The 71,714-nt window shown below is 47.7% G+C and overlaps 1 long non-coding RNA gene across 3 annotated transcripts; it reads right to left on the bottom strand.

Annotated features, from left to right (window-relative positions):
• Positions 1 to 21,771: 21,771 nt before the first annotated feature.
• LOC103352326 (uncharacterized) lies at positions 21,772 to 57,200 on the bottom strand. 3 transcript variants are annotated; one of them, XR_011382138.1, is made up of 8 exons: positions 57,117 to 57,200; positions 54,000 to 54,081; positions 51,114 to 51,208; positions 39,384 to 39,614; positions 35,545 to 37,912; positions 34,613 to 34,777; positions 32,806 to 32,890; positions 31,402 to 31,718 (listed from the first exon to the last, which is right to left on the bottom strand). It is a non-coding gene; the product is annotated as an uncharacterized lncRNA (long non-coding RNA). The 3 variants fall into 3 exon arrangements; XR_007914347.2 differs by lacking the exons at positions 31,402 to 31,718; positions 51,114 to 51,208 and adding an exon at positions 21,772 to 28,270; XR_011382137.1 differs by lacking the exon at positions 51,114 to 51,208.
• Between the last annotated feature and the right edge of the window lie 14,514 nt (positions 57,201 to 71,714).

The raw sequence follows: 71,714 nt of genomic DNA, 5'->3' as shown, positions 1-71,714 counted from the left end.
GTGACGTAGTTAATAGCCCCAGTTGCCACATCAGAACACAGGGCAGTTAAGCAATTTACCCAAGGTCAGTCAGCGGACACATGGCAGCCTGGTGCATGAGCTCAAACAGTCCATGTTCATAACCACCAGCGCCTACTGCTTTGTAAAAGCCCTTTGTGCACGGGAGAGGAGGCAGACTTGCATTTCCAAAGGACTTGAACTTGTTCACCCAGTGTGGGCGTGTGTGTTGCCTTCTGTGTTGTTTTGTGCAGGATGGTTTGGAGGATGCCTGGGAGACAACCCACAGTCAGATCTTTGGTTTCCAGAATGAAGGTTCAGGGAGGGAAGCCTGCTGATGGCCTAGCAGGAGAAAGGGTCAGGGGCTGTGAGCTTGACATGAAGACCAAAGGGCCACCTGTAGGTGTAGGGGACTGGCCTCCCAGGACGTGGAAGGGGTCCATGCAGCCAGGAGCTGCAGAGACCCGAGACCATCCATACAGGGGCCCCAAGGTGACAGTGCTGGGATACCCTGCACTGTGGAGTTGCACTTTGACACTTGGGTCCGGGATCCTCAGTGACACAGAGGCTGAGATCAACCCTAGGACTAAGCCCAGTGCAGAGGCAGAGAGACGCCAGGGTGGTCTCCTTCCTTTAAATGGATGGTGGTGACAGGTGGGGACAGGGGCTGCTGCCTAGCAGGTCCAAGGGTTCTTACTTAAGAGGGGAGCGCAACAAGAGCCCCACAACAGCTGATTCTGGAATTCTCAACACAAGGAGTGAAGCATGTACCACATTCATTCTTACCTAGAAACACATGTGTGACATTGTTTTGCAATTTGTGCGTTCTGCAGTCACTCACATCATACACTATTCATTCTGTCTCCTTTCCAATTCTTTCCATCTTTTTCAAGCTGTGAGATTCCAACTGGGTATGAAAGATTAGTCGAGAGCGGACAGAAAGGGGTCCAGGACTCCCACCAACCCACCCAACTGTCTCCTCTCCTGATGCATGACACAAGTGTCATGCATACATTTTGCTGCCACATCTGATTGTGCTCCATTTTTCCAAACCTTGCATTAAGCTCTTCCTAAGCAGGAAGAGCTTTTCTGTGTTCTGTAACCCCTGGCCTTGTAACAGTCAGCACAGGGCCCAGCACCTGGAGTGTGAGGACAGGGGTGTCGTAAGATGTGATCCTTGCACACACAGGTTTTCTGGTCTGCCCCTACAATGGGCATTGGTTCATTAGAAGCACTTTATTTAAAAAAATATTTATCTATTTGTTTATTTGAAAGGCAGAGTCAGGGGGCAGGGTGTCTTCTATCCACTGGTTCACTCCATAGATGGCCGCAACTCCTTGAGCTGAGCTGATCCGAAGCCAAGAGCCAGGAGCTCCATCTGGTCTCCTACACAGGTGCAGGGGCCCAAGGACTTGGGCCATCTTCTACTGCTTTCCCAGGCCACAGCAGAGAGCTGGATCAGAAGTGGAGCAGTCAGGACTCAAACCGGTGCCCATATGGGATGCTGGCACTGCAGGCGGTGGCTTTACCTGCTATGCCACAGCAATGGTCCCCAACTAGAAACACTTTATTTGGGAGTTTCCCAGCACCTCTTGGCAGGTGCAAGGCAAGGAGTGCCCTGGAAGTTGTTGGCCCCTTTTCTATATTCTCCTTGCCCTGCCAGATCCTCACCTGGGGATCAGTGGAGAGGGGGACTGTTTATTATTTTTATTTTTATTTCTTTGAAAGCCAGAGTTACAGAGCGAGAGAAAGACACACACACACACACACAGAGAGAGAGAGAGAGAGAGAGAGAGAGAGAGAGAGAGAAAGAGAAAGGAGGGGGTGAGCAAGAGAAAGAAAAATCTTCCATCCGCTGGTTCACTCCCCAGATGGCTGCAATGGCCAGGGCTGGGGTAGACCAAAGCCAGGAGCCAGGAGCTTCTGGGTCTCCCACATAGGTGCAGGGCCCCAAGCACTTAGGCCATCTCTTGCTGCTTTCCTAGGGAGCTGGAACAGAAGCCAAGCAGCCAGGACTCAAACTGGTGCCCATGTGGGATGCTGGCATTGCAGACAGCAGCTGAACCAGCTATGCCACAGTGCTGGCCCTGAGGGCACTGGGTTTAGGGTCCAGGAGACTTGAGTTAGGAATTATCCTTGGATGAAGCCTTTGGGTGAATTACTTAGCCTCTCTTACTTATGCTTCTTGGTTTTTAAAATGAGGATTTCTGAGAGGATGAAATGTTTGAACTTAGGCAAAGTCCCAGCACACAGATGCTCGGTTGCAGCTGGCCACACCTGGCCTTTCTCCACCCCTGCCTGAGAGAGAAGAGTGGCATCCAGAAATGCAACTGAACAGAGGAAAGGGAGGACCAGAGAGCTTTCCTGGAAGAAAGAGTCACAGACTCACAAACTTCACCCTGAAAGGGTCACGAAGAAGGGACGAGGCAAGTGCCCACTGGGGACTGTGTGTCCCCTCAGCCCTCCTCTAAGAGCCCTGCACCCTGCTTATCTCCACTAGCGAGTCATCTAGCTGTGGCGGAATGGCGAAGGTCTTGCATCTGAGTCTAAATCTTTGCTCTGTCACTCCTACCCTGTGACCTGGGCAAGCCCTGTAACCTATTTGACTGTATCTTGCTATCTGCAAAGTAAATTTAATGAAGCATGGTGCCAGCACATAGTCAGTTCTGAGATGCATTTTGGTGTTAGACTGTGGTGGTTACTGACTCTGTAATCATGGTCAAATAACCGGTCTGTCAATGCCTCAGTTTCTTCATCTGCAAAATATGGGAACGGCAACCGTGAGTTTGGGTGCCACCAGGAGCTCTGAGACAAGGACTCGAAAGCAACAAGCGTATTTGGAAGGGGTGCCTAGGAAACACTGGTAGATGGCTAGAGAACTGAACCAGGGAGAGAAGGAAGCCAGCCAGGGTGACTGGCAGTTCTTCACACTGGGTACTCTGGAAGAGTAGGTAGAACACTCCCTCGAGTTATCCCAACTGAGACACAAGGAAGTGCCTAACAATTTTGTATTTAATGGCAAGGATGGATTAGGAAAAAAAAAAGGAATTGAATTCAATAAGTGTTTGCAAACAGCCCACTACACCTGTGAGGCTCTCTGTACCTGTAGCAATCAACAGAAATAAAGGACAGTCAGCCCTCCATCTGCCCAGGTGCCACATCCGTGGAATTAATCAACTGTGGATAGAAAACACTGGGAGGGGGGGAATGCCATCTGTACTGAATATGTATAGATCTTTTGTTGATGTTCCTTAAACAATATAGTATAAGAGCTATTTACACAGAATTTACATGCTAGGTGTTGTAAGCAATCAATAGAACCTAGAAAGTCCAAGGGAGGATGTATGCAGAGTACAATCAGATACTGAGCCATTTTATACAAAAGACCAAGCATGCACGGATGTGGGTGTCTGGGGGCCCTGGAGCTGATCCCCTACAGACACTGAGCTGTGACTGAACTTCTGTGTCTGATTCACGTTTTACCCCCTCTACCTTTTTCTCAGCACATTATTTTGCTTCTTATTCTTTGACAGCTATCTTTTCATTGTTCTTGACCTCACCCTGTATGTTACAATTTTCAAGTGGAGTTGTTGTCAATCTTTGAAAAATCATGGAAAAATACAAATTGTCCAAGTTCTGGAGATACACAAATCACTTTCCAATACTGTAAGCTACATGCCAATGAGGCTTTGTATTATTAACCTAGTCCTTCATTCTTTTGTGTGTGTTTATTTGAAAGGCAGAGTGACACAGAGAGGGAGAGAGATCTTCCACCTGCAAGATCAGTCACTAAATGCCTGCAACAGCCAAGGCTAGAACCAGGCTGAAGCCAGAAGCCTGGAACTCCTTTTGGGTCTCCCATGTGGATGGCAAGGACCCAGTTACTTGAATCATCATCCACTGTCTTTCCAGACACATTAGCAGGAAGTTAGATCAGAAGTGGGGGAGCTGGGACTTGAGCCAGCACTCTGATATGGGATGCAAGAGTCCCACGAGTGATTTAACCTGCTGTGCCACAATGTCTACCCAATTAACAACACAAAATAAGTTCAAAAGGGACAGGCAGAATGATCTACAACAGAGATGTAAAACATGAAATAAAAGAGAATCTTAACAATTACATACTCGGGGCCTATTGCTGTTGTGGCATGGATAAAGCCCCAGCCTGAAGTGCCGGCATTCCATTTGAGCACCAGTTCAAGCCCCGGCTGCTCCAGTTCTGATCCAGCTCCCTGCTAATGTGCCTGGGAAAGCAGTGGAAGATGGCCCAAGTCGTTGGGCCTCTGCACCCACCTGGGAGACCCGGAAGAAGTCCCTGGCTCCTGGATTTGGATCAGCTCAGCTCCAGCTGTTGTGGCCCCTTGAGGAGTGAACCAGCAGATGGAAGACCTCTCTCTGTCTCTACTTCTCTCTGTAACTCTTTCAAATAAATAAAATAAATCTTTAAGAAAAAAAAAAAAAACACCACAATTGGTGAGTACTTTTCTCCCTTGGAACTAAGGACACATCACCGGCTTAATTTTTGTTCTCAAAACAGCCCTCTGAGGCAGGTCTCTGAGATTAATTTGCCAAAGTCTCACAGTTGGTGACACACCAAGAGGTGGGCATTGTGGCACAGCAGGTTAAGACAATTCGTATTTTTCCGCATTGCTTGGAATCTCTTGCACTCGAATCCTGCCTCCACTTCTGATCCAGTTACCTCCTGTGCTCACCCTAGGAGACAGCAGATGACAGCTCAGGAACTTGGGGCCCTGCCACCTACATGGAAGATCCAGATGCAGCTCCTTCACCCTAACTTAAGCCTGGCCCGTCTCCATCTGCTTCAGGCATTTGGGGAGTGAATCAGTGGATGGAAAATCTCTCTCTCTCTGCTGTTTCATCTCTCAAATAAATAATTAGGCTTTTTAAAGAATGATGTGCCAAGTTCCAGCCTCAGGTCTAAGCTTCTCCTACAATAAGACAGTGATGCCCAAGCGTTCTTCCATTCACGGTTCCTAGACCACTCTGCACTGTAGTATGCGAGTCCTGTTCATGACTCATAGATTTACACCCCTGCATTTCACTTTTTTCCCCTCTAATTGTTTTGTGTTTTAGATGTTGATATCTAGGGCTGGTGATTGGCACAGTGGCCAACCTATCACTTGGAACATTCGCTATCAGAATGGAATCCAAGCTCTGCTCTCCATTCCAGCTTCTTGCTAATGTGCACCCTAGGAGACAGCAGGTGATGGATCAAGTATCTGGATCCTTGCCACCCGGGTGGAAGACCCAGATTGGGTTCTTAGCTTTGGCCTGGCCCAGCCCTGGCTGTTGCTGGCAGTTGAGGAGTGAATCAGAGGATGAGAGATGGTTCTCTCTCTCTCATTCTCCCTCTCAAATAAAAAAAATAAAAATTATTTAAAAATTTTCATGTCCACCTGTTCATTGTTAGTTTAGAGAAATATAATTGGATTTTTTAAAGATTTTATTTTATTTATTTGAAATACAGAGTTATAGAGATAAGTAGAGACAGAGAAAGAGGTCTTCCATCCGCTGGTTCACACCCCAGATGGCTGCAACTGCCGGAGCTGTGCTGATCCGAAGCCAGGAGCTTATTCTGGGTCTCCCACGTGGGTATAGGGGCCCAAGAACTTGGGCCATCTTCTACTACTTTCCCAGGCCATAACAGAGAGCTAGATCAGAAGAGGAGCAGCCAGGACTAGAACCAGCACCTATATGGGATGCTGGCGCTTCAGGCCAGGGCTTTACCCCACTGTGCCACAGTGCCGGCCCTTCTTTTTTTTTTTTTTTTTTTTTTTTTTTTTTGACAGGCAGAGTGGACAGTGAGAGAGAGAGACAGAGAGAGAAAGGTCTTCCTTTGCCGCTGGTTCACCCTCCAATGGCCGCCGCTGCAGCCGGCGCACCGCGCTGATCCTGGCAGGAGCCAGGAGCCAGGTGCTTTTCCTGGTCTCCCATGGGGTGCAGGGCCCAAGCACCTGGGCCATCCTCCACTGCACTCCCTGGCCATAGCAGAGAGCTGGCCTGGAAGAGGGGCAACCGGGACAGAATCCGGCGCCCCGACCGGGACTAGAACCCGGTGTGCCGGCGCCGCAAGGTGGAGGATTAGCCTATTGAGCCACGGCGCCGGCTCATGCCGGCCCTTCTAATTGAATTTTTTATTTAACATTGCAAGCTTGCTGAAATCTCTTGACTGCTTTTAAGAATTTTTTTAGTAGATTTCTTGGGATTTTCTATGCAGACAACCATTCAATATGCAATAGGAATAGTTCTGTTTCTTTTTTATGTATAAGCCTTTTATTTCCTTTTCTTGCCTAATTGCTCTTGTTAGAATATCCAATGCTATGTTAGAAATGAACGGATATCATTTCTGATATTATATCTTTCACCATATTTAATCTTTCACCATTAAGTTGAATGGTAGCCATAGATTCTGATACATATTTCCATTTTTATTTAGTTCCATGTCTTTTTATTTTCATTAAGACTTCCTCTTTGACCAATGGGTTATTTTGTGCTTTAGTTTTTAATTATTTGAAGACTTTAATGTTATCTATTATCGATTTCTGGTTTGGTTCCATTGTTGTTGGAAAGCACATTTTGCATGGTTTAAAATATTTTAAATTTATCAGGCTATGTCCTAGGCCTACATATGCTCTATTTTGCTGTATGTCCTCTGGGCAATTGGAAAAGATGTATATTCTGTGGTTGGGCAGAGTGTTCTATAAATATAAATTACAGGCTGTTGGTTGATAATGTTGAGCTCTTCTGTGTTCTTGCTAAGTTTCTGCATAGTTTTCTATCAGTTGGTTGTCAGAGATGGGTGTTGAAGTGTCCAGTGATAGCTGTGGAATTGTCTGTTTCTCATTAATTCTGTCAGTTCTTGTTTCGTGTGTTTTGCAGCTCTCCAGTTTGGTGCATATGTATTTAAGTTTCCTGTATCTTCTTTACAGATTGATACTTCTGTTATTATTTAATGTCTCTGATAATTTTCTTTGTCCTGTGGTATACTTTATCTGAAATAAACTAACATTCTGCTACAAATTAATGTTTATAAGATACATTTTTCCATCTCTTTATTTTCAACTTGCTTGTGTCATATTTGAAGTGCATTTCTTATAGACAGATTATATAGATAGGTAAACATTTTTAATCTATTTGCCAATCTTTCAATTAGTTTATTTGGATCATTTACATTGAATATAATTATTAATAGGTTAGGACTTAAGTCTCCCATTTTGTTTTATTTTCTCTTTGTGTTTTTGCTTTTGCTTGCTTTTTCTAGCTCTACTATAGAGGTTTTTTTTTTTTTAGATTTATTTATCTATTTGAAAGTCAGGGTAACACAGAGAGAGAAGGAGAGGCAGAGAGAGGTCTTCCCTCTCTCTCAACTGGTTCACTCCCCACATGGCCGCAACAGCCAGAGCTGGGCTGATCTAAAGCAAGGAGCCAGGAGCTTCTTCTGGGTCTCTCAAGCAGGTGTAGGGGCTCAAGCATTTGGGCTATATTCTGCTGCTTTCCCATAGCAGAGAGCTGGATCAGAAGTGGAGCAGCTGGGGCATGAATCAGCGCCCACATGGGATGCCAGCACTGCAGGCAGTGGCTTTACTCGCTACTCCACAGAGCCGGCCCCTCCACTATAGAGTTTTAAACCTTTTCTAAACTCCCTCTTGATTAGCTTACAGTGTGTTTGAGGTAGGGCTCTAAGCTGTTAGTGGCCGCTCAGCTTGCACATCATATTCATGTAGTGCATCACTGTGCACTTGCTCCATTATTTCTTCAGTTCAGGTGAAGTAGAAAATGCTGTGCTTGGATTTTAATGTTTGTGCCCTCCAAAACCCATACTGAAATTGAACTGCCACTGTAACAGGATTAAGAGGTAGAACGTTTCAGAAGTGTTTAGCACACAAGGGCACTGCCATTATCAATGGATGAAAGCCATTACTCTGGGAGCGGATTTTCTATCACGGAGGTGAGTTCACCTCCTCTCACGCTGTACCTTACTCTTGTCGCCCTCCCACTCATGTGATAACTTCACGTGATAACGCAGCAAGAAGATCCTCAACAGATGCCAGTATCCTTGATATTGGATTTTCCCGTTTCTAGAACTGTGAGCCAATAAATGCCAGCTTATTGTAAACTTCCTAGTCTCTTATAACAGCACAGACTGAGACACTTTCCATCCCTTTCTATCCTTTTGTTGTCCCCATGTGTAATGTAATTTTCTCTTTTTTTAAGATTTATTTTTGTTTTGTTGAAAGGCAGAGTTGTAGAGAGAACTGGAGAGAGAGAAAGAGAGAGAGAGATCTCTTCCATCTGGGTTCACTCCCCAAGTGGCCCCAACAGCCAGGGCTGGGCCAGATTGAAGCCAGGAGCTTCTTCCAGGTCTCCCATTTGGGAGCAGAGGCCCAAAGACCTGACCCATCTTCTGCTCCTTCCCCAGGCACATTAGCAAGGAGCTGGATCAGAAGTGGAGCAGCCAGGACTTGAACCGGCTTCCATGTGGGATGCTGGGGCTGCAGGCAGCACCTTAATGTGCTATGCTACAACACTGCCCCTCTAATGTAATGTTCTTAAATATTTCTTCTACACAATATAAAATGACATAAAACAGTGTTGTAATCTTTGCTTTAACTATCAAACAAAATTCAAAAAAAAAAAACTTGCAAAAGAAGGAGAATATATTCAATTAACCCATATGTTTGCTTGTACTATTTTTATTCCTTCTAGATGTTCCAAGATTCCTTTTTTAAAATTTTTTTATTTTTATTTATTTATTTTTTACCATTTTATTTTGTTTAGGGACTTTGCTTTAGCCAAGCTTTCAGGGTAGGACTGTTAGTGACAAGAATCTCTTACTTCTCCCTCATCTGACAGTGTGTAAATGTCCCCTTCCATTCCCGAGGATACTTTCAAGGGGCCTGTTCTTTCCCTTCAGCACTTGCGAAATATTGTGCCACTTCCTTCTGGTGCTCACGGCTTCTGATGAGAACACCATTGACATTCTAATTGTTCTTCCCCTGTAGGACAAGTACCATTTTCTTATTGGTTGCTTTCAAGATTTTTGTCTTTAGTTTTCAGAATTTTAATAGGATGTGTGTTGACATGGATTTCTTTGGTTTCTCGTTTCCAGTTTTTGCTTCCTGGGTCTGTAACTTTCTAGCTCCTGTCAAATTTGGGAAGTTTTCAGCTGTTATTTCTTCAAGTATTTTTTTTTTTTAGCTCTGTTGTCTTTCTCTCCTGGTGCTCTGATGACATGAATGGTAGGTCCTGTGTTGTAGTTCCTGAGGCTGTAGTATTATTTTTTTTCCAACTGTTTTCTCTCTCTTACCCAGAATGAGCCATCTCTATGGTTCATTTTCCAGCTCACCAATTCTCTGGCCCCATTCTGTTGGGGAGCTCTGCAGTGGAACCTTTTAAAGAATTCTGGTTACTGTATTTTGCAATTCTAAAATTTCCATTTGATTTTCCTTCAGGTCTTCTAATATTTCTTTTTTTTTTTTTTATTCTACCCTTTCCCCCTTTTTCCATTTCTTTCAGGTGTGTTCATGATTGGTCATTGAAACATGCTATCATGGCTGCTTTAACATTGTTGTCAGGGAGTTCTAACCTCTCTGTCATCTTGCCCTTAGCATTGATTGCTTATCTTTCTTCATTCAGTTTCAGTTCTCCTGGGTCCTGCATGACAAATAGGCTTCCACGGAAACATGGACATTTTTGTCTTATTGAAATCTTCTGCTTGGGCTGTTTTTTATTTTATTTATTTATTTTTTAACATTGTCCCAATGAGAAAAGGAGTGGGAAACACTTAGTCACTAACAGGTAGAGATAGAAGTCCAGGTTCCAGGCTGGCCCCTGTTGACCTAGGAGGGGGTGTGGGAGGGCTCCTGTTATGGCCGGATGGAAGCGGGAGTTCTGGATCCCCAGGAGGTCTCCACTGACAGTGAGCTGGCCATGGCCTTGTTATCACCAGGAACTGTACAAGTGCTCGCTTTGCACAGGTCTCCTTTGACATCACCCCAGTGGAGGAGAGGGGAGGGGCTTATTACTGCTGGAGAGCCAGAAGTCTCTGGGGACACTTGAAGTGGGTAGGGACTCACTGCCAACTGGAATGGGTAAAAGACCCCATTGGGTCTTTTTTTAAAATAATTTATTTATGTATGTATTTGAAAGGCAGACTTACACAGAGGCAGAGGCAGAGAGAGAGAAGTCTTCCATCCCCTGGCTCACTCCCCAGATGGCCACAATGGCCAGAGCTGAGCTGATCTGAAGCCAGGAACCAGGAGCTTCTTCCAGGTCTCCCATGCAGGTACAGGGGCCCAAGGACTTGGGTCATCTTCCACTGCTTTCCCAGGCCACAGCAGAGAGCTAGATTGGAAGTGGAGCTGCCGGGACTTGAATTGGCGCCCACATGGGATGCCAGCACTGCAGGCGGTGGCTTTACCCACTGTGCCAGCCCCCTATTGAGTCTTTTCTGACTCCATCAAGGCAGGGCCCCATTAGGTCTTGTGAGGGTGGGGGGGTCTGGGCCTTTGTGTTATGGCTAGGGTAAGGCCACTTTGTCGGCATGGCTAGGGTAAGGCCACAGTTCTTCCTGGGTGTTTGGTTGGAGTAGAGGAGTTGCCATCTAAATTTTTTATTTTGTTAAGCTTCACCTTTTCCAGCCATTTGGCTAGAAAGAACAGATTTTTATTAGGCTCTTTTATGTCTGTGCCATTGGCTTGGTTGCCAGCTTCTTCAGTTCCAAGTCTAATGTGCATAAGGCAACAAAGCACATCTAGGGAACTTCTCCCCATGTCATTCCTTGGGTCCCCATGTCACAGCTGGTCTGCTTTGCTTTTTTTCCATCTTTCAGAGTGTTCTTATGCTCCTGTCATATATAATCTTGAGGGGTTTAGTTGCAGGAACAAGAAAAATTATGTCTCATCCATCTTCCCTGAGGCCAAAGTTATTCATTCCATGTTTTAAATAACTGCTATAAGTAAGAATTTCATTGCAAGGTTTGGAAAATCCTACTGCTAAGAAATATTCATGATTTTATAAGAACCTGTAAAAGCTGATGCTTGGGGGCCAAAACTAACTTTGCTAATAAGGGAGACTTTATATAAAGATTTCCCTCAATGTTATTATTTTGTTTGGGGGACCACTTTTGACCTGTGGGAGATATGACATGTTGTAAAAAAAGAATAAAGACGTCACTGACATGAGCTAATTAACTGCCCGATGGAAGGCAAGTCATTTAAACTAAACTTTATAATGTCACCTACTGAACTTCTTAGGATTGCCCCAGTAGACTGAAAATGACTTGATATAAGGAGTGACTTATTTTTGTTCCTTGTTCAGTGACTACTAAAGTGCAAAAAATTGGCACTAAAAAAAAAAAAAAACAAAAAAAATGTTGGCGCAGGTATATGGCCTTGTGGTAAAGACGGGTGTTAAGACCCTTCCTTCCTACATCAGAGTATCTGGGCTCCATACCAGGTTCTGGCTCCTGATTCCAACTTCCTGCTAATGCAGACCTTGGGAGACAATGGAGGTGATGCAAGTAATTGGGTTCCTGCTGCCCATGGGTGAGACCTGCAGTAGGGTCCCAACTCCTGCCTTTGACCCCAGCCCTGCCCCGGCTGTTGTGGATATTTGAGAAGTGAACAAGCAGACAGGAGTTTGCTCATTCTCTCTTTTTGCCTGTCGTTCAAATACATTTTTTATAATTAAAAAAAACACACAAGTATTTGTTGAATATATGGTTGGGATCATTCTGTCTTGCCCATGTTGTAGGGTTCTATGAAGATTAAGTGAAACCATTTCTTTCTTTTTTTAAAAAAACATTTATGTACTTATTAATATTTGAAACACAGAGCTACAGAGAAAGATAGATAGATAGATAGATAGATAGATCAATTGATCGATCTGCCAACTGCTGGTTCACTCCCCAAATGGCTGCAAAAGCCATGTTTGGACTGAAGCCAGGAGCCAGGAACCCACCTATTCTCTCACATGGACAGCAGGGGCCCAGGTACTTGAATCATCTTCCATTGCTCTCCCAGGTGCTTTAGCAGAACGCTGAATCAGAAGCAGAGCAGCCGGGCCTCAAACCGGCACTCTGATGTGGGGTGCTGATGTTGCAAGCAGAGGCTTAACCTGCTGTGCTAAAATGCTAGGCCCGTATGAAGTCGTTTCTATAAAAACTCGTTGAGGGGGCCGGCGCTGCGGTGTAGCAGGTAAAGCCCCTGCCGGCAGTGTCGGCATCCCACATGGGGATGGACGCCAGCTCTCTGCTCCTCTTCCTATCCGGCTCTCTGCTATGTCCTGGGAAAGCAGTGGAAGATGGCTCAAGTCCTTGGGCCCCTGCACCCACGTGGGAGACCCAGAGGAAGCTCCTGGCTCTTGGCTTCGGATCGGCGCAGCTCTGGCCATTGCGGCCATTTAGGGAGTGAACCAGGGGATGAAAGACCTCTCTCTCCCTCTCTTTGCCTCTGCCTCTCTGTAACTCTGCCTTTCAAATAAATAAATAAATATTGATTTTAAAAAACTCGCTAAGGCTGTAAGATGTCATCATCTGAATAATAAATGCTTGACTCAGGTCTGGGACAAAGAAGGAAGAAACGGGAAAGATGAAAATTGGCTGGGGCGGGTCGTCCGTTGGGTTTGAGAGCCATCTGAAGCCAGTTGCAGGTGAAGGAGAGAGGTCTAAATTGCTGGAGAATGGAGGGCCCCTCCCACACAGCCTAGTGGTCTTTCAGGCACTGTTCTTCAAGACCTACGCAAAGATATTCTGTCCTATGTCCGATTTTAGTGTCTCACGGCAAGATGTTATATTGTTTTATCCTACGATGGAATGCCAAGTACCTTTCTCTTTTAAAAAATTTTATTTATTTTATTTAAAAGACAGAGTGACAGAGAGAAGGAGAGATAGAGATTGAGAGAGAGATCAAGGTCAAGAGAGAGACACAGAGAGAGAGAGAGATCTTCCATGTGCTGGTTCACTTCCTAAATGCCTGCAACAGCCAGGTTTGGGGCAGGCTGAAGCCAGAAGCTGGGAAGTCCATGCAGATCAGCCATGTGAGCAGCAGGAACCCAAGTACTGGCGCGATTACCTGCTATCTCCCAGGAGCCTTAGCAAGAAACTGGAGCAGAAGCATGGAGCAGCCAGGACGCCAACGAGCATTGTGATACTGAACGTGGGAGTCCTACGCAGCACCTTGGCCCACCACGCCACAGCAGCTGCTGCCCCTGTCACCTTCCAAAGGCCAGGCCTCCCAGAGACTGCTCACGACATGGGAGACGCTCAAGAACAAAGGATGTGCTTTTAAAAAATGCAGCAGTTAGGATCTTAATGTTGTAAAAATAATTTTAAAAAGCATATAGCAGCAAGGGAAAAAGATTGTAAGTAGATATGCCAATTGGTAAATAGTAATATGTTACTATAGGTGTTTTGAGTAATTTTGCCATCTTGTTTAAATGTGTGCATATTTTACATAATCTTTGATGGGGACATGTCACTTTGTCATTGGACACGCACCTGTGCGCGTGACCAGCTTCGCCTTTTCATCCAGGAACCACATCCAATCCAATCACCAGGAACTGGTCCGATGTTCCATCCAAATCCCAACTGGCAAAATGAGATCCAGCACTCAGCTTCATGGGTTTTGTCAGCTGCTAGGCCAGACTGGGCTCTCTGTCCTTGTGCCCAGAAGTCAGGAGCCTGGTTCCAGCCCCAGCTGTGCTGCAGGGGGACTGCGTGCCCTCAGACGTGCCACAGCCCCGGTCTGGACCTCCCTCCTGGTCTGTGAAGTGACCCGGGGCTCCCGGACAGCTGCTCCCCCAGCCTCCTCCTTGTTCTTTTCCTCTGTGCCCTGTTCAGTTCAGTTTCTCCCTTGCTTATGTTTTCCCCCAGGGATAAGAGTGAAAGGCAAATGGTCTCCCGGAGTTTTGTTGACACTTCAGATTGCAGGCTGGCAGGCTGCAGGGGCCCTGTCCTGGCTGGCTGCACTGAGGCCTGAGCTGGCTCGGTTCCCTCTCCCTCCCCCTAATCAGAGCCCTGGCTGCAGAAGCCTGGGCTGGTATCAGAACAGCAGCCAACACTTGGTTGACATGGGACATAATTTTTAATCAAGGGAAAGCAGAAATGAATACAAAAGGCCTCTTTTCTGCACGTGGGTGTGTGTATCTGCTTTTGGATTCTGTGTGTCTGGACTTGGCAGGGCTGGGCCTGGGGAACGGCTGGCGTCCATGACCCGGAGGGTCACTCTCCTTCCTTCTCCAGGATGGAAGCATCAGAAACTACTGGGCTCAGGGAACAGTAACCTGCCCGCACTCCCTGGCGCTCCCCGCCAGGCAGCCGGGGGCACCCAGGCCCAGCAGCCCAGGGCCCCCACGAGCCGCTTGCCTCCCATGGCCCGGCCCCAGCCTCCTTTCAAAGGCCCTTTATTAAACCACCAAGTATTTGCTGTCGAGACATTTCGGATGAAATCATTGTGTTAAACAAATAAACGCAGCTTCGTCCAGATTTCTGCTCTGGGAGCGGAGTAAGAAAATAATTTCTGTCTGCTCGCCACAAAAGCGGCTGGAAAGGCCCAAAGAAAAATATTATTTTTACTCCATTGTGTGAAATATTGTGCTGTAGGATGTGACGGGCTGAGCGTTTGAAGAGTTTCTGCTGGCAGGTTTCAGGGGGCCCCGGCCGGCCCCCTGGGATTGTTTTCGGCATTAATAAACTTAGCATGATGTGTGTTAAAAGGAACATTGTGTTTGCTTTGTAAATAAGGGATGTCAAACAAGAAGCAGAAGCCGGCCCGACACTACGGGGATGCGTTCTCGGCGCCCTGGCCGCACCCGCATCGCCCCGCTCCCCGACCTGGGCCCAAGCCTTGCTGGGAAAACAAACCCTGCCGTCTCAGCCTAAACCAGGCCACTTCCTCGCTGATCCTGGTGGGAAAGCTGCACACTTTGCCCCGAAGCAGCGGGACACAGGCTTGGGAAGGAAAGTTCTCAAGTGTGTCTGTCAGCTGTGTGGGGGAGGGGAGGGCGCGCGGCGGAGGCCCTGCCCCCACCTGCACCCCTCCCGCCCCTCAGAGAAGCTTCTGGACGGGCCAGGGTCTGCCTGCGCCCCGGGCTGCTGGCCGGCAAGAGGGCAGAGGTTAAAGCCCTATCTTTGGAAGGACACTCTGCTTCTCTCTCCCCTCTCCCTCCCTCTCTCTCTTTCCTTCTCTCTCTCCCTCCCTCATTTCCCATCTCTCTCTCTCTCTCTCTCTCTCTCTCTCTCTGACGCCCCTGCAGCCCCAGGCTGGCTCTCCTGTCACATTTCTGGCGGGGTCTCGGGGACGCAGACCCCACCGGAGACGCATCCCCGCGGCCGCCGGTGCGGGAAGCCCCCGGGAGCCGGGCAGAACGCGTCGCGTCTCCGGGCCGCAGCATGGCTATTTTCACAGGTGCTCGCGGCCGCCGCCCCCGCCGCCCTCGGCCGGCGGGGAAGAGGACGGGCGCCCCAGACCTCCCAGACGCTCTCTCTCCAGCGGCGGCCGGCCCTTTTCCCGGCCTCGCCCATCTCCCCGGCAAAGGACTGGTCCTGAAGCTGGAGGCTTCCCCCTGCTTGGGGGACAGTGGTGCCCGGGCTGCGGGGTCTCCCAGAGGCGAGGGTTGGGGCGCAGGCCCCGGGACAAGGGGGGCGGCGCCCCGCGAGCCGTCCTAGTCGTCTGGAGCCCACTCTCACGCGGTGTCCCTTCTTGGTGTCCCTTCTTCTGATCTAGACCTCAAAGCTCATGACAGTGGCGGCGGAGACCCCAGTGCCAAGGCTGCGGGTCTCAGCCGCGCGCTGGCCGCACGCGGAAGGCACGGAGGAGGCCAAGGGCCCGCGGACCGGCTCCAGGGGCTGCCGCAAAAGCGAGCGCCCGGAACCCCGGGAATGGCCTCTCGCCAGGGATGGGAGGCTGGAGGGGCAAACGCAAGGGGACGCAGAGCCCCGGGGGCCTGCGGCCTCGTGGTCCCCTGCGCCCTCTCCCTGGTGGTGGGTGCCGTCCCCGCTCCGTCTCCTTCTTGGGACACTCGGGATGCCTGCACCTGGATGAAGCAAGCTAGCTTCTCACTACATTTTGTGGCGCGCAAGGCCACCCGCCGTCTTTTCTGGCATGCTCCAGCAGTCAAGGCACAGACGGACACCTCTCTCCATCGGATCAGCTGCCTTTGAGTCCACCGCGGACCCTCAGCCGGGGGCGGGGGCGGGACAGGGCGAGCTCCTGGCGCTGGACTTCCCATGGCCACACCTGCTGCTGTCGCAGGCCCCTCTCGGGAGGGCAGCCTGGGCCACAGGCTTCCTGGGGAAGGAATGTGGAGCTTACGTGCAGGATTTCGCAGTCCGCAGGGCTGAGCTGAATTCCCAGCACTTATTTACTTTACTGCGTTTCTTCGTCTGCAAATGGGGCCTCGTCACATAGACTAGCTTAAAGGATTAACTGAACCAACGCCTGTCGGGCACACAGTGGTGGCTTGTGAGAGTCTGCGGGGGCTGCCAGATTGGGTGGCTTGGGCCACACGCGCTGATGCTCCCCTTCCCGGAGGCCGTCCCTGCCTCTGGTTTCCCCTGAGCCGCCCCCCCCTCCCCCCACACACTGAGCGTTCACTCTGCCTTTCCTCCGGGGCACACCTCTTCCTGGTGTTCCCTCTTCTGATCAGGATCCTTCCATTGTGATCTCAGCCTGAATCACCTCCCCAGCCGCACTGCCTCCAAATGCCAGCACAGAAGGAACTGGGGCTTCAAGACAACTTTCAAAGGAGCACAATTCAGTCTATGACGAAGTTCGGTGTTATCAGTACTGTTACTGCTCAAGCAGAGGTTAAATATTTTATCATTGAAAACTGCAGAAGAGGCTGACACTGTGGCAGTCCCAGCATCCCATATGGATGTCGGTTCGAGACTCGGCTGTTCCAGTTCTTTTTTTTTTTTCTGGTCATACTTAACATTTATTTTACTTTTGGACTGTCCCACTTCTGATCCAGCTCTCTGCCATGGCCTGGGAAGGTAGCAGAAGATGGCCCAACTCCTTGGGCTCCTGCACCCATGTGGGAGACCTGGAAGAAGCTCCTGGATCCTGGCTCCTGGCTTTGGATCAGCACAGCTCCAGCCAATGTGGCCAATTGAGGAGTGAACCAGCAGATGGAAGACCTCTCTCTCCCTCTCTGCCTCTCCTTCTCTCTCTGTGTAACTCTGACTTTCAAATAAATAAATAAATAATGATAATAATAAAACTACAGAAACCCCAGCCTGGCGCTGTGGCATAGCAGGTAAAGCCTCTGCCTGCAGCACCGACATCCCATATGGGCGCTGATTCCAGTCCTAGCTACTCTACTTCCAATCCAGCTCCCTGCTAATGCGCCTGGGAAAGCAGTGTTAGATGGCCCAAGTTCTTGAGCCCCTGCACCCATGTAGAGACCAAGATAAAGCTTCTGGCTCCTGGGTTTGGCCTGGTCCAGCCCTGGCCATTGCAGCCATTTGGGGAGTGAACCAGCAGATGGAAGATCTCTCTCTCTCTCTCTCTCTCCTTTCCTCTCACCCTGTAACTCTGCCTTTCAAATAAATATTTAAGAATAACTACGGAAACCCACATGTCATGCCTCTCATTTGTCATAAATAAAGAATAAATAAAATACATAACATTAGCAATCTATTAACTTAAATTGAAGCCGGCACCGCGGCTCACTAGGCTAATCCTCCTCCTAGCGGCACTGGCACACCGGGTTCTAGTCCCGGTCGGGGCGCCGGATTCTGTCCCGGTTGCCCCTCTTCCAGGCCAGCCCTCTGCTGTGGCCCAGGAGTGCAGTAGAGGATGGCCCAAGTACTTGGGCCCTGCACCCCATGGGAGACCAGGAGAAGTACCTGGCTCCTGCCATCGGATCAGCGCAGCGTGGTGCAATGGCCGCAGCGCGCCAGCTGCGGCAGCCGTTGGAGGGTGAACCAATGGCAAAAGGAAGACCTTTCTCTCTGTCTCTCTCTCTCACTGTCCACTCTGCCTGTCAAAAAAAAAAAAAAAGCTTAAATTGAGCAAAGGGATAAAGATATGAAAGAGCCCCCACTTGAAAGGTGGGGGGCAGGAGGACTATGCTAGGAAAGGGGCCAAGGCCACAAAGGGTGCTGGGTGGAGGAGGAGCAATCTCCAGGCACACAGAGCTCCTCCCACGGAGCCAGGACGGCCCCCTGCATGGGACCTAGCACACCTGGGCCATGGCCACCCACAGGCTGCTAGCCTTTGCTGCTGGTTGTTTGACCATCCTCTGCCTGGCTGAGAATTGGCCAGAGGGAGGCAGAGAACCCTGAAGTTGTCCAAAGCACTGTCAGGAATGCAAGCTATGTCTTCTGGGGCCTTTTAAATATTTCATGTATTTCTGCTAAATTCTCTGTTTCTGTTTGGTTTTTTAAGTAGGATTTATTTATTTACTTACTTATTTGAAAGGGAGAGTGACAGAGAACAGGAGAGACAGAGAGTGAAAAAGGTCTTCTATCTCTGGTTCACTCCCCAAATGGCCCACAACACCAGGTCTGGGCCAGCCTGAAGCCAGGAGCCAAGAACTGCAGCTGGCTCTCCTACAAGGATGGCAGGAGCCCAAGCACCTGGGACTTCATCAGCTGCCTTCCTAGGCACGTTAGCAGGAAGCTGGATCGGAAGCGGAGTAGAAAAGGCAGTCTGATGTGGGATGCCAGTGTCCTCACAGGCAGTGGCTTCACCTGCTACATTGTGCTGCACAATGCCTGCCCCCAGATTCTGATTTGAAGGGAAAAGTCCCCAAGGCTGGGCTCACAGCCTGTCTCCCGGCATCATGCAGCTGCCAATCTTCCTCATCACCATGTCATTTGCATCGGGCAACACAATCATCCTGCAAGGTCTATTTTTTTTTTCAATTTTATTTTCTTATTTGAGATACATCTAGACAGAGGGAGACAGAGACAGACAGTGAGAGCTCCTAGCTGCTGGTTCATTTCTGAAATGCCTGTGATGGCCACAGGGCTAAAGCCAGAAGCCAGGAACTCAATCCTGGGTCTCCCAGGTGGGTGGCAGGAACCCAGTGATTTAAGCCATCACTGCAGCCTTCTCAGGTCTGGAAGGCAGAGTGATGAGCCAGAGCCAGGAATCGAACACAGGTACCTGGATGTGAGCTGTGGGCTTGTCCGAGGTGGAAGGGTATGAGTAGGCTCCCCTACATGAGAACAGCTCCCTTTTCTGAATCCGAATGGGCTTCCCTCCCCACAGCAGAAGGGGGAAGCAGCTTTGGGCAGCTCAGGGATGCACCTGCGGCTTCTCCGTCCTCACCCCCACCTCCAGCTCTGTGTCCCAAGGATTTATTTTCTTCATCTTGCTCCTTGAGCAGCGGGTGACCAGAAGTCCTAATCCTGCTCCGGAGGAAAGTTCAAGACAGGAAGGTGTGAGCAAAGCCAGACTGTTATGGTCACATCGTGTGTCTCCACAGTGGGAGGAATCCAGGCTGGCCCAGCGTCGTCTGAGACTTTTCTACTGGAAGTCTGCTCAAGTCAGACGCCACGCTCAGAGAAAGCATGCCCTGTGTAGACAGTGTAGCATCAGAACAGAAGGAAAACGTTTCCTAGATATGTTAATTTGCCTCTGTGGGTAGTGCCACTTGTTTTCCTGTTCCTGATCTCTCTCTAGCTAGTTGTCTTTTCATTTACGTTTCTGTAAAGGGTCCTGTAAGATACTGTAGGAAAAAGCGAGGAAAACCCAGTAGTCTCCATGTCACATCCTGTACCTCTTGCTGCAGCTGCTCCTACCGGTGCCCTGGCTGTCCTGTTTTCACTCTGGGCTCTGCCTAGAGGCTCACGGAACCTCAGCCATGAAGGAGGTAGCAACAGCTTCAAGTAGCTCCGGCTGTGAGTAGATCAGTGCCGACGGTGTTTCCCCAGGGGATCTGAAACCACACTAGAGGCTTTGCTCAGCTCTTAGAGCAGCTGCACCTTCCCTGGGTCCTGGCCTCTGACACACCCTGCAGCATGGGGATGATAGACACTTAATGTTCCTGGGAGAGGGAAGTCCTAGCACAAACCCAGGTGTTGAATGACCTGTTGTGGGATCCTTTGCAGCTGAGTTATCTGGGCGCCCATGGGTTTTCTGTAAAAAAGAAGGCTGGGGGCAGATCTAAGCAGCCTCCTACAGGGAGGGAGCTGCCCAAGGCTTGACCAGGACTTCAGGGATCAGGATTTTCTGTTTTGAGAGAGAAGTAAACTTCTTTTTTTCCCCCTACACCTCCTGTAGTTTATATGTTTGTCTTTGTTGAAAACTGCCAAACTGTTTTTCCAAAGTGGCTGTGCCATTTTGCATTCCCAGTAGCAACAGCTGAGAGTTCCAGTTCCTTCACTTCCGCGCCAGCACTTGGCGTTGTCAGTTATAGTTTCTCTGAGACACACAGCAGCCTTTTCTTTAGAAGAGGAATCTGAGCCAGTAAGGCTGTGTGACTTATTTAGTTGACTAACTGGTTGGGTCAGACTTTGAAGTCAGAACCCTGGACAGTCCCAAGACCAGGTTTAGGCTAGGGTTAACTTACCCAGTGCCACCCACTCTTCACAGCTCCATGGTAGTCTTGAAAGCCAGGAGTCTACAACTACTGTGGGCTGTGTGGCCATTGCAGGAGGCACACGGGTTTGGAACTCCCCCAAAACCCTACCCCCCGAGAATGGTCACCATCTGATTGCCTGGCAGCTTGCTGCAACGCTGTACACTCAGGGCTTTTTATTTGACCTGACTCAGAACTTTCTATAGGGCATTTGTTGAAAGCAGTCATTTGTAATTATTTCACGCCATAGCTGCTGGCCAAAAACACTGAAGAGGAAAAACTGGTAAATGAGATGTTTCTAGCAGTGTTTGAAAAGCTCCAATACATTTCTGACAATCTAGTAGTTCATGAACATGCGCTGGGCTGTATGCATGCCTAGAGCTGAGTATGTGCCAAGAAAAGACCCGAGAAGGCCCCAAGTTGTCACCTGTCACTGATCTCAAGACCTTCGCCAGCAGGAAATAAAGGCTAAGGTAGAGTTGTAGTCTACTTTCCGGAACGTTGAGGACAAGCTCCAACACACAGAGAGCCTCTCGGAAAAGGCTGGGAGACTCACAGGTGAAGGCATTTAATGGACTCTCTGCCCTGTAATTACACCACTAAGCAAACCAGAGACTTCTATGGCAGCTATGACAAAAATTACATATTTTACAAAACTAGTCCAGGAAAGTCCTTAAACAAACAAACAAAGCAATGAAAATTATAACAGATTCACGAGGAGAGAAAAGGATCTGATTTCAGGAGCTGATACATTTTGGGCCTGGCATTGTGGCGCAGTGGGTTAATCCACTGTCTGCAGCAACCAGCATCCCATGCTGTCTCCCGCCAGTTCAAGTCCCAGCTGCTCCACTTCTGATGCAGCTCCCTGCTAGTGTGCCTGAAAAAAGCAGTGGAATATAGTCTAAATGCATGTGCCCCTGCACCCACATGGGCGACCTGGATGAGGCTCCTGGCTCCTGGTTTTGGCCTGGCCCAGCCCCATCCATTGTGGCCATTTGGGGATTGACCAGTGGATGGAAGATCTCTCTCTTCTCTCTGTCTCTTCCTCTCTCACTGTGGCTCTGACTTTCAAATAAATAAATAAATCTTAAAAAAAGGAAAAGAAGCAGAGTTGATAATTTTTTTTACGGGTCAAATGACATTTTATTTTTTTTTAAACTTTTATTTAATGAATATAAATTTCCAAAGTACAGAATATGGATTACAATGGCTTCCCCCCCATAACGTCCCTCCAACCAGCAACCCTCCCCTTATCCACTCCCTCTCCCCTTCCATTCACATCAAGATTCATTTTAGATTCTCTTTATATACAGAAGATCAGTTTAGCATACATTAAGTAAAGATTTCAACAGTTTGCTCCCACACAGAAACATAAAGTGAAAAATACTGTTTGAGTACTAGTTATAGCATTAAATCTCAATGTACAGCACACTAAGGACAAAGATCCTACATGAGGAGTAAGTGCACAGTGACTCCTGTTGTTGACTTAACAAATTGGCACTCTTGTTTATGGCATCAGTAATCACCCTAGGCTCTTGTCATGAGCTTCCAAGGCTATGGAAGCCCCCTGAGTTCACTGACTCTGATCATATTTAGACAAGGCCATGGTCAAAGTGGAAGTTCATATGTAACTTTCAACAGAAGCTGATGAGGCACCCAAAGAAATTCTGAAAGTATAACCCAATAAGTAAGAAGGAGAAAAAGCAGCCAAAAAAGGCTTTTCCAAAGGAAAATCAGAAATTGGATTTGCTGGAGAGAATTATTAAGGCAGTATAATTACTAGATCCATATAACTAAAGGAAATCACGGTTAGAGAACTAAGTGTGTGTGTGTGTGTGTGTGTGTGTGTGTGTGTAGAGAAGGAGAGGGAGAGATGGATATATTAGGGGAATTGGTTCAGTGATTATAGAGAATGCTGACCCTGTCAGTTAATTTCAGGTGTCAAACACCTGGAGTTGGAAGGCCAGTGAACTTGGAGTTTTGATGTCTAAGGATAAGAGAATGTGGATGCCCCAGTTCTAGAAGAGAGAGCAAGCATGAAGCTGATTGGATGATGTTTTCTCAAACTGGGTAAGGGCAAGTCTTCTACTAGTTACTCATTCCATTCATTCAAATGCCAATCTCTTCTGGAAACACCCTCACAGACATAGAAATAATATTTTCCCAGCTGGGTTGGATATCCCCTAATCCAGTAGATTTGACTTCCAAAATTACCATCAGAGAATTCAATAGCAGACTCAAAGACATATCAATTGAGATTATCCAGTGGGAAAAACAACAGAAAATTAGTTTTCTTGATTTCCAGCTTTGACTCTATACTGTAGCTTCCTGCCAATGGAGACCCTTGGAGGCAGCAGTAACATTTCAAGTAATTGGATTCCCATCTCCTAAGTGGGACACTTGATTTGAATTTCCAGTTCCCAATTTCAACCCTGGTTCAGCCCCAGCTGTTGCAGGCATCTGGGGTGTGAACCAGTGTATAGGAGCATTCTCTATCTCTGTCTCTGTCTCTCAAGTAAATAAATAAAACAACACAGCATTAAAATTTTATACTAAAAAAACCTACTTAATACAAAAGACAATAAGGGAGACATAAAGGAACAAAAAAGAAAAACACACAGAGGTAAAAAGTAGCAAATGATAAACATAAATCCTAGCTTATCAATGATTACATTAAATAGGGGCCCGGCACCATGGCACAGCAGGTTAAAGCCCTGGCCTGCAGCACCAGCATCCCATATAGGGACTGGTTTGAGTCCCAGCTGCTCTACTACTTCTGATCCAGCTCCCTGTTAATATACCTGGGAAAGCAGCAGAGGATGGCCCAAGTCCTTGGGTCCCTGCACACACCTGGGAGACCTGGAAAAAGTTCCTGGTTCCTGGCTTCAGCTCAGCTCAGCTCTGGCCATTGTGGCCATTTGGGGAGTGAACCAGCAGATGGAAGACCTCTCTCTATCTCTACCTGTCTCTGTAATTCTTTCAAATAAGTAAAATAAATCTTTTAAAAAAATAATTACATTAAATGTAAATGAATGAACCACTGCGATAAGAAGGCAGAAATTGATACAGTGATTTAGAAAAACAAACACTAAATCAGAATCCAACTACAGCTTCCCCATAAAAACACATTAGACTCAAAAATGCAAATAGAATGAAAGCAGACAGATGGACATAGATAACATGCAAACAGTACCACACGAGAACTGGAGTGGTTATGATAATATCAGACAAAATACACTTTATGGCAAAAATTGTTACTAGAAACAAAGATTAGTATTTCTAAATGATTAAAGGTCAACCCAACAAGAAAATATAGCAAGTACATAAACATATGAATCTAACAACTGAGCCTCAAAGTACATGAACCAAAAGCTCACAGACTTGAATGGGGAAATAGACAATTGAAGAGTAATAGCTAGCTATTTCAGTGTCATTTTCACTAACATGTAGAACTGGACACAAGATTCAAAGACAAGAAGACTTGAGTAACACTATAAAACAACTGGACATAACAGACATTTATAGATTATGCCATCCAAAGACAGCAGAACATGTATTTTTCTCAAATGCACATAGTTCATTCTCTATATCATACACAAACCCATAAAAATAAACTTCAGTAAATGTAAAAGGATTGAAATCATACAAAATATGCTCTCTAACCATAATGAACTATAATTAGAAATTTGGGAATTCATAAATATCTGGAAACTAAACATCATATTTCTAAATAACCATTGGGTCAAAAAATCAAAAGGGAATCAGAAAATACTTTGAGGTGAACAAAAATGATAACTTATGTAACAAAACATGGGATGTAGCTAAGGCAATGATTAGAGGGAAATTTGTATCTGTAAATGACTCTATAAAGAAAAATAATTTCAAACCAGTAACCTAAACTTACTCCATAAGAAACTAGGAAAGCAAGTACATACTAAACCTAACTGAAAAGAATGAAGAAAATATAATACTAGAGTAGAAATAAATGAAATAGAAGCAAGAAAGAGGAAAAATAAAATAAATTAATGAAACTGGAAGCCGATTCTTTGAAAATACCAATGAAATTGACAATTCATTAGCTGGAAACCAAGAAAAAAGATAAAAGACTCAAATTAATAAAATTAAGAATTGAAGAGGGGCCATCACTCTCAGTTTTACAGAAATAAAAAAGGTTATAAGAGAATACTATGAACATTTTATGCCAAAAATTGAATAACTTGTATCAAAAACAAATTGTTGGGAAGACAAAGCTATTTAAAGTGAGTCAGGAAGAAATAGACTTGTAAAAGGTAAAGAGATTGAGCCAAGAATCAAGGAGCTTTCCACAAAGGGATGCCTAGGCTCAGAGGGCTTCAAGGGTAAAGTCTATCAAATGTTCAAAGACAAAATAACACCAAACTTTCACAATATCTTTTGGAAAACAGAAAAGGGAAATCTCTCCAACTCATTTAATGAAGACAGCATTACACTAACACCAAAAGCAAAAACATCACAAGAAAACATATAAGGCACCAATATCCCTCATAAATATGGATGTAACAATTCTCACAAACACACAAAATCAGCAAACTGAATCTGGCAACATATAAAAAAGACTGTGCAGCATGACTGAGTGAGCTTTATTCTAGTAATGAAAAGTGAGCCAAGATTTAAAAAATCAGTACAATGCAGCATAGTAACAGAATAAAGGAAAATATTGTAAGATCATCTCAATGTATGCAGCAATAGCATTTGACAGCACTCAATATGATTTCATGATTAAAAACATTCAATAAAGTAGGAGTGAAAGGGAGCTTCTTGAACCTAATAAATGCCATATATGAAAAGCCTACAGTGAAACTCACTGTCAAAGTTTGAATGCTTTTCCTTTAGGACAAGGATGTCTGTGCTTGCCACTATTATTCAACACATACTAGAAGTTTTAGTCAGGGAAATTAGGCAAGAAAAATAAATAAAAGGCATGCAATTTGGAAAAGAAGGAGTACAGTTGTCTATTTTCACATTTAACATGATCTCGTCCTATGTATAGAAAATCTTAAGAAATCCACAAGGAAAATTCTAGAGGTAATAGTGAATTCACCAAGATTGCAGGACACAAGATAAATGTACAAAAATCAGTTGTGATGAATAATCCAAAAGTGAAATCAAGAAAATCATTCCATTTATAATAGCATCAAAAAAGAACAAAATGTTCAGATATACATTTACCAAAAGAAGAGCAAGGCATTTGGAATCTATAGAACATAGTTGAAAGAACTTAAAGAAAACCTGAATAAGAGGAAAGACACCCTTTGTTCTTGAAAGGAAAGACTTAATGCTAAGACAGTGACAGTCCCCAGGCTGATCCACAGATTCAGTGCAATCCCTATAAAAATTAGGTCTGCCCCTCCTTTGGTAGAAATGGACAGACTGATCCTAAAATTCATATGAAAATGCCTAGGGACCCAGAACAGCCAAAATAATTTCTAAAAGAACAAAGATGGGGGAACTCAAATTTTCTGGTTTAAAAACATACACAAAGCTACTGTAATGAAACCAAGAACTGTAATAGATAAGGGTAAATGTGCAGAGAAACAAAATAAAGAAGTAAACCCATACACTTAAGGTCAACTGATGGTTGACGAAAGTGCTGAAACCACTCAGTGGGGGAGTGAAAATTCCTTATCACATGAGGTGGGGGCAACTGGATATCCACATCCCTTGTTTCAAAACATTACACAATTAACTCAAAATAGATCAGAGTGTGAATATATGAATGAAAACTATAAAACTATTAGAAGAAAGCATGGGAGTTGGGGTGAGCATTAGGCATAGTGGGTGAGACCCTCCTGGTACATCCGCATCACACATCGGAGTGCTTGGCGTGCACCCTGGGTCTGGCTCCCAATGTGTGTGACTCAAAGAGCACTGTCCAGGAAGTGAAAAGACAATCCACAGAGTGGGATGAAATATTCTGGGGCTCTATTTCTAGACTATAGAAAGAACTCTCACAACTCCATAAGAAAAAATTACAAATGGGCACAAGATTTGAATAGATGTTTCTTCAAAGACCAGTAAATGACCAGTAAATACATGGAAAGATGTCTGACATCACTAGGCATCAGAGAAATGCAAATCAAGCCACAACGAAATATCACTTCATATCCACGAGGATGGCTGTAATAATAAAATGGAAGGAAGGAAGGAAAGGAAAAGAAAGAAAGAAAAAAAAAAAAGAAAGAGGGAGGAAGGAAGGAAGGAGGAAATGGAGGAAAGGAAGAAAGGAAACACAGAGGTGCAGGCATATTTTGCAATCTAGTGCCTGGTTTCAGTCCTGAGCCCAGTTGTACTTCTGTCTTCTTGCTTATACGCACCCTGAGAGGCAGCAATGATGGCTTGGGTCAGTGCCTTCCAGATGGAGAAGACCCATATCAGGTTCTGGACTCTTGGCTTTGGCCTGGCCCAGTGCACTATTGTAGGCGTCTGGGGAGAATGAACCAGCAATGTAATGTTTCTGTCTTTGGGGCTGGCATTGTGGCGTCATGGGTTAAGCCGCCGGCTGCAGTGCTGGCAGCCCATATGGGTGCCAGTTAGAGTCCCAGCTGCTCTACTTCCAATACAGCTTACTGCTAATGTGCCTGGGAAAGCACTGGAAGATGGCCCAAGTGCTTGGGCTCTTGCATCCATGTGGGAGACATATATGAAGTTCCTGGCTTCTGGCTTTGGCCTGGCCCAGCTCTGGCTGTTATGGCCATTTGGAGAATGAACCAGTGGCTAAAAGATTCTCTCTCTCTCTCTTTCTCTCTTTCTCTCTCTGCTTTTCAAATAAATAAAAAATTTTTTAAAAAAAGCAAAAAGAATATTTCTCTATCTTTTTCCCTTTCAAATACAGTTTTAAAAATTTTAAAATAGGCAGAAAACTGTTAGGATGTAGAGAAGTTACAACCTCCACACATCACTGATAGGAACTTAAACTGGAAAACATTTTTGTAGTTCCTCAAAATGTTAAATACAGAGTTACCATATGACCAACAATTCCTACTCCTCAATATATATGCAAGAGAATTGAAAATATATTTTCACACAAAAATCCATAGAAAAATGTTCATAACATCAGCTTCCTGCGAATGCTCATCCTGCAAGGCAGCAGGTGATGGTCCAAGTAGGTGGGTCCCTGCCACCCAGGAGGGAGATTCCAATTGAGTTCCTGGTTCCTGGCCTCGGGCTGGTAGAGCCTGGCCATGGAGACATCTGGCTGTTTCCAGCATTTGAGGAATGAACCAGCAAATGGAAGATCTCTTTCTCTGCTCTGCCTCTCTCTGTATCTGTAGATTCTATCCTCTCCCTCGGGCCCTCCGTGCTTAACACGGCATTCATTCGGCACAGTAGATGCTCTGTAAACTCATTCAATGACTGAGCACCAGTGCAGGCCTAGAGCTACCTGCATAAACACGATTTGATTGTGTTCTCAAGGAGGTGAGTCTAGGGGAGTGGAGTAGGAGACAAATACCTAAACACATATGTATTTGCAAGTATAATGCAGGTCTATGTGCGTAATGACAGTGAGATGAGCAGGTGACCCTGTGTGCACAGCTGTCCTTTTCAACACATGTTTCCTGGGCCTGTAAGATGAGCACCTATTGGGTAAGGTAGCTGTGTCTCCCTCCACTGGATCCCACGTGCCACCAATGGAGGGGAAGGCTGCACACAGTTCCAAAAGATGTCTGGAGAGTGACGATGTTGCCTGTGGACAGAGATTAAAAACATCACTAACATATGATTGCTAATAGAAGGGGAACTTGAAAAACATATTTCTGCAGTGAGGGACCATTCTTAGCTCATCCCCTCTCCCAGTAACCTCTTGATTATTTTGTCTCAAAAACCCTAATGCAGACACCGTGTAATTCCCTCCAACACTGTGCGCACAACAAGGCTTCAGAGGGTGTACCAGCCCATCTTTTCTAAGATATTTATAGGGCTAATGCCCCACCAGGGAGGCACTGGATGGACCCGATCCTATTAGGTCATATGTTGGTGATACAGAGTTCCTGGAAGTCCAGTTGTCTCTTCCTGGGACCCCGGGATGTTGTGCCCCAAAATACACATTTTAAAACTTCTCCTCCTCCAAAGCCTCATTCAAAAGCAGTTTTGCTACAGCTTTTCATCTGTAATAGTGAAATATTTCCATTGATGATGATTTGGGCAAGCCAGTTTCAAAACCTTGGTGTTTGGAATAGCTTGCTAATGTTTTCTTAAATTACATCCTCTTGTGGGTCCATAAAATCCTGAAGTTATTACAAATAAATAAATGGAGTCTCTCTTCATGATGTAAACCAGCTTTCAATGAAGTCATTGAGGGGAAGTTTGGTTTGGATGGAAGCAGCGCCCACCCGGGGCAGAACACTGCTTTCCACTCCATGGGGGCGAGAGACGCCGCTCAGCACAGCTGCTCCAACTCAACCGAACGCAGCAAACCCCTGCTGCTTCGTGCCTTGTTTTAACTTCTGGTGGGAAACGCAGTATTTGCAAGTGTCCCTTTTCCTAAAGTCCTCTTGTTTGTGGGCACCGGGACCCAGCTGCCTTGGAGGTGGTTGAAGACAGGGTATGTGTCTCCCCATTCCTTCTCCCCAACCCACCATAGAGGACCACATTGCAGATTCTCGGGCAGTCACACAGCCCATTGGCAGTCCCGGTGCTGGTGTGCCTTGCCCTTAGCCACAGGGCTGCAGCCTTTCCTGGGCACAATGGAAAACATGTTCTTGAGCACGAAAGAGAACCAGGATGCGAAGGCTTGCCGTCAGGAGACAGGCAGGTCAGGTGCACCGTGTCATGGGTGCCTCCCAGCTGGCAGCTTCTGGGGCGTTACTAAAAGGGAGAAGTTTTTGTGCTCTGCTTCCTGGGTAGAGCAGCCTCCCAGGTACCTACAGGCGGCCCACCCTTCACTGAAGCCTAAGACTGGAGCCGGAGGCTGCGTGTAGCCCAAGGTCTGTGTGGAAGTAATTACCGCTCACATGCACAGTGCGCATCCAGACAGCCCGTGGCGCACAGCTCTCCTTGGCTGGACAATTTCCTCTTCTGTGTCTTTAAATATAAGTCAGACTCTCTTTCCCAAGTCTCCCTTGTAAAACTAATTCTCCTGCACTGATATTTACATAGAAATGGGCTTTTCAAAGATTCCAAGATCATGCTGTCTGGGTTTCTGGTATCTTTTGAGGCAGGATTGTGAGGGAGCTGCTACTCATTTTTTTTAACTATTTTTTTTTTAAATAGGGGAGGGAGGTCTTCTATCTGCTGCTTCACTCCCCAGATGGCCTCAATGGCCAGAGCTGCGCTGATCCAAAGCCAGGAGCCAGGAGCTTCTTCCGGTCTCCCACACAGGTGCAGGAGCCAAGGACTTGGGCCATTTTCCACTGCTTTCCCAGGCCATAGCAGAGAGCTGGATCAGAAGAAGAGCAGCCAGGACTAGAACCGGCACCCATATGGGATGCTGACGCTTCAGGCCAGGGCTTTAACCCACTGTGCCACAGCGCAGCCCCTTTCTACTATTATTATTGTTATTATTATGGTTAAAAACACGTGAAACAATATGAGATGCTGGTGGAGCGATAGTAATTCATAGTCTTCGCTGGTGAGAATACAAAGCAGTGCAGCCACTTTGGAATAGTGTTTGCTGGTTTCATGAACCATTGTTTTATCATGTACTCCAGCAATTCTGCTCATTGGCATTGGATCTGAAGAACTGGGAAACTTATGTCCACCCGAAAACCTGCACACAGATGTTTATGGCAGTTTTATTGGCAATAGTGAAAGCTTGGGAGCAATCAAGATGTCCTTCAGGAAGTGAGCAGATAAATGGAACATGACTCTGGACAATGGACTATTATGCAATGCCGAAAAATGAACTATGACGTCACAAAAAGGCGAGGAGGAAGCTCGGCCTCATACTCCTGAGAGAAGCCAATCTAAAAGGGCTACCCACTGCATGATTCCAAACAGGCAGCACTCTGAAAAGGGCAACATTTTACAGACAGAAAAAGGCAGGTAGTTGCCAGAGGTTGGGAGCTGGGAAATGAATAGGTGGAGGGCGGAGGATTTTCAGGACCGTGAAGCTATCCTGTATGATACTATAATAGAGGATAAAGGTCACCACACGTTTTCCAGCTCCCTGGAGTGAGCCCTAATGTGAACCATGGACTTGGGGTAGAAAATGTGTCAGTTGCAGCAAGTGTGTCACTGTATGGATGTTGCTAGTGGAGGAGGCTATGGGCGTGTGGGGGAAGGCAGACAGGGGAAAGCTCCACCTTCCCGTCTACTTTGCTGTAAAGAACTACTCTTGGGGCCCGCGCTGTGGTGCAGTAGGTTAATCCTCAGCCTGCAGCACTGGCATCGTATGTGGGTGCTGGTTCTAGTCCCGCCTGCTCCTCTTCCAATCCAGCTCTCTGTTATGGCCTGGGAAAGCAGTAGAAGACAGCCCAAGCGCTTGGGTCCCTGCACCCACATGGGAGACCTGGAAGAAGCTCCTGTGTCCTAGTTTTGGATCAGCTCAGTGCTGGCCATTGAGGCCATTTGGGGAGTGAGCCAATGGGTGGAAGACCTGTCTCTCTGTCTCTCCCTCACTGTCTGTAACTCTAACTCTCAAATAAATAAGTAAACTCTTTTTAAAAGTCCAGACATATAAAACATACATCTGCACCTTTTTTAGGTGTACAGTTTAGTCATGTTAAGTATGATCACATGGTTGTTCAACCAATCTCCAGAACTTTCTCGTCTGGTAAAACTGAAACTCTGTATGCAGTAAGCAACAACTCCTCCACATCTCCCAGCCCCCAGCACCCCCCCACTCTACATTACGAATTTGATTATTTCACATGCCTCAGATCCATGGAATCATGCAGTGTTTGTCTTTTGTGACAGGCGGATCTCACTCAACCTGATGTCCTCAAGGTTCCCACGTTATGCAGCAGGATTTCCTCCCTCTTTAAGGCTGAATAGTATTTCACTGCATAGATGGAGCACCTTCTGTTTGCCTTTTCATCTGCTGGTGGGCATTGGGTTTGCCACTGATTTTCAGGTGATGCGGGTGGATTGCCAAGTTTCTTCATTCTTCTCCTTATTTTCATGGTGAAAACTTGTACTTTGTAAAGGTGTTAACTCCGGAACCTAGGATCCTGGCCTTGCCTTCAGATTTGCATCTGCAGCCAAACAGAAATTCATCAGAGGAGCTGGAGTTCTTAGGGCTCTCAACCAATTAGAGTAAAAGCCTGGTTTCAAGTGAGCCATCTGCTGTCATGCTGGTCCATGACCAAGTTAGAAGATTCCAGATTTCATCGATGCCCTATTCTCCCAGATACATGTGCCTGCTAGTAGTCAACAGAAAATGAGAGCAACATGCCAGGAAGGTTAGGAACAGGGGCCCTGGTGTCACAGAGCCCCAGACTCAAATGCCTGCTCTGCCAACCTAACACCACTGTCTTGGGAAATTCACTCACCATTCTGAGCCTCCCTTTGCATATTTCTAAGACTGGGATCAGTGTTTCCTACTGTATGTTCATGAGGGCATTAGATAGAGTGTTTACAACAATGGGCACGAGATAGGCTCTCAGCATCCAGCTGCTAAATCTTGCTTCTTGGAGTTAAGTCTTTGCCACCTACCCAGGAACTACGGGCACATGCATGAGAACCACTGCTTTTCCTTCTCCAGCATTTCAGACCCCCCAAGGCAGAGATTTCCGTTCCTCTTATTTCACCACTGTTACTTCGGTATCTAGAACAATGGTCGCCCATTGTTGAGCTGCTCAACAAATAAACGGATCCAATGGTCTTCAGGCAACGAATACTCAACACATGCCTCCTGTGTGCCAAGTCAATACACCAGCCTCGAAATACCGGGTCCCCTGAGGAGCCAGGAGAGGGCATTCTGTGGTTCACAGGGGAGCTGCACAGGCAGAACAGGGAGCACTCGGCTTCAGGCCTGCCCAGCAGCAGTGGTAAAGCAGCAGGCAGCACAGCTCTCACACAGCAGGAGACGTGTGCTGCCATGAATCAGGGAGGGAGGGACTCGGAGAGGTAGACACAGAGCGAGGCCTCCTGCTCCCCTCTCAGTAGGCACCTCCAGGGCCGTCCACAGAGAACCATGAAGAACCAGGCACAAAGCCCCAGTGCAATTCCAATAGTATTATATTCAGGATCGTGGTGATAAGCTCACAAGTTTTTGATAAATTATTGGAAAACCCCAAGACGTTCTATTTTTCACTGTGATGCTGATAAAAGGTTTCTCACCTTCACAAATACGAATCAGCAACCCTATAAACTCATAAAGAAAGCAAGTCTCTTTCACACGATAAATTGCCTGCCTCTGGAAAGTCTGTGGAACAAGCAAACGAGAGAATAAAACTGAAACATCATGGGCTTGATACTCAGTTGTAAACTTGCTGGCATAAGGGGTTGGTGTTGTGATGCAGCAGGTGAAGTTGCTGTGTGCAACACAGGCATCCCATACAGACGAAGGTTCAAGTCCCAGCTGCTCCACTTCCTAACCATATTCCTGCTAATGCACCTGGGAAAGCAGTGGACAACAGCCCCTACCAACCGTGTTGGAGACCCTTTAAGAGAATGAATGTATTTCTCTGTACACAGGAATGAGTTGGTTCTCAGGAGAGCAGGTTGTTACAACATGCCTTTCCTATTCCTCCCCTGTTCTTTCCAACACATGCACAACCCCCACACTCCCACCATGTGATCCCATCTGCCATCTTATGAGGTTGTTACCAAGTGCAGCCACTTGATCTTGAACTTCCCTGCCACCAGAAGTAGGAGATTCCTATCTTTTCTTCACAAATGACACAGTCTTGGGCATTTTGTTAAATCCACATAAAATAGATTAAGACAAGTAGTTTTTTGGGAGATGATCCTATGAAACATCAGTAGAGGAGCCAGGGAGTGGGACAGGGGAGGGGGGGGGACAGTCAACAAAGAGTGTGGGGGCCAGCGCTGTGGCTTAACGGGTGACGTCCCATATAGGCACCTGTTCAAGTCTCAGCTGCTCCACTTCTAAACCAGCTCCGGAAAGCAGCGGAGGATGGCCTAAGTGCCTGGGCCCCTGCACCCTGGTAGGAGACTCAGAAGAAGCTCCTGGCTCCTGGCTTCAGCTGTTGTGGCCATCTGGGGAGTGAACCAGTGGATGGAAGATCTCTCGATCTCTCTCTCTAACTGTACCTTCCAAATAAATAAATTAATCTTTGTAAAAAATTGATCTTTTACTTGCAAGCTTGCAAGTCCCAGGTCAAGGCAGCAGCAGTAAGGCTCCTGATGGGGGCTGCTCTCTGCTTCCCGGAAGACGCCTCCTCTGTGTCTGCACAGGGTGGATGGGGCTCACCAGCTCTCTGGGGTCCACCTGATGAGGGCGCTGATCCCATTCACAAGAGCAGAGCCCTCATGCCCCAGTCACTTCCCAAGGGGCCGCCTTCTAATCACACTGGGGACTGAACTGGGGGGACGCACATGCTCAGCACAGCAGGCATTCAGCGTGAACCCTGGGGGAGTCCGGGCAGTCGACTGTCAGATTTCTCAGTCCTCATCTCTCTCAACTTTTCAAAAGCAGTTGACAGAGGGGGTGATGCCTTCCCTTCTTCTTGAACACTGTTCCTCCCTGGCCTTCCATCCTCCCTTGGCCCACTCTTCCTTCCCTCCCTGCCTCCCTGGGACTCCACCACGTGCTCCTGTGCCGTCTGTGCCTCCGCCTGCACGTTGAATGCTGGCAAGCACTGGATTCTCTCTCCTCCATCCTCTTCTCGGCTCCCCTCCCTGTCCAGCTTGCAAACACCACATGAGGACCTGCGGCTTCCATAGCCCTCTCCCGTGGCTGCCAGAGTTAGTCTGACTGGCTCCTTGGCATCACACTGGGCAGTCATGAAGCATCTCAGACTTGGTAGCGCGAAACCATACTCTTGCTCTCTCCCAGAATGCCTGCTCTTCTCAACAGCCCTCCTTATGACTGTGGATGGCTTATCTGTTCTCCTGTCTTCTCAGTGTAAAAATCTCAGGGTCATCTTCGACCCCTCCCTCATACACCCTACATGCAACCCACCAGCAAACCCTGTTGAGTCTTCTTCTTTCGAAGGATCTTCACAATCCAACTTCTATCTCCAGGGCACCATTTCTTGCACAGCCTTCTAGTTGGCCTCCCTGCCACCATCAGGGATCCTTTTCACCACGCTGCAATGCTATGATTTCTATTTCCTTATGTTACAACCTGAGAAATGGTGAGAGTCATGTATTAGTAATAAAAACATGAAAGTACTTTCCCCATGAACCCGCCCCCCGGGGGAATACATTAGGTCACCGCAGGCATTCACTGACTGTTTTTTAATGTTTAATTTTACAAAATTCCGTCTTTGGTCATGTCTAGAGATGTATAATTAAGAGATTGAGTTGTCTGGGACTGTGAAATACTACTTCCACATTGCTCCATTTTTCTAAAACAGAATCTGTGTTACACATGCAACAAGTGTCTGGTCACTGTCAGTTCAGTCCTGTTTGTATTCACACAGACTTTAAGTATTCTTAGAGTATTTTATAAGCTTGCATTAAAATTTGTAACTGTATTTTATGAAGAAGTGCACGGAAAATGAGGGAAACACTGCTGAGTTGGCCTCAATTCACCATACCCCTTCCTGGAGACCAAATTTTCTGGGAATTGGAATGGGTCAACATAAGGCATCTTATATTTTGTTCTTTGTTGCTAATAGTACTCTCCAATGGATTCCTAAATTTTCCAACAAATCATTCATCTTTAGCACTACATTACAGTCTTTATTTTAGAAGCCTTTCCTAAAAAAAAGAGAGAAGCAATCCTTATGCTTTTAGAGTTATTCCCTAAAAACTAACACGATAATTGTTTCATTGCCATGACAAAAATATGTTTCTACTTATCTTTCCCTGCAGGCTTTCCAACAAACACAAGCATTATTATTCATAATTCTCAATAATCAATAAAATATTGGCCAAGTGCTTTCTTACCAAAATGACAGGCAATGAGACCTGGAGAAATGTGATCTACGGTTCACCCACCAGGAACCCTAACGGGGCCACAAAGCCAGGTCGAATCCTACAGAGAGGCACGGATCTCCCTTCTGCTGAAGCCTTGTGAGCTGCTCTGCCAAGTGGAAAGCTGAGTTGATTCTCAGAAAGACCAGTGGGGAAAGAGCAGCTCCTTGAGGCGGGCTATGTCTTGTACACAGGTGTCTTGGCTTAGGTAAGCAGAACGCATGCCCGGGAGAGGGAGCGCTACCTGGCCCCTCCCCCTGAAGACAGTGAGCACACTGTGCCTTGGCAATCGCAGTCCCTGAAGTCATTATGTGCCTCTGAGCACAGTTCTTCCAGCTCCTGTTGGTTACATTTCTGCCAAGTCTTCCCAGGCTGCCGTGAAAGTTGTGAGCTCTCGCATCGCGGGAAAGGACGTCCACTGGTCCCTGATTGCCTGCTGAACTTCACCCTGTATTTGCCCGACCACATCCTTCAGGGCCGCGGGCAGCTGTAAAACTTACAAAGCAGTCCAGCATGAGCCTTTGCCTTTGTTTCTTTGGAACAAGTCCAGTACTTTCACAGTAGATCCTTCTCAGCCATGAATGAAACGGAAGTGGTAGGAGAGGCCACAGCAAAGTAAACAGCCTGCTAATAGCATCGCCTATGCTGGAGAAGCCAGCAGAACCCTCTTCAGTTGACAACACGTACAGGGTGCTGGGCTACTTCTCTGCCCCTATTGGCTAACAGCATGTGTGCTTAACCTGGATGCTAAAGAGTTAGATACAGATATAAAGGTTCCATCTGTGTCGTGATTCTCCTTGTCCATCCCTCTCAGTACCTGAAGAGCTGATCACCTGCTAAGTGTTTTAATAGGAAACAATGGTGAAGACCCCTCCCACAAAGTGGATTTACTCAGTTCCCCTTAGCTAGTTGGATTCAGTCGCTCCACATTCTCGCTCACTTTGCTTCACTGAAATGGTCAAGTCTGCGCAGGCACATTGAGCAGGAGAGCATCTCTTTAGTTCACACTCAGACATCACCTTTGCTAGGATTCCCAAAATGCAGGTCGCATGGGAAAAAGTCATTTCGCTACTGTTAACTGGGTATCCTCATTTAGAGAAGAGCTCTGATCAATTTAGTTGGTTCCAAGTGATTTACTGTACTTGAAATAAAAGAAACACTGGGCGTTTCTTGCCCACCTAGCACCTGTTCCCTCTTCCTCATCAGCCCCGAGTGCTGTCGGGGCGCTCACGCCTCCCTTCATGTGTAGTTTCGGTCGTTCCGCATCCATGTCCTGTTACAGAAACTGGGAGACTAGACCCTTTCCCCTCTCGCCCTGGTGTGCCATGAGGTAAATGCCATGGGCATACCTGGGACGAGAGCTCAACCAGTCAGAGGCACTCCTGCAGGACTGTGTCTCTGGAGGAACCCCAAGGGAGCAACTGTGCTTGATTTTGACTGTTCCAGCTGTGGTGGCATTCCACTTCAGAGCAAGCTTGGCATCTGGAGCTCCAGGCTTCTTGTCAATCTGTGGACACCTGACAGGCACCAGTGAATCTCACCTCATTCAACCTGGATATTCAGGGTCTGTCTGTTGCTTACACCACAGCACTTAGACCCACCAAAAAGAGACAGATACCAAAATTCTTGGTTTAACTTTTCCTTATTTCTGCATTATTTATTTGGAATGCAGAGAGAGAGAAAGAGAAAGGGCGGGGGGGAGATCTTCTATCTGCTGATTCACTCCCTAAATGCACACAAGAGCAGGAACCGATGTACTTGAGCCGTCACTGCACATTAGCAGGAAGCTGGATTTGGGAGCAGAGCTGGGACTTGTCCAGGGCACTGCATGCAGTAATTTGGGGTGTGGGCATCCCAAGCAGCACCTTAACCATTTGCGTCAAATACCCAGCCCAAGGAACATGCACTTCTAGCCCCACATACATCTCTTCCACCTGCTGGGGATGACTCAGGTCAGTGTTTCCATGAGTCTGCAGACAGATGGCTGGGCGGGCTGGGGGTACCTTCAGCCTACTTCCACAAGCACTCCTCATGGACTGAGCAACAGCCTACGTTTACTGATGTAGATAATTTTTGAAGAGTTTCCAACCCACTTGACTGTTCTGGGCTTTAGTCACCACTTAAACACTACACCCAGAGCCATTGTTTTATGAGCTGTGTTGACCACTGTGCACTGGTTGAGACCATGCCCCTTCACCACGTCCCATCTCAGTGAGCCAGCCGAAGAGCCTTTGCTGGCTTTGGGTTTTCTCTTCCTTCCCAGCGCTGGTAGGACAAAGGCTTCCCATTTTGTCTGTGCCTCTATTCCATGGGAATAGAAAATGCTCCTGGTTGTGCTGATCTGAAATGAGAGAAAACCAAGTGAGGATGGAGACTGGATCGAGGCACCTGTGGTGGGGAGGAGAGAGCATCACTCACACGGAGAGTGTATCACTCACACAGAGAGCAGAGGGAGAAGCCGGGTCTCACGGGGCCCCAGTGACTGGGCACGGCCAGTGCCCGGCTGTCCCGTTGATGAGTTTTGATCCCTGAGTAACCCTCACACGTGTGGCCAAATGCAGTGTGGCTTCCACAGAAGTGTCTTGAGGGGGGCGCTTATGAGAGCACCTGCCGAGGAGGGAGACAGGGCAGATGAAGAGTGAATGGAGGCAGCCTCGGGATCCCCATGACAGAGGCATCTCTTTACCCCACAGCTTTGACCTGTGCGAGCAGAAATGACAGCAGCGACATAGAGCACACTGCCCAGGGGGGCGTCCTCCACGCCGGGTGATCAGTCTTCCTCACCGGCTGGCCTGCTGCTTTGAGGAATCCAGCTTCCACAGAGCAGCGCTCCCAGAGACAGAGCGGTGAGCCGAGATCTCTGTCTTGATGAGCTCAGCCCCAAGACCTACACCCAGGGCAGGCACCAAGAGGAATATTCGGAACCGAATACCCATTTGCGTTTTTGAAGGATGGCCACTGAAGCGGACAGGGAGGATAGATGGAAGAACCAATGGATCAGCCCCACAGCAGGTCTGGACTGTGCAAGGGAGCAAGGTTTCTGGGTAGCTCAGGGAGGAAAGAAAGCTGCAGCAACCATCACCACAATGGAATTCCAGAACCTTTCCACCACCCCAGGAAGAAGCCACAAGCCCATCAGCACTCACTCCCCATTCTCCCTTCCCCCAGTCAGCAACAGCCCCTAATCTGCTTTCTATCTCTCTGGATTTGCCTTTATGGACATTCATGAGAAGGAAATCACACAATGTAGCTGGCTCCTTTCTTTTCTTTTCTTTTCTTTTTTTTTTTTTTTTTTTTTTTTTTTTTTTTTTTACAGGCAGAGTTAGACAGAGAGAGAGATAGAGACAGAAAGGTCTTCCTTCCGTTGGTTCACATCCCAAATGGCCGCTAAGGCTGGCGCACTGTGCCAATCCGAAGCCAGGAGCCAGGTGCTTCTTCCTGGTCTCCCATGGGGTGCAGGGCCCAAGCACTTGGGCCATCCTCCACTGCCTTCCCAGGCCACAGCAGAAAGCTGGACTGGAAGAGGAGCAACTGGGACCAGAACCAGTGCCCCAACCGGGACTAGAACCCGGGGTGCCAGCACCGCAGGCAGAGGATTAGCCTAGTGAGTCATGGCGCCGGCCCTGGCTCCTTTCAATAACATCAAGTTTTCAAGGTCCACCCACATTTTAGCAAAAATCAGTACTTCAGTTCTTTCAATGCTTGAGTCTGAAGTATGGACACACTGCATTTTGTTCATCTGTCCTTCAGTTGACATGTAGGTTTGTTCTACTTTTTGGATATTATCAGTACTACTGCTATCACTCACGTACAAGGCTCTGTGTGAAGATCTGTTTTCAGTTCTGTTGACCTAGAGTGGAACTGCTGGGTCATAGACATAACTTCCCGAAGTTCCGGTCACCTGTGCAGGAGTGTGGGACGAAACGGCCACCGCATTGTCCTTGTTGCCAGGCTCCTGGAGATGAAGCGCATGGCTTAGAGAGTGCTGTGTTTGACAACGAGACCTTGGTACCTTCAGGAGCATGGCTGGGACCACAGGCTCCCTGGGAAGAGGAAATAGAAGGGGAGTTGGCCAATGCACCAAGCCAGAGTAAGATCTTAGAGGGCTTCTCCTGTCCTCTCCTGTCCCTGCAGCCCTGTCCATGTCACGCCATCCATGCATCTGTGACATTCCACTCACTGCTGTCCTTTCCAGAAACACTGGTCAGGTAGTCAGGTAAACAGGTGGGAAGAGTTGATAAAGTTTTTTTTAAGTATTGCCTGGCAATTGTATCTAAGGTATTTGACGAATCCTTTCTCTCTTTTGCAGGTGCTCTGTGGTGAGACTTAGAGAACAGCGAGGCTGGTCCCCAGCTAAGAATCTGTGAGGCCCAGTATCATGCCAGGTTTTCCTCAAGACAACAGACGGTGCTCGCGTGGCTGTGCGTGCACCTTCTGGAAGAATGCACACTGTGGCATTTCTGAACACATCTAGCACTCTCTGCCTGCCTTCTGCAAACAGCCCAACAGGCAGAGAGAAAGCACGTCCTTCTTCTCATCTATTTCTCTTCCTCTGCCTCTTGGTCTATTTTATGCCCATCCCACCAAATCAGTCCTCTAGGTTCTGTGGCTATAGCTCTAAGGGATTCTTACCCTGGAAGCACAGATGCTGAGAATATCCACAGGAGGAGGGTGAAGACTTCTTTTACAGTTTTTATTTATGTGAAAGAGATACAGCTACAAAGAGAGATCTTCCATTCGCTGGCTCACTCCCAAATGTCCACAACAGCCAAGGCTGGGCCTGGCCAAAGCCAGGAGCAGTAAGTGGCAGGGAAAGTACTTGACTGTCACCTGTGGCTTCCCAGGGTGTACATTAGCAGTCAAATGGAATTGGAAGAGGGACTGAGACTCGAGTCTAAGCACTCTAATACAGGACACGGACATCCCAAGCAGTATCTTGGGATGTCCCATCACAAGACTGTTTTTTGTTTGTTTGCTTGTTTTGGTTAAAGTGGAAATGTTGCTACTAGAATTTAATTTTAATGGGGCCAGCACTATTGTGCAGCAGGTTAACGTCCCAGACAGCTCCACTTCCAATCCAGCTCTCTGCTATGGCCTGGGAAAACAAAGAGAAGAGAGCCCAAGTCTTTGGGCCCCTGCACCCACATGGGAGACCTGAAAGAAGCTCCTGGCTCCTGGTTCCTGGCTTCAGATCGGTACAGCTCCAGCCATTGCAGCTGTTGGGTGAGTGAACCAGTGGATGGAAGACCTCTCTCTTCTCTCTCTCTCACTATCTATCTATCTATCTATCTATCTATCTATCTATCTATTTAGCTCAACCTCTCTCTGTAACTCTGTCTTTTGAGTAAATAAAATAAAAATCTTAAAAATAAATAAGTATTTTTAAGAAGAATCTTCCTAACACTAGGCATTATGGCCAACATCTGTATCTTTTTTTTTTTTTTTTTTTTGGACAGGCAGAGTGGACAGTGAGAGAGAGAGACAGAGAGAAAGGTCTTCCTTTACCGTTGGTTCACCCTCCAATGACCGCTGTGGACGGTGCATCGCGCTGATCTGAAGCCAGGAGCCAGGTGCTTCCTCCTGGTCTCCCATGAGGGTGCAGGGCCCAAGCACTTGGGCCATCCTCCACTGCACTCCCGGGCCACAGCAGAGAGCTGGCCTGGAAGAGGGGCAACCGGGACAGAATCCAGCGCCCCGACCAGAACTAGAACCCGGGGTGCCGGCACCGCAGGCAGAGGATTAGCCTACTGAGCCGTGGCACCAGCCAACATCTGTATCTTAACACATGAAATGTGCATTACCCTGCATCTTGAGCCTGCATAGACCCAGCCAGGTGGCAGGGAAGAAGGCCTGTGGCTGGCCCCAGGAAGCCCTGGTTCACTCACCATTTGTCCTTGCCTCCTTCGCGTGACAGGTGTTCTGCTAAGGGAAGGGACATGGAAATGGAAAATGCACTGTTCTCGTTCCCAGAGAGTTGATAGCAGTAGCAGAAATAGGTCAGGTGAGAAAAAGAGCAAAGGTGAAGGTTTCTGAGGGAAGCTAGAGGACAGAGCCGGCACGGTCTCTGCGACACGGTGCACAGGGGTGCCGCTCCCTCTGCTTGGCCAGCCTGGCAGCGCAGGAGAGGCGAGGGCAGTACTTTAGGTCTAGTGAGGCCACGCAGGCCTCTCCTTGCGGCCGCAAACTTCACAGAGTCCCCTCTGTAGGCCAACAGTCCCCACTCCACCAAGACGGCCAAGCCTACCTGGTCCTCACGGGGATTCGTTACTTGAAAACAGAGAGAAGCTAAAGGCTCTGCTCCAGAGATGCTGGGTTTGTCCTGCTTCTTTCAGGAACTGTAGCCTCAGGGAGTTTTCAAATCAAGTGGGTTCCTATAGCTCAGGGTGGGAACGTTCCCCTCGAATTCTAAGGACACTGACACCCCCCACCCCCATTAAATCCTAATGCATTTAACCAAGGAGGGCACGGCAGTAGGGGGGAGGTGGGGAGAGCTGGGAAAGATACTCGATCAGTGGCCCTGCGCTGGGAAGAAGCCGGGCAGGGCTGGAAGGGGGGTCCCAGCGCCTGTGGGCTGGGGGGATTAATTCCACAGGGTACCAGGATACCAGCACATTGTTCAGGTGCTTGTCAAGCACCCTGAAGAATCTCAGCCTTAGGAGGCTCAGCCAACAATGCCGAGAAGGGGCGACCCCTGGGGCCGGGTGCCCGCAGGGAGGGCTTGCCACCCAGCCAGGCTGGTGTCTCTGGGGAGACGTTTTCTAACCTTCGGGGCCCTTCTCCTGAAACCGCTTTGTAAAACTTGACCCTTCGTGGGGCTGCCCTTGGAGGAGAGCAAGGAGTTCCTTCCCCGCCGGCCGAGTGGGTGCAGGCAGCAGGCCTGGAGAGGACCGACCCTGCGAGGCGGGACGGCCCCGCAGCACCGCAGCCGGCGCGCAGAGCTCCCACTGTTAACTCGCGTTTTCCCAAAAATGTGTTTCTGGTTAGTTTAAAGAAGGATAAACAAGATTTAATAGCTGGCCATGAATCACATTTTTTTTTCTCCCTAAACGCTCTTTGGATCCATTCAAACGCCTGTCAGTCTACTTTTGTACAAATAAATAAATCTCCTTTTCTTTTGCGCATTTTTCTCTGTCCTGCATTTCCTAAAACACAATTTGTTTGACGGATGAGTTAAGCAGTTCTGAGGCTTGGCTCTGGCTCTGCAGGCAACTGGGTTGTTTTCTCTTTATAATTCAATGGGACAAGGTTATCACCCTCACAAACACTAACACCTCATGTAGAACCAGAAGCATGCCCCCCACCTCCCAACCCTGCCACAGAAGACGGCGACTGCTGGTGCTGTTGGAGTGTCAGTCGCCATGCGGGAAGGGTCGTGGTGGGCACCTCTCTGCCCTGGGCCCGCCCTGTCGCGTGGTGCCCTCACGCTCAGACACACTGATGGCCCTGCCTATCGGTCCCTGAGCTTGGGGCGCCGCAGCCAAGAACCCGACAGAGATAAACCTCACTAGCGTCCAACGGCAGCACTAACCCAGAGACTATATTCCTGTCTCTGAACTACAAACCACATAATGACAGGCTTTCCGCAAAGACAATGATCTGGGAAATAGTCGAGCTGAAATTCAACCTGTGCCTTTTCAGAAGTAATTGAACTGGAATAAAAGTAAAATGTTCTCCAAACTGACACTGTGCTTGGTTTCATGCCCTCGATTCATCAGAGGCGTGTCTGAAACAATCGCCGAGCTGGTGGAGAAACATAGCAGCTGAGGGTCTTCTTTAAGTCTCTTCTTGCTGACACAGAGGCCCTGTGGTCTTGTCCTAAACAGCCGACAGTCGGTGCTTCTCAGAGCCTGAATGCTGTTGACTAGGACAAAGATCTCAAGACGGGGCAAACCCAAACCCCCAAAGTGGGCTCAGGTTTCTCCTGGTCCTCAGCTGTGTGGTGGGGAAAGACCACCCGAGGCTGGCCCCTGCCAGCCCCTCTCCCCATCCCAGCCAGCCAAGCCCAACTCAAAGCCTTGAAGCAACACAGCACAGCCTGGAAATTGTCCCCTAGGTATCCTGGATTTGTTTCTATCACAGTCCTGTTCATGTCTGCCTCTCGGTACATTTTGTACGGTATTGTAGCAATATTTACAGGGCTATCGTTACCATAGAAACAGAGAGTGTCTCATCCAGTATCCAGCACAGAGCATATTAGAACCAACAACTGACCAGACAAGTGACTGTACTAACGAAAACATGTCAATCAGCTTTCATTAATCATCAGTTTCCTTTCTCAATTTTCATGTGTCAGCCACATAAAATGCAATATATAATTTTTTTGAAGATTTATTTATTTTACTCAAAAGTCAGAGTCACAGAGAGGCAGAGGCAGAGAGAGAGAGAGAGAGAGAGAGAGAGAGGTCTTCCATCTACTGGGTCACTTCCCAGATGGCCACAAACGCTGGAGCTGAGCTGATCCGAAGCCAGGAGCCAGTAGCTTCTTCTGGGTCTCCCATATGGGTACAGGGGCTCAAGGACTTGGGGCATCTTCTAAACTGCTTTTCCAGGCCATAGCAGAGAGCTGGATTGGAAGTGGAGCAGCCTGGACTCAAACCGGCACCCATAGGGAATGCCGGCACTGCAGGCAGTGGCTTTACCCACTACGCCACAGTGCCAGCCCCACAATAAATAATTTTTAAAGTGATACTAGGAACAGGGTTGCTACTAAGTTTTATGAAATTTTATGGGGCTTCATCACTAAATCCACTGGGCCCTGGAGTCTAAATATCCCAGACTGGGAAGCACTGGCCTAGGCCAGGGTTTCTCACATTTAGCATGCACTGGAGTTACCTGAATGCCTCGTCAGAAGAGACTGATGGCTCTATCCCCAGCCATGCCAACCCAGTAGGTTTGGGGGATGCCAACACGGCTTGTCTGGGAATGACACTTGGAGAAACACTGATCGAAGACGTGATGAGTCCGTGCTTCTGCCACCAAATAACCTGGCCATCAATAGCACTTTTATCCCTCTCACAATGCCCCCATGGAGGTGGGAAATGACATTGGCACCTTAGCCACAGGGTGCTGTGGAACAGTCACTGGGGGCATGTGGGGAGTGAACCAGCAGATGGAAGATATCTCTCTCTCTCTCTCTCTCTCTCTCTCTCTCACTCTGCCTTTTAAATAAATAAATAATCTTTTTTTTAAAAAAAAAAAGACCCTATATCTCATATCTATAAAAAAGAAAGATGTACAAAATGCCTTGGATGGGGCCAGTGTTTTGACATAAAAGGTTAAGGCTCTGTCTGTGACACTGGTATCTCATATGGGCCCTAGTTCAAGTCCAGGCTGCTCCACCTCTGATCCAGCTCCCTGCTAATGGTGCCTGGGAAAGCAGCAGAAGATGGCCCAAATCACTGGGCCCCTGCACCCATATGGGAGACCCAGATGAAGCTCATGGCTTCAGCCTGGTCCAACCCTAGCCATTGTGGCCATTTGGGGAGTGAATCAGCAGATGAAAGACCTCTCTCTCTCTCTCCTCTCTCTGTGTGTGTCTCTCCCTCTCTCTGTAATTCTTTCAAAAATAAATAAATATTTTAAAAACATACAAATCACCTTGGAAAATCACAAGTGTTGTAGAAATGTGGACTTTCTGATCTCTTTGCTTTTTCCAATCCCAACCAAATCAACCCTAACTTGGTACTGGGGCTTTTCCTACTGGTGTCTTCCTTGTTGAACTTCTTAGTGTAGACTCATTGATGTCAATTTATAAACACAAGTCCCTGGGTCAGCAAATGTGGAAACTGGCTGGAAAGTTCCACGTTCAGAGGTTTTCATCCTGGAGGATTTGCTGCTCCTTGTGCCAAACGGATACAGCAGGGCTGGCGCCTGCTCAGGATCTGTGCGTGGTCCCTACCCACCGATGCCGCAACCACCAGGGTTGTTTCCTGGGGATCTGTGCACTCCCAGGACCTGGCTGCTGGCAGCCCCAACTCCAACATTAATCAACTTGACATCTGGAACCAACCTGAGACACCCCAGCTGATTGCCACAGATGCCGTTAACTTTCAGCTGTCAGCAGAGAGGATTCAGTTTAGGGTGCCAGATCTCTACCGTGCAATCTGCATGGAAGGCCAGGCACAGTATCACAGACAGGCTGAATAATCTGAGAGTGTGGGCGAGACAAAAATTTGCCTCAGTAATCTGTCAATTCAAACCTACCCCAGAAAGTATTTTGCTTGCAGCAGCAAAATTACTGTGGTTGGGTAGACCTGGCTAGATGATGTTCTCCATAGCCATGGAATGCGTATTTTGCCCATTTTTTGCAAATTGCAGTCCTCCTGGAGCTACCTAGATAGCAAGAGCAGCTGCTAGTTTTGAGCCCCGTCAGTATGTCCTCGGTCTCTGTGGCCAAGACTCCATCCTTCAGCAGGGCTGGGAAAGATGTCAAAACCTCTGCTCAGGTAGTTCCACGGAGGGCCTGGGCACGGCTTCATGACCGACAGCGTACATGGGACTGGGCCGATGGGTTCAATGTCACTGACATCCCTTTACGATTTTAGCATTCCGCGCATTCTACTACAGCAAATGAGGCCGGGACATGATCCAGAAGGGTTGCCAGTTGGAAATTGCTCTGGGATGTGTGAGGATGAAGCAGGCAGTATGGAATCAAACTTCTCCCCATCAAGGGAAAAAAAAGAAAGATCCGTAGACAACCTTGTAAATCAGCCAGGAGACAAATGTCTGCCGGGATTGTCACCCCCCATTTCACGGCATGGATTTCCCAAAGCTCCAAACCATAAGGAACCCAAAGCCGAGCGGAAGGGGGTGTTGACCTCCCAAGTTCCCTGATTGAATTTTCCTCTCTGAACATACGCAGCCCATAATTACAACATTCACCAGCCATACACACAATTTAAACACTGTACATGTGTGGAGAGGCTTGCGCTGAGATACGGTTTCAATAAAAACAGACCTTCTGCACTGATTAGAACGTGTAAAGAGGAAATCTGTTTATCCCACAACCTACTCAAAACTTGTGTTGGCAGCAACACCCTTGGTTAATAAATGTCAATCGTGAAGCTACGCGGAGGTACGAATTAACTTCTCACAACGTGGAGATTCAGAGCGCAGCCTAAAACCGCGCGTCCAACCCATTCTCCTCTGCCCAGCTGTGCGCAGGCCCTTGCCTGAATCCCAGACTAGTGAAAGGGGCAGGTTGAACGTCCTCCCCCCTCGGCTGCAGTCAAGTCCACCCCAAAAAAGGAGAGGTGGGTTTAGAGGAAACTTCAGAATGCCACACTATTTGGGGGATGCATTAGTAGCTATCCCCCATGTCTTGGAATAGCAGTGCTATCATTCTGGACCCATAGCATTCTGAATGATATTGAATTAGCTAAAGACCATTGGTGCATTTATATTTTTTTGGTACTCCACTTTTCACTTACTGTTGAGTCTATAAAAATCAAGTCAAGCATTGCTCCATAGAGTCCCGCTGATCCGTTAGACCCGCAGCAGCCCAGTGCCCAACCTCCTGGGAGACAATGGGACTCAGGACCCTTGGCCACACTCAAGAGCGAGAAGGGGGAGGAAGACACAAGTAGTGGAGCTGAGGAGGGTGAAATATTTTGAGTGGAACATGGAGGCTACCCAACGGGAGAGTGCGGGTGTGGTGTGGGACAGCCTGACCCGTGGTAGTGGTGAGAGTCGCCGGCAGTTGCCCAGGTACTGTGCGGACTTGTCCTGCACACTGGCTGTGGAGCACTCTCCACCTACAGGGATGGAGGGGAAAGGGAGAGGCTGCTTGCCTGCAATAACAATAAAAACAACCATCATAGTGAAGTTGTGCTACATGCTGGCCACTGCGCTAGGCACAGCACATCGACTGATTCATTCAATCATAGCAGCCACTGCGCTTGAAAGAAGGAGTTGTTACAGGCAAAGACACGGAGAGCTGGTCCCCCAATCTGAAAGTGGTGAGGGCAGACTCGGGCAGCTCGCATGGAGGCAGGTGCTCCGGTCCGATTATTTGTTGTCTCTGAGGCATAGTTCCAAGCACTCACCTGTTCAGTACTCACTACAGTGCTGTGTGGTGGGCTCCATTACTCCAGATCTTGCAGATGGGAGTGTCACGGGGAGGAAGGGCCCAGGCAGGCAGGCCCGAACTCTTCCCCGTAACTGTCACTCCATACTCCCTTCTGCACACCTGGTGCAGTCAGCTCAGCACACTTGTGTCCCCCTCCCTTTTCTTCCACCCCTTTACATGTTCACTCCAGGCTCTTCCAGGACTCCTGTTACATCCTTTTTGTTTGTTTTTATTTGCATGCCACTGTGCAGCCAGAGGGGGTGCAACATGAGGTCCTAGGGCCACAGGGTTATTGGGTTGTTCCCTTGGTTACAACTCACATCTGGTAAAGGCTGTGCGCACCCAAGATAGGGAGAGCTTAGGCAATTCTTTTTGATGATTCAGACTCCAGAAAAACTCCAGGTAGCAGGAGGCCTATTTATAGAGCATTTTTAATTTGTGAAATCAATGCTTTTGTCCATGTTATTTCATTTTTTCAAGATTTATTTTTTATTTATTTATTGACAGGCAGAATATGAGAGAGAGAGAGAGAGAGGGAGGGAGAGAGAAATATCTTACATCTGTGAGTTCACTCTCCAAATGCCTGCAATGGCCAACTAGGTCAGGCCCAAGGTTGGAGCCCAGAGCTCCACCCGGGTCTCCCACGAGGGCAGCAGAGGCACAACAACTCCGACCATTACCTGCTATCTTCCGAGGTGCATTAGCAGGGAGTTGGATTGGAACTAGAGCAGCTGGGACTTGAACCAGTGCTCCAATATGGGACACCAGCGTCACAGCAGAGGCCTCACCCACTGCACCACCACACTGGCACCACACCCATGTTATATAATCCTCAGAGTGACTCAGTGAAGCAGCCAGCAGGGGCTCTGATTTTAGTGGAGAAAATACTTAAGGCTCAAGAAAAACCAATTGGGGCCAACAATGTGGCATAGCAGATAAAGCCTCCACCTGCAGCACCGGCATCCCCTATGGGCACCAGTTCTAGTCCCAGCTGCTCCTCTTCTGATCCAGCTCTCTGCTATGGCCTGGGAAAAGCAGTAGAAGATGCCCAAGTCTTTGGACCCTTGCACTCGCATGGGAGACCCCAAAGAATTTCCTGGATCCTGGCTTCAGATTCCCAGTTTGGCCACTATGGTCATTTGGGGAGTGTACCAGCGGATGGAAGACTCTCTCTCTCTCTCTCTCTCTCTCTCTCTGCCTCTCTGTAACTCTACCTTTCAAATAAATAAATAAATCTTTAAAAAAAAGAAAGAAAGCCAATTGATCTGCCCAAGTCACACATTCAGTAAAGGGCACAGCTGGGCCTCAAATCCATGTCTATACAGTGATGCCACCACGCACACACCCATCTTTACAAATAACAGCAACTCGAAACAAAACGACTCTGACCGCAGCTTGTGGAGCAAGAGGGGTTATTAGCTCAAGGAGGCTTCCTCCAGCCAGGCCCACAGCTGCCTGGTGGGGCGGTCAGGCTGCACCCTGCTTTGCTCCCAGTGAGATCTGTTTCCAGGCTCCACCCCAATGTGCGTGTGGAGGGGGTGGGGGCTGGAAGCAGAGGGGGCTCCATACGGGCCCTCCTCTGTAAATGCCATTCCTGGCGCTCTCCTGAGAGCCCTGGATAGCTGACCTTTCAAGCACGATGAAAGATGGCTCTTTCTGGCTTCTTTTCCCCAGATAGTTGAGGGAATGTTGTTCTGGGCGGCTGCTCAGTAGGTTTGTGTGTGCCGCCGCTGTGATGTTTTTTGCTATAGCGCTATTACCATATTTTGGAACGTTTTCCGAGCCATTGCCCAGGCATCCAGGGATGACTACTAAACTGAAGGGGGCATTTCTATAAATCCCCCAAATACATAAAGACATAAAGGCGGCTAGCAAGAAGGGCACAGGGAACTCAACCAAAGACAGAACTTGAAAGTGATCTTCAGAATCTAAAGTGATTTTCATGCGTGAAAAGAGTGCACAGAATAAAAATTCTGTACATTTTAAGGAACAAATAGTTCTATGTGAATGATAGGCTAAATGCTGCATTTATATGTATCCAAATGGAGGAAATACAGGCAAGAGTTGGAGCATGGGCAGGAGAGAGGGTAGGGTGGGAAGTATCACTATGTTCCTAACTCAGCATATATGAAATACATGAGACTTGTATACCTTAAATAAAAATATTTTAAAAAGAAATACATAGAATCAAGTACATGTGCATTGGCTATAACTATAATATCTTAAATAAGACACAATGTGTCATTATTTTTCTAGAATTAAAACACAAATAAAAGGGTCTGGTGTGGTGGCACTGACATCAGGTTAAGCCTCTGCCTGTAACGCTGCTGTCCCATGTCAGAGCACCGGTTCAACTCCCAGATGCTCCATTTCCTATCCAGCTCCCCATTGATGCACCCTGGGAAGGCAACAGGTGGTAGACCAAGTAATAGGACCCCTGCCCACCCACATGGGAGACCCAGATGAAGTTCCAGGCTCCTGGCTTCAGCATGGCCCAGCCCTAGCTGTTGTAGCCATTTGGGGAGTGAACCAGTAGATGGAAGATCTCTCCCTGTCTATCCCTCTCACTCTGTCATTCAAATAAATAAATAAGTAAATAATTTTAAAATGCATAATGTTGTGTCCAGCATTGTGCATAGCAGGTAAATCCACTGTCTGGAATGTCAACATCTCATATGGGCACTGGTCATGTCCTGGCTGCTCCACTTCTGATCTGGCTTCCTGCTATTGGCCTAGGGAAAGTGTGGAAAATGGCCCAAGTGGCAGATCCAGGTGAAGCGCCTGGTTCCTAGCTCCTGGCTTTGGCCCGGCCCAGTGTTGGATGTTGCAGTCATCTGGGGAGTGAACTGATGGATGGAAGATCTCTCTCTCTCTCTCTAGAACCTTCCCAAAATAAAAAATCCTTTTAAAAATGCTTAAATTTTGAAGTTACCTTTAAAAAAAACTACTCCTTTTGTTCTTTGTTGTTTAGTATCTACGACCTGCCCCTTACCTGAAGGCTACTCAGCATACGGGGTCAGAACTAGAACCTGCCAGGAACCAGCGGCAGCTGGAACCTCTAGATCACCTGCCCAGCCCGGCGGCCCTCCTCCCCCACCCCCACCCACTGCCTGGACAGGAGTATGGCCTTTACTAGCTGGAGGCCTCACTGACCACACGTAAACCTGAGGCTCCCAGTCACCCCCTGAAAACTCATTAAGGCGATTTCTCCAAAGGGAAGAAACTGACAAGTCTGTGTGCTGGGCAGAATCTCAGTGGACAAATAAATGAACACATATATGGAGAAAATTTAAATTTGGTGTTAATCATTACAGTTATTGAAAAGTTGAAAAGTCAACTGCTTGTCAGTTGAGAGATGGACAAATCTTTCAAATGTGTATTTTGCTTCAAATATTTTAGGAGCAGGTAGAACCTTTGATCTTTGTACAGTAGGGGGACAGGGAGCTGGCCTTGGGAGGGCCAAGCCCTCGCTCACCTGTCAGGCTTCTCTGGGCTCTTCCATGCTACCCCAACAGTAGTGCTGGCCTGGGCCTCATTCTTAGCTCATGATGGATGATGAGGGTTATAGATCTTGGGCAAAATATGAAGCAGGCAGATTTCAGGCCAAGGGAACTTAACCTAGTGGTTTAAATGGCAAAGCAGATAGTTCCCGTGAGCTGTCCCCCCAATTCCCCCTATGATTCAGGGAGTGGGATCCCACCAAGAGGTGCTCAAAGAGCAAGTCCTTTGCCAACAACAGAAACGACAAGACCATGAGCACCTATGGAGAATTCGGTTCTCTGTGTGTGTGGTCTGCAAAGTCAACTCAAACAGGACCTGTGTTGGGAGTGGGGGTGGGCATGTAGACTCAAAACAGTACCCGTATCCCCATTTGTCGCTAACACTCTGGAATAACAGAGCCATTTTTCCCAAGCAGAAAGAACTATTTCCTTTCAAACACCAGCCAGGTAAAAATGGTCTCAGACTCAATTGGAAACGCAGCAGCTGTTCCGCTGCGATTATTCCTCTAATCACATTCAAAATTTCAAGTACTTTCTGCAAATTACTCCCAAGCAATTAAGCCTTTGCGATTCGCCCTGTGATGGGGGCCGACTCGTTGGGCCATGTTTGTCCTGGAACAGCTGCTGGGATCCTTTCGGTGGGGGAGAGAGGCATGTGAATCTTGAGCTCATAATCCAGTTAGTTCATTTCCCCCGGAGCCCCTCTGGGCACTGTGCTGATGCAAACGGCACTTCGCACAGCTCTGGGTCAATGGCCAGAAAATGGAGCTGTCGCCTCCCCACAGGTGGAGGGCTATCCCGATGATCCACTGCCAACACTGTGACTTCCAGACTGCACGTAGGCACAGGGAAGACCAGGAACAGCGCAAGAGCTGAGCGAGCCCATCCCGCTGCTGGCTGCCTGGTGGCCCGAACACCACGCAGGTAACCTGGAGAACACTCTGGTACCTGTGCCTGTCCTCATTCTCTTAACTGCACTGTCCTGAAGCCAGCGGCCCCCCAACTCTTCTCCCTTAGCAACACCAGGCAGGCCCTTCCTCCTCCCTCATGAATATTCTAAATCTTCTAAGTCCCTTTCCCCGCGTGAATCAGAGGCTTCTGCAAAGAAGGAAATGCAGTTCTGAGGCCTTCATTACTGCTAGGATAGTGTTGAGCAAACAGCAGTCTCTCAAAAACAAATCTATGAGGCCGGCGCTGTGCCATAGCTGGTAAAGCGGCCGCCTGCAGTGCCAGGATCCAATATAGGCACCAGTTCGTATCCGGGCTGCTCATCTTCCAATCCAGCTCTCTGTTGTGGCCTGGGAAAGCAGTGGAAGATGGCCCAAGGACTTAGGCCCCTGCACTTGGGTAGGAGACCTAGCTCCTGGCTCCTGGCTTCAGATTGGCACAGCTCCGGCCATTGTGGCCAATTGGGGGAGTGAATCAGTGGATGGAAGACCTTTCTCTTTCTCTTTAAAAAAAAAATCTATGCTTAACATGGAGTTGGTCCTCTGTATATAAAATCAAACTAAAAATGAACCATAATGAAGAAGGGGATGGGAGAGGGAGAAGGAGGTGGGATGGAAGTTGAGGTGGGAGGGTATGGGGGAAAGAACCACTATATTCCTAAGGTTGTATCTATGAAAAAATGCATTCACTAAATAAAAACTTTAAAAAAAAATCATGTGGAGCTGGCCTCATGCAACAGTAGGGTAAGCGGCCACTTGCAATGTCAGCATCCCATAGGGAGCAATGGTTGGAGTGCCATCTGTTCCACTTCTGAGTCTGCTCCCTGCTAATGTTCTGGGACAGCAGCGAAAAGGGTCCTGGCCATTGGGAGCCATTTGGGGAGGGGACAAGCAAATGGAAGATCTCTCTTTCTGTCTCCCCCTCTCTCTGACACCATGTCTTTCAAATAAATAAACTAAAAAAAAATTTTTTTTAATTGTGTGAGTTATCTCATAGGGGCAGGTTACAGTCAGCTGGATAAAAGGACAAAAGACAACAAACACCAGGAATGACAGGCAAAATCCGCCTCCACTAAGAGACCCCGATAAAGTAAACCTGTTTTTATGAATGGTGCAGACAGGTAAGCACCATCCTCTGAGATCATCCTGTGGCCCCTCCTCAAGGTTTGTGAGGGTACAGAGGAGAATCCTGGCCTTAAAACCCTGGCTCCAGGGCTATGACATAGAGAGAGGGTAAAGCCACCGCCTGCAGTGCCGGCATCTCATACTGGTTCCTGTCCCGGCTGCTCCAATCCTATCCAGCTCTCTGCTATGGCCTGGGAAAGCAGTAGAATAGATGGCCTAAGTCCTTGGGTCCCTGCACCCACATGGGAGACTTGGAAGAAGCTCCTGGCTCCTGGCTTCGAATCGGCCCAGCTCTGTGGATTTGTTTGGTTTTTAACAGGCAGTACTGAAAAAGCCTCAGAATCCAAAGCCCTAAGAGCTGGAGAGATGGCCCCATATAATTCAGATCCATACCTATGCAAATCTCTAACTTCCTGCTCCTTTGGGGGGAGTGGGGGTGGCAGTGAGTTTGAGGGGTGAGGTATGCCAGAGGTATGTCTCCCCCCCCCCGAATATTTTGTTTTGTTTTGTTTTTTAATTGCTCCTTGCCAAACCTACTTAAGTCAAAGGAAGGAAGGAATGGGGGTGGGGGGAGCGGGAGGCAGTCAGGGCTGGCCAGCTGGGCAGCTGGGGGCAGAGGGCTTGGGAAAGGTGGGCACCGTGTGTGGGAACACGGTCCTGGGGAGACCCTCACCTTCCCACATTGTCCCCGGGGTCAGTGTCTACCTGTTCAAGGGCCATCAGCAAGGGCAGCGAAAATGGTTTCTATTTTTGGTAGAGAGCTTTAGATGAGCAACTGAAGAGGCTCACCTTGCACCTTCCCCAAGACAGCCCTGGTCACCTACTGGCCTGGGAGTCCCCCGTTGTCTCTCCTCTTCCAACTTTCCCTCCCCTACGAAGAAACAGCAAGTCAGTGTGGAATGCGGGGCCCGCGGGCCCTGGTGGGGCCACAGGCGGCACAGTTGCCAGATTCAGGCTCACATGCTTTTTTCAGGCCTCAATCCTTGAGCCAAAGAAGCCCTCCCTTGCCTCATACGCAATTCGCCCCAGCCGGGAGAAGCCGGGCGTGGGAGGCCAGCCTGCCACCCGCCCGAGGCTTTTCACCGCCGGCGTGGATGCAGTAACACCCGCAAAATCAGCATTTGCACACTTGCCAGGGGCTGATTACAGGGCTCTCAGCCAGGGCGGCCAGCGCGATTTCGGAGCAATTTCTCCGATTACGCGGCCCGGCGGAGCGCCCTGGGAGCGCCGAGCCCTGCGCAGCCGCCTCGCACCCCCGAGCTTCGCACCCTCTGCCGGCCCGGGCCGGCGCGCGAGGCCGGTCAAGACCACCCTAGGGCCCACCAGCCCCTCATCGGGCCGGCTTTCCACCCTCGGCTGCCCCGTCTGTCTCCGCGGTCCCGTCCCTTGGGCCGACGACCTGGCTTCGCGGGAGTACGAACTGCATGCCGCCCGTGCGCCCGCTTGCATCCTCCACCTGTGAAACACGCCTCCCGCCCACTCCCTGGCGAGTTCTCGCGACCCGTTTCTCGAAGATCCGGATACCCCGCAGGGGGTGGTGGTGCGGAGAGAGGAGACGCACATGCCCACATGCCGGGTCTGCGGGCCGCCCAGGGTCAGCTCGACTCCCTACGAGGGCAGAAGGCGCAGAGGCTTTGCTCCCTAGGGAGCTCACTTGCTCCCGGGCCGCGCTTCAGCGTCTCTGGCCGTGGTTTACAGACAGTTGTGATAACCCAGGATGGCCGTGTCCCTCGCAGGGTGCATGGCGAGTTGAGTCAACGCGCCCTGACGGACCTAATGGAGGGCTATTGGCAGCGCGCAGCCGCGCCGGGCCGCAGCCCTAGTTCAAGGCGAAATTGCTGCGCTTGTAAACCAGCTTCTCCGACAGACGGGTAAACACAGACTCGTTTGAACCGCGAGATGAAAACAGATGGCGTATCGCAAAGTTTCTCCCAATAAGGCCGACTTCTGGGCCAATTACACGTGGTTAGCTCTGAAGGGCAGAGGAAATGGTTTTCTTTGCTGCTCAATGTCACAAAAGTCACCTAAAGGCCCAGGGCGAGGCCGCTCTGTTTTGTTGCGAAACTTGCTAAAATTAATCTGCGCTGTGAAAAAGCAGACCCCGCGCCCACTCCCCCCGCCCCAGGCTCTCCGCGCCGCCAGGTTCCAGGCGTTTGGGCTGCCGGGGGCGCGGGGGTGGGGGGGGCACGACGCCTTCCTGGTCGGACCGCACCGGTCCACGACCCCAGCGGCACTCTCCAGCTTGAGCAGGGACCCTGGTACGCGCTGGGGGACTCGGGCCCGCCGTCCATCACCCGAGTGGGCCGAGGCAGCCCCTACGCGCCGCAGCTCCCGGACCCGCCCAGGGGTGCGCGCCCCTTCCCGCCTAGAAGACGGACCCTGTCCCGGCCACGGGAGCAGGGCCGCACCACCCGCTTAAAGAGCCAGCTGGGCCGAGTACCGCCGCCGGCGCCTGGGCCGCAGACTAGCGACCGAATCCCCAGCGGGAAGGCAGGCAGTAATGCTGCGGGGACGCCAGGCTGGGCTCGACCGCGGGGCCACGCTCTGCACTCGGGCCTCTTCTCCGAGGCCAGGAAGGCACTGCGCTGGGGAACGCGCAGCCAGGCGACTCGAGAGGAGGCCGTGGGCAGGGCAGGGACGAACACCGGTGATGGAGGGCTAAGGCGGGAGGCCTCGGACGGCAGCCCCACCCGCCTGGGCCCCTCTCCGCTAGAGTCGGGGAGAAAGGGCCGGCTCCCGAGCTCCGGTCGGTGGCCAGGGATCCTCGCGCTCTCGGACTCCCGGAAGGCGTGCTGGCGGGGCCGCTGGGCGGGAGGCCGTCGGGCAGGAGGAAGCAGCCCGGCCGCGCCACTCCGCGCCTGGGAGCCGCGTGCAGGGTTCAGCCGTGTTTCGGTTGCCCTCTGACCCGACCCCGGGCGCACAAAGGACTCCCGGGTGCGCCGCCGTGGCCCAGCCTTCCAGTCGCTGCCAAATTAATGAGCCCACGTCAGGTTGGGTTTACAGCTCGGCCGGGAAGCAGCCGAGTGGAAAACGAGCCCGGGGCCGCTCGGGAGGCTGCGCGCGTCCCCCGCCGCCCCGAGGAAGTCAGGGCCCGGGCGTTGCTCCCATGTAGTTGTCGCCCCCCAGGGACTGGGGAGCCCTGCTGGTCTGTGCAGTATGTCCGTCCTGCTTGATGGGAACCACGCAGCCTGCACACTGAACGTGCCAGCAGCATCACGGTCCGCGCACTGGCGGGGTTGGCGGCCCCTGGGGAACCTTGCCTTGAGCCCCCTGGCTCCGGGGGGCTGTGATTGTGTGCTGGAATGGGGAGAGCAGAGAGTGGCTTGCTCCTTCCAGGCCAGGGCTGGACAGAGGACGCCTAGGGGAGACGTCTGCACTCTGCCGTGGTGCCAGGTGTGAACGCCGAAGGTAAGTTGAGATAGCGCCGGATGTGTGTTCCAAGAGTCGCCAGCTCCTGGGTGCTGGAGTCCCACAGCGTGGGTCCCGTGCTGACAGCTTCCCTTTCCCGCCGCCCTTTAAACACTGTGGGGAGTTTGGGTTAAGAAACGTGACTGAATCTGCAGCTCATAAGGCTTACAGCTTTGATTTCTATTAATCCGTGCAGAGTTTTCAAATGTATCGAAAGAAAGCACTTCCATGTAACGGCTCCCAGAGCGGCCGAAGAGGAGGGCTGGGAAGAAGCCCTCTCTCCCTGCAGCTTTGTCTGCTGTGAGAGCCCACGAGGTTAAGACTGGGCGGCCCCGGGTGACTATTGACTCTCAACCAAGTGTCACTGTGGCATCGTCCTCACCTTTGATCCCAGGGCCACTGCCTTTCAGAAGTGGAGGGCCTGGCTCCTGACCCCTGTTCTTTGGGGACCTAAGGACAACACTGGGTCACCTCTCATAAGCCCCCTTCCTTACTCACCTGCAGCCCTGGTCTAGATCCCACAGGCTCCCTCCTGGCCTCCCTAGGGCACCTCCAGCCTGGGGTGGCCCTGGCTGAGCCCACCCCCTCCTCAAAAATCTCAGTGTACTTGGGAGGTCAAGTTGCCTTTATGACGTCACCCAGGCGTTACCTTTAAAAGCTGTTCAGATCGTCCAAGTGCCTGTGGATAAACTAATCATCTGTTTAGGTAAACAGTTTATCTCCCTAGCTAAATGTGAAGCCCCTTGGGGACAATGACTAGGATGAATTATCTGTGTTGTTTCTTCCAGCGCAGGACAGGGTCAAGAAGTGTTATCTGTGTTGATTCCACAGCTAATTTGAGTTAACACAGTGTTCCCTAAAATGCTAATAGCTAGAGTAGTGTTGGGGGGAGGTACCAGCTCTTCCTTGGTCATAAATTCCTGCTTTGTTGTAAATTATGTCAATAGACTTGTTTTTCTTCTGAAACCAAATTGAGAGAGCGGAGGCGTGGGAGGCTGGGGGGGAGGGTGAAGGGCCAATGCCAAGGACAAGTTTCACCTAATATTGTGGCTAAGAACTCACAGTCATCACTCTCTGGCTGTACATTTCCGAGCAGATTTTTGTGTTTTGTTTTGTTTTGTTTTGTTTTGTTTGACAGGCAGAGTGGACAGTGAGAGAGACAGAGAGAAAGGTCTTCCGTTTGCCGTTGGTTCACCCTCCAATGGCCGCTGCGGCCGGCGCATCGCGCTGATCCGAAGCCAGGAGCCAGGAGCCAGGTGCTTCTGCTGGGCTCCCATGGGGGTGCAGGGCCCAAGCACTTGGGCCATCCTCCACTGCACTCCTGGGCCACAGCAGAGAGCTGGCCTGGAAGAGGGGCAACCGAGACAGAATCTGGCACCTGGACCAGGACTAGAACCCGGTGTGCCAGCGCTGCAGGCGGAGGATTAGCCTATTGAACTGTGGCACCGGCCCCAAGGACTCGTACTACAGAGTTGTGAGGGTTAAATAAAATAGCAGGCACTTCTTTATTTTTTATTTATTTAAAAAGCAGAATTACAGAGACAGAGGGAGAGACATAGAAAGAGAAACAGAGAGATCTTCCGTACCCTGGTTCACTCCCCAAATGGCCGCAACAGCTGAGGCTGGGCCAGACCGAATCTGCAACCCAGGAGCTTCTTCCCAGACTCCCACTTCAATGCAGGGGTGCAAGCACTTGGGCCATCTTCTGCTGCTTTTCCAAGCACATTAGCAGAGAGCTGGATTGGAAGTGGAACAGCCAGATCTCGAACTGGCACCCCATGGGATGCTGGTGTCACAGGGGGCAGTTAACCTGCTATGCCACAGTGCCAGTCCTGATAAGAGGCATTTAGTAAATGTTAGCAATAGTTGCTTTTTTCCTGGGTACCATATCATAATGTAAGGCCTATGGCTTTCCTGCCTGCTCTAATATTACAGCTTACCTGCAGTGTGATGGGGGAAAGTGCTATTTTTTTTTTCACTTAAGTGTGAGAAAGTGATGAAGAATAACCAGATATTTTAAAGAAAACTTTAAAAAACAAACATGGAAAAATAGTAACTGGGATTCCTCCCAGAGGAAATTTCAAAGATATGCATACATACACCCACATGTATGGAAACAAACTCTCTACATGAAGTATCTGGGGAAATGAGGAAAGGGGTTGCGTTCATGAAGTAAAAGGATGATCTAAAAGAGAAATAAGGAACAAGAAAGAAATTTTGGAAAGTAGAAATAAGGCAGCAGAAATAAATGCCATAAATGAATTTACAAAGTTGAGCACATATCTCAGAAAAGAATAAAAAAAGAGGGAAATAGATAAGAAAACTGGAAGATCAGAACAAGTGATCTAACATTCAAATTGAATTCCAAGAAAAAGGTAGTGATAAAAAGAGGAAAATATTTCAAGAACACAGCACAAGAATTTCCCAGGATTTATTGGGCTGAGTCCTCAGACCAGAAGGGCCAACTAGGTGCCCAACACACAGAATGAAAAGTGACTTGCATTGAAGCACATGATCAAGGACCAGTGTGGTTGTGTGGTGGACTAAGCCTCGGCCTGTGACACCAGCATCCCATATTGGTCAACTATCAGCTGCTCCAATTCCAAGCCCGCTTCCTGCTAATGTACCTGGAAAGCAGCAGATGATGGCCCAACTTCTTTGGCCCTGCCACTCATATGGGAGACCCAGATAGAGTTCCTGGCTCTTGTCTTTGGGCTGGTCCAGCCCCGACAGTTGCAACATTTGGGGAGTGAACCAAAGGATGGAAGATATCTCTCTCTCTCTCCCTCCCTCCCTTCCTCCTTCCCTCTTCTCTCTCTTTCTGTCATACTGTCTTTCAAATTAATAAATCCTTTTAAAAAAAAGCACATAGTAATCATGAAATTTCAGAAACTTCTCCTAAACCCTTCAAGAAAGCCAGGAGTTAGAATAGCATTGGACTTCTCAAAAATAACACAGGAAGTGAAAAGAAAATAGACCAGTGCCTTTACATTCTAAGGAAGAACAATTTCCAGTCTAGAATTTCATATCCAGCTATGCTATCCAGCAGTGTGCAGAGAGAAAAAAGACATTTTCAGTCAAGAAGAATTCTCAAAATTTTCCTTCGATGTATCTACAGGACACTGCTGCTTACCCTCCCTTCCTTCTTACTAATGTTTTTCAGGCATCACACAGCTATGTGTCTTCAGGAAGCCAAGTTTCTCCCCAACTACAAGGAAACAGCTTTGATTAAGCAAAGAACTGACAATTCCCTACCCCTTGACAATGACTGGCTTAGAAATGACTTGTAGAATGAGTACAATTAAGATCAGTTAAGTCTGGGGAAAGTCTACTAGAGTTATGGAGTGATTTTTCTCCCCCTTTAAAAAGGGGTAAAAGGAAAGGACTTGTTCTTTCTGTGTTTGGAAAGTAGTTCTGTGAGGACTCGATGCTTCAAGTTGCTGCAGTTAGCTTCCCACCCCGGGGAGAGAATCCAAGGATGGCAGAGGAGAACAATGATAAAAACCCAGGGAACCACTACAGGAATCAAATTTGAGAGTGGCCTGCAGCCAGACTTCTGATTATGTGAGTGCCAAAATGCAACTCTGTGCTCATCTTGATGCAGGGAAACCAGGCAAGGAGTTAGAAACAAGTGAGCTGCAAGTTTTGCCAGCCCTGCATTGTAACTCTGCTCCCTCACCTGTGAGTCATACATGCGCATTCCCAGAGGCACCTGTGTTTCATCCAGGACCAAGGAGGAGGAGAGGCCATGATGTCCTTGTGGAATTTTTTTTTTTTTTTTGACAGGCAGAGTGGACAGTGAGAGAGAGACAGAGAGAAAGGTCTTCCTTTTGCCGTTGGTTCACCCTCCAATGGCCGCCGCGGCCGGCGCGCTGCGGCCGGCGCACCGCGCTGATCTGATGGCAGGAGCCAGGAGCCAGGTGCTTTTCCTGGTCTCCCATGGGGTGCAGGGCCCAAGCACCTGGGCCATCCTCCACTGCACTCCCTGGCCACAGCAGAGGGCTGGCCTGGAAGAGGGGCAACCGGGACAGAATCCGGCGCCCCGACCGGGACTAGAACCCGGTGTGCCGGCGCCGCTAGGCGGAGGATTAGCCTAGTGAGCCGCGGCGCTGGCTGTCCTTGTGGAATTTAACCATGAAAATTCCAAAAAAGCCTCATGCACACAGGGCTCTGCCCACACCCCACCTCATTTGTTTATTCAATTAAAGCACTGCCCTCTATCTCATAAAAGAAGCTGATAATGGGAGAGGGGTCTCACTTTTGCCCATCATTTGGGATCCTTCTTTGGCCTCCTCTGCCTCCCTCTCCCCATAGGCAATTATCTGGCTCACTCATTACGGGTGTCTCCCCATGTCGGGTAGCCCATACTCACATGTGAATGTCTTTCACTTTCTCTCTCTTTTGAATAAATCCTGTTCTCAGTTGTGTACTATGAAGGTGGCTCTGCTTTGAATTCTTATCTCTGCCGGGGCAAGAACCTGGAATACAAATTAAGATACATAGGCCCATAACCATCTCGTAAGCTGAATAATAATAATTCATAAAATGTCTATCATTGATTGAATTCCTAGATACTGTCCTATGGTCTTAAAAAGATTTGTTTGTTTGAAAGGCAGAGTGACAGAGAGACATACACACAGAGAAAGGCCCTCCATTCTCTGGTTCACTCCCCAAATGGCCAGGTCTGGGCCAGGCCAAAGTCAGGGGCCAAGAACCACATTCTGATCTTTCACCTGAGTGGCAGGAGCCCAAGTACTTGTGCCATTTTCCAGTGTCTTCCCAGGCACATTAGCAGGAAGCTGGATCAGAAGTGGAGTAGCTGGGACTCAAACTGCACCCCAATGTAGGATACCAGGGTTGCAATTAATGGTTTAACCTGGTTCACCACAACACAGGACCCCATTCTGTGGTCTTTTGATTAATGGCTGCAATAAGCCTGTGAAGTAATTATGTAATTTCCATTTTTCAAATAAGAAATAGAGGCTCAAACAAGTTGGTGAATGAACCAAATTTGTACCCATCACTCTCTGACTCCAAGGGCTACGTGCTTGCTCTCATCCTACATGGAGCTCGTCAGATGGTGCTCGGACAGATGCTAGCCAGCTGTGTGCCTGGAACATGGGGGAATACGCAGACATGACACATGCTGGACTCAAACATGCACTTAAAGAGCCAGTTTTAATTTGCTTAGTTATTTGTCAATATACAGCTAGGATTTGTGATAATCAACTTCTAAAACAGCCCCCCAATGACTCTGTGTTGTTAGCATTCACAGTTTTGTGTGATTCACTCATGTTAAATAGAGCCGATCTGTGTAACCAGGCAGAAGTCATGCAAATGACAATGTGTAACTTCCACAGCTAGTTCAGAAAACACAGTGTGGTTTCTGCCCTTCTTGGAGCACTCTGGGGGAAGCTGGTGGCTGTGTCATGTTTTCTGAAGCAGCCCTAAGCAAGACCCACGTATCAAGAACCTGAGGCCTCCAGCCCCACCCATGTGAGCGCGCCATCTTGGAAGTGGATCCTCCAGCCCCAGCCAAACCTGCAGATAACCAGAATGTGGGCCAGCACCTGAGCCACAGATAATGGGGCTAAATAGCTCCTGAATTCCTGACTCACAGAAACTGTGAGATAACAAATGTTTGCTGGTTTAGGCTTCTCGTTTGTGGATGGATTGTTACAAAGCCATACATAACAAGTGTACTGGATAATTGAATAACCTTACCCTTAACTCTGAAGGGCAAAAAAAAAAAAAAAGCCATATCATTTTATGCTTTTGGAAGGAGAAGCTACATGGAAGAAACAGAGAAAGTGCAAGTTCAGAAAACCCATTCTCAGACTTGCTACAGGGACCCAGGGAGCAAAATTAACAGCAAAGCATGTCGGCCCTCTCCCACCAAGCCTCGCCAGTATTCCTGTTTAGAAACTGGCTTAGGCAAAAGACTCTGCGAATCAATACCAAATAAAACACAAATGAAAAAAATCCCCAGAGTCTGTAACTAGCAGTTATTTCCTGCTTGGCAGTCAGCATTATATAACACTCCTGCTACCCCGGCGCCCGCTTCTTCTGGTTCCCATAGTGCACAGAGCTTATGGGCTTGGATCTGGCCCAAAATTGCACACCGCCATCAATTTTGAGAACATTGGAGTATTCTGAGCAGTGAAACTGTTAATGGTTATGGTGTTTACAGCTTGGGCTTAAATAGGAAACTAATAAAGATAAAAATCTCGGTTTGATAAGGTGCTCAAACCCCAGTCAATGGAAAGTTTCCTGCCACACAGCAAGGCTCTGAGGCCACTCTGGGCGCCGGATCCGTCCTCAGAAAACACGGGTAGGAGGCACTGAAAACAAGCATGGCTAACGTGTTCTGGTGGAACTGGTAGCAAGGCGGCAAGTGCTGCTTTCCGACAAGAGCGAGCGAGCGTGTGCGCGGCTGAGTCTGCTTTTTTGTAAGCCCTGCCTGTGGAGTTTGTTTGGGTTTCCTGTTTATTTTGAAAGAACATGCAGAATCTCTGGGGCCAGGGCTGCTCTGGCAGGATCCCCGGTTGATGACCATGACCTTGGCTTGAGCCGGGGCAAACCCTTGCAAAGGAGGCCTTCTCCTTGCTCCGGAGGCAGCAAGTCTGTAATATATGTGGCCTTTCAGGACCAATCATCGACTTGGCAGGAAGTCAGCCCCAGTCTGTTCCTTAGAAGAAACAGGCATTGCAGTCTAACGTGGCCTGCTGAGGCATCCCCATCTGCAGCTGATATTGCCACAGGTGTAGGATGTTGTGGTTTCTAACGTCTTACACGTGTTGTCTACACAATACTTCGAGTGTCTTTTTGTTTCTGGCCTGTGTGGTTTCCTGCATTTCCGGCAGCTGATCCTACATAGGAAGGCAGCTGCCTGTGAGTTATTACTGGAAATTATAAAGACACACACGAGCAGAAAATGGGGTTGGCTCGGCAAGCAGCTTGCCATGAGCTCGGAGCGGGATGGAGAGTGGAGCTCTTGTCTGAGAAGCTGAAATGAGCAGCGCGGTTGAGGTCCAGACCTGGGCAGCGTCCCCTCCCGCCTCCAGCTGAGCACTAGACCACATGACAGAAACCTGGATGAGAAGCACCAGGTAAGCCTGCAGTTAAGAGAAGGGGAGGTGGCTCTTGCCAGCACTCCACAGCCCAAGCAGGCAAGGGTGTGGGTTTCTTGTGTGAGGCATCCAAATAGTAAAGCAAACAAGCTCTGATCCTAGGAGCCAAAGATATCACTGGGACACAGCAACGTGACAAATGCCTAGAGTGTGGAGCCTAAGATACGAGACAGCCAAGTGGTTCTTTTTATATTTTTTATTTTTTAATGTGTTTTATTTATTTAAAAGGCAAAGAGACTCAGATAGACAAGTCAGAACAGGCACAGAGAGATCTCTTATCCAATGGTTCATTCCCCAGATGCCCACAACATCCTGAGCTGCATGAGGCCAAAGCCAAGATCAAGGAAACTCAATCCAGGTCTCCCAAGGACAAGGGACCCAACTGTTTGATGGCTGCCTTTCAGAATGTGCGTTAGCAGAAAGCTGAACTTGGGAGCAGAGCCAGGACTCAAACCCAGACACTCCAGTATGGGATGCAGGCACCCTAAGCAGCACCTGGACCTCTGTATCAAATGCCCAGCCCCAGGTGGTATGAGAAAAGCAAACACACAGACAACCCAGAGGCCTGTCTACCCACTGTCAGTTCCTGGAGATGATCATTGCGTGCCTGCCAAGCTAAGGGTCCTCTCTTAGCCCTCCCACAATGCCCTCTTGAGACCATACAGTTCTCATTTGGAGAATTCTTTCCCAGTTCAGGGTTGCCTGATATTTCTTCAAGTCCCATTTGACCTACATAAAAATACTGAGTGAATGGGTGTATATAAGGAGGTAGGTGGAAGCCCCTTCCTAACTCCCCTACTAGGAACTGACCCTGTGGGAACTCTGAGCTGTAAACACTTCCCTTTTCCTTTGTCCCCTGCCTGAAATGTGCTGGCAGTGGGAGGCAGATGAAGCTGTCTCCTGGCAAGGCTGTGTTCATTCACTTCTGAGAAAGGTGACCTGGCAGGATTCTAACCCCTGATCCTGCAGGCTGGGCAGGCCCAAGCGCTCTAGTGGAACGTGTGCTTCCTCCTCCTACCCCAGGGTTGTGAAGGAGACCAGGGGAAAGAGAAGTCAAAAGGAGAGTGGAAGGCAGTCCCAAGTCTCTGCTGTGGCGCAGGGCCTTGGAAGGTCCTGCTCTTCTATTTGCAGTCTCCTGTTTACAGTCAGTTGCTGTAGGTGGGGCGGAGAGACGAAGCAAGAGGTTCACAGCCTCCATGAGACTCTGAGGCTGGTGGTGAAGACCAAGGGCTGAGGACTTCCTGGGGACTTCATCTGTCACACAGATGTCATGGGAATCATAGATTCAACCCACAGACCAGATGCTGGGAAGAACTGATAGAGGTGTTGTTCTCCTTTAACCTAACAACTTAGAGGAGGCCCTAGACTCTACACATGCCAGGCCTGCACTTGAAGGTTGCTCTGTACAACATTACAGAGTGGACAGTCAGAGAGACAGAGAGAAAGGTCTTCCTTTTCCGTTGGTTCACCCTTCAATGGCCGCTGCTGCTGGCGCACCGCGCTGATCCAAAGCCAGGAGCCAGATGCTTCTCCTGGTCTCTCACGCGGGTGCAGGGCCCAAGGACTTGGGCCATCCTCCACTGCACTCCCAGGCCACAGCAGGGAGCTGGACAGGAAGAGGAGCAACAGGGACAGAATCTGGCATCCCGACCAGGACTAGAACCCAGTGTGCCAGTGCTGCAGGCGGAGGATTAGCTTATTGAGCCACGGCACTGGCCAATTCTATTATTTTTTCTTAAAATATACTTCAAATTACTTAGTGGGGGGTCTGCGTTGTGGCATAGCAAGTTAAGCTGCCGCTTTGCAATGCCAGCTTCCCATATGGAAAATTCTGGTTGCTCTGCTTCCAATCTAGTTCCCTGCTAATGCACCTGGGAAAGCAGCAGAAGATGGTCCAAGTGCCTGCACCCATGTGAAAGACCCAGATGGAATTCCAGGCTCACGGTTGAAACCAGGTAGCCATATGGGGCGCAAACCAGTGGATGGAAGTCCCCTCAATCTCTCTCACTCTTACCTCTCTCTCTCTCTCTCTGTCTCTGTAGCTCTACCTTTCAAATAAATAAATCTTTGTAAAACTTGCTTAGCAGACTTCCAGGTAAACATAGCTGATTGTATTCACACATTTGCCTCCACTCTTGGCAGAAGCACCACTAAAGTGACAACAAGTAAGGGATCAAACTATCCAAATCAGAGAGGCTTAAAGACTTTAAATGACTTCTGAGGGAATGCATCTGAGCATATTGAAAGGAATCGCCACACATGTTCATAGCTGGAAGGGAGTTTAAGACTGACCTGGCCTCAACTCCCCAGTTAAAAGACACAGACTGTTTGAATGGATTAAAAAAGAAAACCATTCTATTTACTGCCTACAAGAAACACATCTCACTAAGAAAGATGCACAAAGACTAAAGTGAAAGGATGGAAAAAGATATTCCAAGCTAATAGAAACCACAAAATTGCTGATGTGGCCATCCTAATATCAGACAAAATAGACTTTAACACAAAAACTATTAAAAGAGACAAAGAAGGACACTATATAATGATTAAAGAATCAATTAAATAGGAAGATGTGACTATAATAAATGTATATGCACTTAATTACAGGGTGCCTGGCTATCTAAAAGAAATTTTAAAGGGAGATAAAGACTCAAATACAATAGTAATGGGGGACTTCAATACCCCACTTTCAGCAATGGACAGATCAACCAGACAGAAAATCAACAAGGAAACAACAGAATTGATCGACACAATAGACCAAATGGACCTAACATATCTACAGCCCCTTCCACCCAACAGCCACAGAGTACACATTTTTCTCACCAGTGCATGGAAACTTTCTCTAGGATAGACCACATGCTAGGCCATAAAGCAAGTCTCAGCAAATTCAAAAAAATCAAAATCAAACTATGCATCTTCTTGGACCACAATGCATTAAAGCTGGAAATCAGCAACTCAGGAATCTCCAGAACATATATAGACATATGGAAACTGAACAACATGCCCCTGAATGAACAGTGAATCATAGAAGAAATCAAAAGAGAAATAAAAAAATTTCTGGAAACAAATGAAGACAACAATACAACATATCAAAACTTATAGGATACAGCAAAAGCAGTGTTAAGAGGAAAGTTTATAGCAACTGGTGTCTATATCAAGAAATTAGAAAGGCACCAAATAAATGAACTATCCATGCACCTCAAAGATCTAGAAAAATAACAGCAAATCAAACCCAAAACTAGTAGAAGAAAATAAATAATTAATTAAATTAGAGAAAACATAAACAAAATTGAAACCAAAAAAAAAAAGTACAAAAGGTCAGCAAAATGAAGAGTTGGTTTTTTTTTAAAAAAAATAAACAAAATTGGCACACCATTGGCCAACTAACAAAAAAAGGAGAGAAGAACCAAATCAATAAAATTAGAGATGAAAAAGGAAATGTAACAGACACCACAGAAATAAAAAGAATTAACAGAAACTACTACAAAAAGTTGTATGCCAATGAATGGGGAAACCTAAAAGAAATGAATAGATTCCTTAACACATACAACCTACCTAAATTGAGCCATGAAGACATAGAAAACCTAAACAGATGGATTACCAAGATGGAAACTGAATCAATAATAAAGACCCTCCCAATAAAGAAAAGCCCAGGACCAGATGGCTTTACTGCTGAATTCTACTAGAAGAACTAACTCCAATTCTTCTCAAGTTATTCAAAACAATTGAAAGGAAAAAAAGCCTCCCAAATTCTTTCTATGAAGCCAGTATCACCTTAATTCCTAAACCCAGAAAAGATGCAACAGAGAAAGAGAACTACAGACCAATTTCCCTCATGAATAAAGATGCAAAAATCCTCAACAGAATTCTGGCCAATCAAATCCAACAACACATCACAAAGATGATTCACCCTGGTCAAGTGGGACTTATCCCTGATATGTAGGGATGGTTCAATATTCGCAAATCAATCAATGTGATATAGCACATTAACAAACTGAAGAACAAAAACCATATGTTATCTCAATAGAGAAAACATTTGACAAAATACAACACCCCTTCATGAAGAAAACTCTAAGCAAATTGGATTTAGAAAGCACATTCCTCAAGACAATCAAGGCTATTTATGACAAACCCACAGCCAGTGTCATATTGAATGGGGAAAAGTTCGAAGCCTTCCCACTGAGATCCAGAACTACACAAGCTTGCCCACTCTCACTATTGCTATTCAATATAGTCCTGGAAGTTTTAGCCAGAGCCATTAGGCAAGAAAAAGAAATCAAAGGGATTCAAATCAGGAAAGAGGAAGTCAAACTATCCCTATTTGCAGATGACGTGATTCTATATATAAGGGATCCAAAAGACTCCACCAAGAGACTACTGGAACTCATAGAAGAGTTTGGTAAAGTAGCAGGATATAAAAATCAATACACAAAAGGCTGGTGCTGTGGTGTAGAGGGTAAAGCCACCACCTGCAGTGCCAGTATCCCATCTGAGTGCCGGTTCGAGTCCTGGTGATCCACTTCTGATCCAGCTCTCTGCTATGGCCTGGGAAAGCAGTAGAAGATGGCCCAAGTCCTTGAGCTTCTGCACCCATGTGGGAGACTGGAAGAAGCTCCTGGCTCCTGGCTTTGGATCAGCACAGCTCCGGCTGTTGCCGCCATTGGGGGAGTGAACCAGTGGATAGAAGACCTCTCTCTCGCACTTTCTCTCTCTCTGTCTCTCTCTCTGCCTCTCCTCTCTCTGTGTAACTCTGATTTTCAAATAAATAAATAAATCTAAAAAACCAACACACACACAAAAAACAGCCTTTGTATACACAGACAATGCCACAGCTGAGAAAGAATTTCTAAGATCAATCCCATTCACAATAACTACAAAAAAAAAAATAAAATACCTTGGAATAAATTTAACCAAGGATGTCAAAGATCTCTATGAGAATTACAAAACATTAAATAAAGAAATAGAAGACACAAAAAATGGAAAAAACTTCAATGTTCATGGATTGGAAGAATCAATATCATCAAAATGTCCATACTGCCAAAAGCAATTTACAGACTCAATGCAATACCAATCAAAATACCAAAGACATTCTTCTCAGATCTAGAAAAAATGATGCTGAAATTCATCTGGAAACACAGCAGATGTCAAATAGCAAAAGCAAACTTAGACAACAAAAACAAAGCCGGAGGAATCACAATACGCGATTTCAAGACATACTACAAGGCAGTTACAATCAAACAGCCTGGTACTGGTACAAAAACAGATGGATATACCAGTGGAACAGAATAGAAACACCAGAAATCAATCCAAGCATCTACAACCAACTTATATTTGACCAAGGAGCTTAAACCAATCCCTGGAGCAAGAATAGTCTCTTCCACAGATGGTGCTGGGAAAACTGGATTTCCACATGCAAAATTATGAAGCAGGACTCCTACCTTACACCTTATACAAAAATCCATTCAAAATGGATTAAAGACCTAAATCTATGACTTGATACCATCAAATTATTACAAAACATTGGGGAAACACTGCAAGACACTGGCACAGGCAAAGAGTTCCTGGAAAAGACCCCAGAGGCATAGGCATTAAAAACCAAAATTAACAAATGGGATTACATCAAACTGAGAAGTTTCTGTACTGTAAAGGAAACAGGAAAGTGAAGAGGCAACCGACAAAATGGAAGGAATTATTTGCAAACTACGCAACTTATAAAGAATTAATAACCAGAATAAATAAAGAGATCAAGAAATTTTACAACAACAAAACAACCCAGTTAAGAAATGGACAAAGGACTCAAACAGACATTTTTCTAAAGAGGAAATCCAAACAGCCAATAGACACATGGAAGAATGCTTTAGATCACTAGCTATCAGGAAAATGTAAATGAAAATCACAATGAAGTTTCACCTCTCCCCAGTTAGAATGGCTTTCATACAGAAATCAACAAACAATAAATACTGGTGAGGATGTGGGGGGAAAGGCACCCAAATCCTCTGTTGGCGGCATGTAAACTGGTAAAACCACTATGAAAGACAGTTTGGAGATACCTCAGAAATCTGAATATAGACTTACCATATGACCCAGCCATCCCACTCCTGAGAATTTACCCAAGAGAAATGAAATCATCAAGTAAAAGAATTATCTGCACCTCCACGTTTATTGCAGCTCGATTCATAATAGCTAAGACATGGAATCAACCTAAATGCCCATCAGCTGAAGACTGGATAAAGAAACTATGGGATATGTCTTCTATGGAATACTACACAATGGTAAAAAAAAAATTGAAATTTGGTCATTTGCAACAAAATGGATGAATCTGGAAAACATCATACTTAGTGAAACAAGCCAGTCCCAAATGGACAAATACCATATGTTCTCCCTGATCTGTGATAACTAATAGAACACCTAAAAGGAAACCAGTAGAAGTGAAAATGACATTTTGAGAAGCAATGACTTGAACTGCCCTTATCTTGACTTTCAAGAAACAGGTTTTTTTTCTCTTCCTTCTTAATATCAGTGGTTGAACTCTTTACTTAACATAGAATTAATCATACGTGTATAAAGTCAAATGAAAATAGATTCCAGCAAATAATGAGTGGGAATAAGAGAGGGAGGAGCTGTATAGTTCAGCATACATTCCTACCAGCATACTTCTAAGGGTACAGCTAAAAACTTGCTATAGGGGAGCCTGCCCCGTGGCGCATTGGGTTGGTCCTCCCCCTTGCGGTGCTGGCATCCCCTATGTACGCTGGTTCTGTCCCGGTTGCTCATCTTCCAGTCTGGTTCTCTGCTGTGGCCTGGGAGAGCAGTGGAGGGTAGCCCAGGTTCTTGGGCCCCTGTACCCACGTGAAGGGTCTGGGGGGGCTCCTGGTTCCTGGCTTTGGATCGGCCCAGCTGTTGTGTCCATTTGGGGGGTGGGTGAACCAACTAAAGGAGGACCTTTCTCTGTCTCTCACTGTCTATAACTCTGTCAAATAAATAAAATCTTAAAAAAAAAAAAAAACTTGCTATGGGACTCCAAATCCCATTCAGCTGTGTGGTAATAATACCATCTCAAATGTTAAAGTGATCATATTAAGTGTTAAATATGATATATATATATATTTAACACTTAATATGATCACTTTAACATTTGAGATGGTATTATTACCACACTTAATGTATACTAAGCTGATCTTCTGTATATTAAGATAATCGAAAATGAATCTTGATGTGAATGGAAGGGGAGAGGGAGTGGGAAAGGGGAGGGTTGTGGGTGGGAGGGACGGTATGGGGGGAAGCCATTGTAATCCATAAGTCGTACTTTGGAAATTTATATGCATTAAATAAAAGTTTAAAAAAAAATATGATATATATATAGATGTAAATATATATCTATATATATTTAATAGATATAAATATAGATAGTATTAATTGTTAAAGCGATCATATAAATAAGACCAAGTGTCTGGTAATAACAATATATAGAATTAAAAAGGAGAGAATGTTCCAACATGGGAAACAGTCCACACAGCACACTCATAGAATGATAATCACTATAAATAGCACTGTGACATCAGAATCAGCACTTAAGGCATTCTGGTCTGGGTGAGAAGCCATAGAGCATTTCAGGCATGGAAAGCCAAGACACTGTGGAAAAAAAAATCCTACATGAAGGATCTCTGTGAGTGAGACGCCAGTGGAAAGAAGGGGCCATCAAAAAAGGACATACTTTTCTCTGAAGGGAGGAGAGAACTTCCACTTTGCTTATGGCCTTGTCTAAATACTGATAGAGATTGTGGACTCAAAAGGCTTCCATAGCCCTGGCAGCTCATGTCAAGAGCCTTGGGTGATCACTGACGTCATACATAAGAGTGTTAATTGCTAAATTAACAACAGAGTCACTGTGCACTTACTTCCCATGCAGGACCTCTGTCCTCAGTGAGTTTTACTATGAGAATTAACTGTAAAACTTGTTTTCAGTTTT

Source organism: Oryctolagus cuniculus, chromosome 14 (genome assembly GCF_964237555.1).
Source record: "Oryctolagus cuniculus chromosome 14, mOryCun1.1, whole genome shotgun sequence".
NCBI lineage: Eukaryota > Metazoa > Chordata > Mammalia > Lagomorpha > Leporidae > Oryctolagus > Oryctolagus cuniculus.
The sequence above is the reverse complement of the archived record's forward strand: the minus strand, read 5'-3'. Positions and strand labels throughout refer to the sequence as shown.